Here is a 71834-nt window from a genome sequence, read left to right on the forward strand (position 1 = left end):
GATCTCTCTGGTGTGAGTTCTCCAGCATCTTACAGTGGCTGAGCTCATTCAACAACCTGTCCTCCTCTTCAGTGGCAGATCTCCTGTTGTCACAGCTTCCTATGGTCACAGACCTTGCAGGAACCAAATTACCCAAGCAACCTCTAGCACGCTTTCACATTTTGTGGGCTTTGGCCAGGGGGTTCAAAAAATACTATGGGGAAAATCACACACACATGACATGTTCACGTAGGCCTTTAAAAATCCTGCTCCTGCTATGCTGATTGTCATGGATATTCCCCTTAGCTGAAAAGTGAGTCATAATTGTAGAAATCAGTGCAGAATTTGAACCTGAGACACTAATGTTAATGTAATATATGGTGAGAAAATACAATTAACATTTGTATGGATGAGTTACACTACTCCGATTACCAGACATTTGCATTCCTTAGCTTCTGTATGATTACAACTTCAGCTTTGAAGTTGTGTTACTGCAAAAACCTCTTTTGTTGTTTTGATTTGTTTTCTCGGTGTGTGCATATTTAGAGCCAGAGTCAGTTTGCCAGCATTAATAATATTGATTGCACAATGATTCCTGCGGTGCCCAGCCAGGACCTCAGAGCGCGAGGATGGACTATTGCAAGAGGGTGAGTTCCCATCCATTTCTCAGACTGAGCTTCTGGAGATTTACGGAGGAGTCACCTCTGTGAACCGTGCCTGCTTAAAGACCAGAGTCCAGGCTGGTTGCCCAGCATTCTCAAGGGAGAGAAAGAAAAGCACCTCTAGAGGGCAATTCCTTCCACGCACTGCGGATGCCTCCGATGCAGGGAGCGGAGGCTGAGGTTGGGCGCCTGCCTCCCGCCAGGTGCCTGGAGCTGGCTGCGCCGACGTCTCCCCAAGGTGACTGAAAGTGGATGCTGCGTCAGCAGCCGGGCAGTCAGCTAAACGTTTTCTGCTGACTCACTTACTGGCAGTTTCCTTCTGTGAAGAATTTTCTTGTGCCTTTTCTGGATACCAGCATGAGGATCCTCTTGGCCTCAGTCGGTCCTGTGGTGCTGCATGCTTTCTCCCAGACCCGTGCTGAGAAAGCCTTGTTCCCTGGCTGTCTGTGTCTGTGCAGCATCCGAATCAGAAGGCAGCAAGACAGACGTACCTTGTAAAATAAATGGGATGCTTTTGGTGCTCCCTGTGGGACCAAAATGCACGAAGAGTCCAGACAGGCAGAGGTTATGCCAAATGTGAAAGACCCAACAACTTCTGTCCTATTGCTAGGACCATGTTCTAGGATGTATCACAAATGAGTAAGCTAATTTATCAACCCTCTGAATAGCTTGAGGACTCTCTAGCACATGACTCAAATGGAAAGTACCAATTTCCTAAATCCAGCAAGTCTGACAAGTTTTCCCTGTGTTCTTGCAACAACAGTCAGCTCGGAGGGATGTGCTCAGCTCCCCGCTAAACTGAGAGCAATTTCTCCACATGGCAGCTGAGGTTGCCCTGGTGTAAGCAGGAAGAGTGTCTGAGCAACGACCCCTCAGGCCGTATAGGGGTATGCATAGGGCCTGGAGGACAGGGATTAATGTCAATAGGGCAGTGGAAGATGAGCTGACAGACTTGAAACAAAGTGAGTGTTACCCCTGTAGTGGATTCTGAGAAGGGAGCTTTCTGCCAGTGCAGAGCAAAGTGCATGGGCACCAAATCTCACCCAGGGGGAAGGCTAGAGGCAGTGTCATGATGCTGGTCCAGCCTTGGACCTGTCCAGGAGAAAATGTTGACTGCTGTTTAGTATATGCAGCGTGTGTGTGAGGGGAGGGGGATGTGCTGATGTTGTAACCAGCATCTATATTGCAGTTTTAAATTAATGGCAAGTTGTCTTAATCTTGGGACAGGTGTTCTTTTTTATTCTTGTCCCTGTAGCAGAATAAATGAATGAAATAAAAAATGAATAAGAACTTGAGCCTTCACATAATGAATATTGTGGATACAACCTCCTATAAATTACATTCCAGGCTCCCAACGGGTAATGTCTCTTATATATTACTGGTATACTTGCATGGTTGTTTTTTTTCAAAGGCTCTTTTACAGCAAACCCCTGAAAAGTTATCACAGCTCCTGCAGGTTAGAGAGAGTCTGATGGAGGAGGAAGAGCAGTAGGGTCATTAGGGAACATCGTTAGAGGCTTAAGAGCTAATGATCCAAAGCACATTGACATTAATGTGACTCTTTTATTTGGACTTCAGGCACCTGGGCACATCAGTCCTTGCTTGTGATATTTAACATGCCCGATTTTCATGCATGATTATCTATTTTGGAGCAGGAAAGGTGTTTTTTCCTCTGTAAAAGGCAAAAAGCAAACAAAAGCAGACATTGGTGTTGGACAAATGAGCCTTAGTGCTGGAGAGAAGTTTTCCTAGAATTGATCTCATCATTAAACATGCAGCTTTAATTTTTTTTCTATGTTCATAAAGGTAATAACTAGTTCTGTTTAAAAGGCTTAGGATTTTAACAAAATAAAAAAATTGAAGTTAATACTCACTAAACCACGCTGTGTTTGGCTCTTGTAGCTATCACTAAATACCATTGCTATTGCCTACAGTTACTGTAGGAATGGGAAAAAATCCCTGGGCTTTGGTGGCAGGGGGTGATTTTGTGAGTACAGCACTGGGGAAATGGCACAAACACCTGTCTGGCCGGCAAGGAGCATGTCTGCTCTGCTTAAACATCACGGTGCCTGTGCAAGTCACCCACTGTGCAGGTGGGAGGGCAGGGAGCTGCAAATATCCATCAGGAGAGGAACAGAGACATATTCTTCCCCCTCCAAGTCCTTGATGAGTCCTCAGTGGGGAGAGGGCTTGGACAAAAGCTGGACTTCAGATGAAGGGGAGATTCAGAGCAGCGAGCTGCTCTGTCACTTGTATAGCTGCACGTGAAGATTTACCCCCTACTTGAAGCAGCAATTCCAGCGCATGCATTTTGACCTAATAATGCCTGTGTGACAACCAGGGATCCCACTTATTTACATTACTCCCTGACGGTTTAAAAATTCATTAATGCTCAGCAATAAATTCTCAGTGGACTTCCCCGAAGAGAAGAAAAACCGGGGGCATCAGCTAATGAATTATCCCAGAAACACCCTGAGAGCGGACCTGCCCTCCTGTTCCACCCCGCTCCTGCAGCTGAACGGAAAGGGGCCTGTTTTTTACGTCCCATTTTTGATTTCTGTTTTTCTGCAGAAAGCAGGGGTAGCGGAGACGACTTCCCCATCTGCCGTGCGCGGCCCATATGGCAGCCATACGGCCTCCTCCCCGCTGTTGCGGCGACCTCTGAGCCGGGAGGGCAGCCCTGTCTGAAAGCCAGCGGGGCACCGAGCCTCTTCCAATTCCCCTCCCGGCCTCCCTCTCTCCCGAGCAACTTACTTAACTGCGGCAATTTACATACGGTGGTTTTATGGTGTGGGCTAGGATGCCCCAGGGACTGATTTGAGACTCGCAAATCCATTTCAGAGTCTTTTCACTGAGCAGACAGCGGGGTGGATTCAAATATTCAGCTGTGCTCATCTAAATCCAGAGGCGCTTCAGCGAAATGAAACCCTCCAGAAAAAAAACCTTGGTGCAGCAGGGCCAAGGAAAGGCACCTGCCTGGACACTTAGCCACTGTGTGCTGGTGAAAAATACCCCCATACCCAGTTCACAGTGCTTTCTATCTAGAGACATATGGCAAACTTGCCACTATATATGCAAATACTGCAGAATGCAGGGGGAGAGCAAACAAGAGAGAGATCTTCTGCTGCAAAGTTTCCATTCCCTTCCTTCTAAAAAATGTAAGAGATTTAGAAAGAGCTGAAAGCTGAGCTAAATTCTGTCCTTGTTATTTCTGTAATGAAGTTATGCCAAAAGTCTTTTTCCAGATAATTCTTCGCTATAGATTGCATGGATGAATGACTGACGTGTAAGCTATATTAATTTTTAAATTTACTAGGAGTAAAGGGGAAACCCAGCTCAGAAACACCGTCGAGACAAAACAGAGAATCTGACTGAAGGAAAAGTTTTACTGAACTTATGGCACCCTTTCTAGTTTTAGCTGCATGGAGAAAGTGGAAATGTGTACTGACCTCTTGCCAAGCAAGGCTTTAAACACCATGCTGTATGAGGCTGAAGCAGCTCAGAGGAACGAGGGGCAGAATTCCTTGGCCCCTGCCACTTTATAACAGCCAATTAACTTCATTTAAACACTGATTTCTTCTTACCATATAAGAACAGGAAAGTGTCCTGAAGTTAATAATACATTTTTAAAAAATGTTGAAATAATCATGATGAATATATTATTTTTCGTGCGTACAGTTGGTTCAATTCCAGTCTCCAAATGAAAATGAAAATGGGAAGAAATCCATATGTAGATTGCTCTGGGTAAAAACCAGCTGTTTCCCCTAGGACAGCCATCCAGCTGCATGCCATTGCTAAAAGAGCAAGAGAAGCCATCCACTTTCACGTCAAGAGATTGTTTTCCATCAAGACGACTGGAGTCCACAGAGAAAGTCAAGAGACACCATCCCTGGTCCACATACACATTCCCTTTCCTCCTTGTGTAAGCAAATGCTGGGCACATTTCCTGCCTGTGTGGGATACCACTTACCCCTTGCCAAGCAAGCCTGCGGGCTGCTGGTGCCACAGCTATCACCTTCCACCGCTGTCGGGTCCCTCTGGTGCACCAATGTGACCAGCTGTGCCTCAGAGGGGACACTGTGACGGCCTGCCTGCCTCCCCTATGTTGACGCAGGTCTGTGCCCTGTGCAAATTCACCTGGGGGATCCTTCTCCAGCCGTACTCCCCTTTCCCATATATCCTGGTGCTGGCTGTGAATGCTGTGGCTCTTTACATACAAGGGGGTTGTCTATATTTTAAGGGGGGTGGGAAATTTCCTAAGGTACTAGTCATGAAGATAAAAAACAAACAAACAAACAAACAAACAAAAAAAAAACTACCAGCATGGGAAATGAGAGATTTCCAAAATCCTTTGAGGCGATACACAGCCCACTGCAGACCTGGGAGCTGCCACTGCTGATGGCAGGAGCTGCCCCCCTCTGCTGCTGTTGGCAAAAAGGGGCAAAAAGCATAGAACCACAGAACCACAGAATCATCTAGGTTGGAGGAGACCTCCAAGATCACCCAGTCCAACCCATGACCTAACACTAACAAATTCTCCACTAAACCATGTCACTAAGCTCTACATCTAAACATCTTTTAAAGACCTCCAGGGATGGTGACTCAACCACTTCCCTGGGCAGCCCATTCCTCCACTAGGCTAAGCACCGTAGCTGTGCAGTCATCCCACATACAGGCAAAGGAAACCTGTGCTTCTGACTCCTCCCCCTTGCTCATTTGAATCTGGGCAAGGAGGAGACCACAGCTGTGGGCATTGGGTGGGCTGCAGGGAAAGTGCAACCTGCAAGCGTGAGACTGATGGACACTTCCCCTGATACCGAGCAGTCACTCACAACCAGTTGGAGGATAGCCTGTTATCAGCCTGCAATTACCAGCCTCCCAGCAAACCCTTCTGTACCCGTCAGCACAACATCCAGACCTCAATGGGACCACCTGCATTCTTCGAGCAATTGGGGTTTATTGCCAAAATCTCATCCAGCTCACTGTTCCTCCTGTCGGGATGATGGGAAAGATAAACCTACACTCGCACGTCAAGAGACCACAACCACCAAAACCACAGACAACAGAAATGATTAAATCGGAAAATATTTTACGAATATCTCCAGGTCAGATACGAAAAATGCATGAACGGCAAATGGTTTCAGCAGATGTTTTCTAACAAAATTGCGTCTGGTAAGTTCTGCCCCGTTCGATTTGCAGGCCCCATTGGGCGCTGCACACATGTCCAGCTATTCACATGATTCCAGCCCTGCACCGGAGATTAACTGCTCACAAAAGCCCGATGCTAATCCCCCAGAGCTGGGCAGCCTGGTGTGCACGGTGTGACCAGGCTGCAGGGAGAGGGTCGGGCGGCCAGCTGCTCCAGCGGCCCAGACTCCATTAGTTTACATCAGTCCTTCCACTGCTGCTCTGTGATGGTCTGATTTAACAAACACAAAATCTCTGAGTCAGTGGAAAGCTGAAATGAAAAGCCATTTTCCACGGCTTTGCCACGTACTTAACAAGGTTATATAACCAGCCATTAGTTTGCTCTTAAACTAGCCATCAATTATTACTATTATTTTGCCTAAAAATGGCTAGAGAGGAGGAAAGAGAGATGAATTGTCCATGTATATCAAATAGTCTTGCTCCAGACCTTTGTGCCAGTCAAAACTACATGATAGCCAAACTGCTATCAGAGAAATATCTCTGCGATGACTGGCCACAGCCCATTGTGGTAGTCTTCCCATCTTCCAGAAGTTTTCAAATTACTTCAGGATTGCTCCTGGTGAACAATGGGTGTATTACTTTGGAAACAAATCTTTTTTTTTTTCCTTCTGGATGTGTTTTTACTCTGCCTCCTTAAAGAAGAGTACATTTAAAAGTAAAAATAATAATAAAAAACAAAAAACAGGGACCCTCTAGCCTTATATGAAGCTCACTTATGTTGTAAGCTTTTCAGGGCAACACTTGAGGGTGTTTGTACTGTGCCTAGCAAAAGACACCCTGCCTGTCTTCTTTCAGCTCATTGAGAAGGAAAATGTATTTAACAACAGTCTTGCCAAAGCTATCCAAAAAAAGGAACCCAGACGTAAAAGGGGACAGAAAAATGCCAACACTGTCCATCGCCTTATCGCAGCACCGCATTGCTGCCCAGCTGGCACAGCTGGAGTCCTGTGCTTCTGCACAGATGCCAGGATGCATGGCTTGTGGCAGTCACAACCTGTGCAGGTCATTCAGAGTAGCTAGTGGGAAGGCCAATTCTATGTGGGAAATTTGGGGCTGACTGACACCCTGCTCTTGGCAAGGCCTATGTAAAGGTCTTGTAGAAATGGTACACAGAGATAAGTACGTGCTGGCTGTGTCTGGAAAATAAATACAGAAATAACAAGTAATAATAATAGAATACAAAGAAGCTGGTTGTGTTTTACCCTGTATTCTTTAAGGACATCTGGATGAATTTATACCTCTCTCCTACTCCCCTGTGTTTTGAGAAAGCAGGATCTGGATCCAAAGACTGCCGTGCAAGAGCAAACCCTGGCGTACTGGTACCTGGAAAAGTGCAGTTACTTCTGATTTCTGCTTGCTCAGGCTGGCTGTGGCTAGGAGGCTCAGCTCAAAGCCTCAGCACCGCTGCTGTGGCTGGCAGTCAGCAGTACCACCAGCAGCAGAAGACAAACAGAAGGTTACTTGGTCCACCTCGTCGTTCCTCACATGCAGCGCGTGAGGTCTGCAGAGGTTACTCCCCTAGGCTGTATCACAGGCAGGGAGCTGAGGCTGAAGATACTCCTGCTAAATTGCAGAGTATTCCTGGTGGTGTCTGAATAATTTTCTGGTCAGAGGGGTCATGGGGAAGGGAAGGAGAGATATATTTCTTTGCAGAACGAAAAGCTGACCTGTCTAGCATTACCAATGTCACCAGTTGGGCTAGGAAGCCCACCATTGAAGCTGCTGGGGACTTAGTGCTTGGAGCCAGTCTCCTGGGCTTTTCCCTCAATACCCTTTCCCATGGAATGGGAGTTTTACTTCTCCAGGCCAGCCAGAATTTGACAAGGCCATCTAGTGAGTTTGTCTCACTGTGAATCAAGAGTTTTGTGTCCAGAGGTATCTCCTTCCATTTTCCCTGGCAATGGGGCTGCCCTGTGCAGTCCTCTGGGGTTTGACAGAGCCCTTCATGAACACCTGCCCATCCTTTGCTTTGCAGTTTGTACGTGGGAGGGTTTTGAGGTGACGAGGAAGGTGAAGGCTAAGACCTGGTAAGCTCCATTCCCTTTCCTCCAAGAGACTTTGAACTGTCTTTGGGGGCTTTCTGCTAGCTACATCCCTTCTGTGGCAAAACTGGGAGGGGATGATCTGGCTTCATGCACTTGTAAAAAGCTTGAGAACTAAGAGCATTAGCTTCTCCACGCTGGCTAAAAAAAGGCTTGCTAAACCCATTGAAACCAATTGAGGAGCAGAGCTAAGTTAATCCCGGAAAATGCTCATGGTAGCTCAGTGACGCACAGCCATGCACATGCGGAATGGTGCTGCTAATGATCTGCTTGAGAAGAACTAGGAGAAGATGCAATTAAATTTTGGGGTGGGGGACAGCTTTTGAGGTTGCCTGGGTGGTAGTGAGGGCTGCTGCTGTGAAACTTCTCATCCTGCGTCCTTAACATTTTGCCCTTTCTCATGTACGATTTTCTCTGTTGGGAATTTTTGACATTTTCCCATCTGCCTTCTGAATTCAGGCTCACGGAGAACAGGAACCAGACATATGCCTTCTCCTTTGTAAGGGCTGTGGGTTCTGGTCTCACCTCTGAAAAACATTTTACACTGTGTTACCACTATTTGTTATCACACAGAGGTACAAACAGCACCCAAGTACCTGATGTGGGACTAAGGCCCCTCTGTTGCAGACACTGTACTTTCAAGGAATAACAGATAGTCTCCATTTTTAACTCACAGTTTAAGTATCAGAAAGCATATTCAAACTTGTAACGGCATTCATACTGGATTAAACATATTTGGGTGAAACATCCACTCTTCATTTAAGGTAATTGTGAGAAGCCATAAACTTTTCCATGAAATTAGCTTGCTGAAGCAATAGCACCCTCCAGCCAAAACATGGGTTCATATCAAGGCTGGGATGAAGACGTGTGAAGCTCCTAAGGAAAGTGTATTGTGTGGAAGGATGAGGCTTGCTAGATCTATCTTTAATAGAGGGCTCTGTGTCTGTAGATACAAAAACACAAAGGAGGAGAAAAAAAAAAAAAGCAGGATAAAAAATAAACAAAAAGAAGCAGAAATAAAACCTCAGAGGCGGATACAGAATTGCTGAGTGCAGGACCCTGGGAAATATTTGAGAGAATAGGCGTTTAGGGTCTGAAAAGGGCCTGGAGGTTTGGGAAAGAGGGCTACTGGCTGTGTGTGACTCCCCTTGGGAACAAGCAGACTGCTTTTTGGGCAGTCCTTTTCAACTAAAAGAACTGCATCCAGGAAGAAACTGTTGTCAGTTCTTTCGATAGAATCAGCTCAACAGACCTCAAGGCTTTGCTAGTGGCTTGAGTTTAAAAAAAGTTTAGAAAGAAATCTTAGAATAAGAATTTGCTACTTTTGCTCATTTTTAACATACTTCATTTCCAACAGTGAGTTCTCAATAAGCAAATAAAAGTGTCTGCAATGGAAATTATCTTCTAAAAACTATACTGCTCCAATAACAAACAGAAATCTCCCATGTGATGTGATGTATCCTATCACGACTGCACCACACTACCTGAATTTCAAATTCCAAATGACTTATCACACCTCTGTTTGGTTTCAGTTTCTTTGAATTAGTTTTTGTTGCCTTTCTGTACAAGGAAGACAGCCAGTTAAAGCCCACAAGAACCAAGCAAACATTATCCTCCTTATACAAACACCACAGAAACCCTCCAACGCTGTGTGTTCACTGACATGGTTTCCATAGGGGCCACTCCCTCAAGTCCCTGTTTAATTTTCAAATTTGCCCTGGAACCAGATTATTCAATTACATTCTCACCACGTGAAGTTCTGCGAAGGCAGCTTAAGCACAGAGTTTCCAAACTGCGACGTGGTAAGACACAAGGTGTCTTCTCTAGTGCGTCACCTACCCACCCCAGCTTTCCACGGGTAATCGGAATGAGGATGATGACTCTGCAGCTTAGCTGATGGAGCTTTTAAGGATCTCAGCTATCTCACTGACAAACTAGGAGGTGTCAAGCATTGCTTCATATGTCACTTTGCCATAAATACGATAGCTTAAGTAATCACAAGCTGGCATTAACTCTCCACCAGACTGATGGCTATGAAAGGTTGGAGCTCTGGCCACTGTCTTGGAAGAGATCCCTACTTCTGTTGCTGTTTTCCCTCCATAGTTTGGACATGAGCTGAGAAGGAAGGATAGCCCAAAATCTCTCAACCTGCAGCATCACGAATAGCAAGACTGTGTAATGTGGGCCTAGGGAAAGTCATCTGGGTATGCATGTCATCTTCTCAGCTGGCCAGGCAGGCTCTTTTGGTGCATATACAGGGCAAATGACAACTAGAAAATAAAAAGACAAAATCTAGCACTGAAATGTGTTTCTGATCAGTGGTCATATTTGCTAGACTTGCAAGGAGAGTAAGAGATGTTATTAACAGCTCTAAATAAAGTTACCAATACTTGCTTGAAGGCATCACCCAACCTGTCCCATGGCATGTTAGACACCTGATATCTACATACGTATATCTCCCTCTTCTTCTCCTGGTCAGTCCAAATCTGTCTGAGCAGCTACAGTGAGCAGCAGCAGAACCACTTGGTTTCTCAGGCTTACACACCCTTTTGCAGCTCTCTGTATAGCAAAGGCATTTCCACCATGCTGTTTCTTAGACATGTATTTAAGAATGTTATGGGCAAAGAAAAAGCTAAACAGCACAAACTGCTTTATTGGATCTCAGAGAAGTAGCTATTAGTGAGACATCATAGTGGAAACCAAAGACCAGAATCCAAAATCCTGCAAAATTTTTATCAAAGGTTGTGTTCGGATGAGTTTTAAACACAATGGCCTGCACTCTTCTCGTCCTTTCTCTCTGTAAATCATAAACAACTTTCCTGATATTAATAGAGGGTACGCTGCAAAAAACTTTCTACTGGAGTGGGAAATCACATCTACTGTTTTCCCAAATTAGTGTGCCTCCCTTTCCCCTCCATGGCAATGACTTGATATGATAGACATCTTCTAACTTGTGTTACCCTCCCTTTGCATTCTTCACATAGTGACATTTCTTCTACTTCTCCATGCTGTGCTACCCTCTAATATGATGACAAGGCAAAGTGTGGAACAGGGTGAGAAAAAATCCTGAGGCTGTTTTCATTAACATGGAGAAAAGATTCAGAATAGTCCTTGGAAGTGTTTTTTTTTTATTTCTTAAAAACAAACAAACAAACAAACAAACAAAAAACAGCAGAGACACATCAATAGCACTTATTCTGTTGTTTTAAATCAGTTCTGATCCATCCATCAAGACCAACTAGGTTGAGAACTTCAGGTGGCCATAAGGCCCTAGTGCATAGACATGTTTTGCTGCTATCCTTGTCACCGAGTTCAAGGGCTCATTTTCCTGAGGAAGACATGGAGGAAGTCCCCTTAGGAACAGAAGTTTTCCTGTTCTTCCCAAAGGAGGAAATATTCATGAGTAACATCTGGAGGTCTTATATCACCAGGACATGACAGGTTTGGTTTTCCCCACTCGTGCAGCATGATGTCTCTCGTGGCTTGAGGGCTTGGATACAGCCCTGCCCATTCCGCAGGAGCTCACATGCCATGGCTGGATCGTACTTCAAGTGTGGGCAGAGTTAGGCTGCAAACGTCCCTTCCCATCCAGGACAGCATACCCCAGACCCCATGCCTAGCCAGGCTCTGACCTCTTTGCTGAGGCTGCTAGCCTCCAGGATGAGTGATTTTTCATCAACAAAGAGAGACATGGAAAGGCACAGATCCTACTAATATAGGCAGATGGAGGCTTTTGTTAATTACGCTGACAAATTCCCTTGGAAAAGCTGCAGCATGCAGGCAAGGTACCTATCCAATTCCCTGGATAGCCAGAGGCTAGCCAGAAAGCACAAGCCCAGGAACCTGCCCAGCATGCTTAACATGTTCAGACTGTGAATACCAATTAGAAGCTACTTGTGGTATTACTTTGCTGGAAATACGACTGGTAGCAACCCTTTCACTGGGTGAGTCAGAGCTGTCACCCAGACACCAAAGTGAGAAAGCAGAGCTTCATGAGCACTCTTTGCAAACTGCCAATGAGTCCTTTTGTAAATATGACCCTGATTTAATTGCCTAAGCATGAGGGAACTTCTTTAGGAAGGGAGGCTGTTTGGCTGGGTAAAACCAGTAATCACTGGTCACCACCAGACTGGTCTGGTTTGAGCCATTTACCAAAAATTAATATAAGTGTATACCTGATCCAATCCACGTCTGTCTGTCTCTCCTTATTACAGTCATTTCACAAACAGCACAGAATATGCAACAGGACAAGATCTTAACGCACTTGTTAGAACATAACACTCCATCATTGTCAGGCAGATAACCGAAAGCCCAATGCTGAGGATACAGTGCACTTTTAAAAGGGCACAAACAATTTAGCACAAATGAAAAATAAATCTGGCCTGTCTTAATAAAGACCTCGTAAATTTACTGATGAATTACAATGAGATATATGAAGGTTGGAAAGATATCAGTCTAAAACAGGCTTTTTCATCAGACAGTGCTGTTTTCCCACTTCAAACAAATAAGGGCAGGAGTGGGGGTGAATAAGCCAGGTTACAAATGAGAGCAAGAATCAAAATTCTTAGCAGTAAGTCCTCTCTTTCAGAAGCAAGGAAGCTCCTCTTTGATGCTGGTAGAAAGAACATTATTAAGCATATTTGGAGACACACATAAAAACATATCAAGCAGGAAAGGCTACTCACTATCCTTCCAATTTTGTGCATTTTAAATACAAACATAAATACAAACACGTATGTAGCCCTGTGTGTGTGTGTGCTTGTGGCCCCTGGTGTCTGCGACTAAGAGCTTGTCGCGGTGTACTCCCCCTGCCCCCCACCCAACCTGAGCTGTATCCCTGCTTGGGCGATAACCATCAGTGGCAATCGTGATGAAAGCATCCAGTCATGACAGTCGTGACAGCTGAATCGGGCTCAGGGTGGATTTGGGGGAGATAGATCCAAGGGCTAACAGAGCACATATGGCTGGCATGCAAATATGACTAGTAGTCAATCATCCCACCCCATAAATAAGGGACAGCCCGGAGCCCGTTGAGCTCTTTGCAGTGGGCTGCATGCCAGGATCTTCCCCTTGAGCAGGGGTGCCTCTCAAGGTTACTTCTCGAGGTCGAGAGACTCCTTACCTGTGACAGACACTCAGTAAGTGACTAATAGCTGTCTTGTTGAAACTGCAAATAATTTGCTAACCATGCGGAAACTTTGTAATCTTAACTAAGTGATACAAAGGATTGATTGTGTATATAATCCTTTAGGGGGAAAACATTAAGTTTGGGACTGGGATAGGATCTGGTTGTATTTACACTCCTCAGAGTTTGGACACCAAAAGGGACTCCCGTCTGAACCTCGTGACTGAACGTGAGGGTCTCCCTGATGCTTTTAGTCTGACCCTGTCCTCTAAGCAGTAAATAATCAAGGTACCTTGCCATCACAAAACTAGTCAATGTTGCATTTACGATTAGAACTTTGTTAAATCTCTGTCTCATTCATGATTAAGCACTACTAAATCACTATTTTCATCAATAAATATATTGCTGCCCCTCTCTTATGAGTGAAGTGCATAATTCCTTTCCCAACAGAGCATCACAGAGGGTAGAGTAGTACCATCTACCAGCCCATCAATAGTTTCTTGCCCCTGTATGCGCTGTTGCAGGGTAGGAAATCAATGCTCCACACAAGCAAGATGACAAGACACTAAGTGCTGGAGGCGTTGCTTTTCTCCTCTTTGCAAAGACGATGGGGAAACGGAAATACGTTCCACTTTGGTAATAGGCATTGACAGAGTCAAGTAACAAAATCACTGCAGGGGGTTGTGTCGAGACCCTTTGGAGAGCTAAAATGGTGTGTAGCAGGCCAGGCAAGATGTGCACTGCTTAGGGAGATCCTGTCTCAGGTGGAGCTCAGCCCAGTAACACATCACCAGCGCCTCATCTCTGTGCAGCGTTTTGTCACTCCATCCAAGGACGTACGAGGAACAACTTTGCTAGGCTCTGCCCTCCAAATCCCAGTTCTTCATTCATGCAAAACAGACAGCAATGATTTTGCATTTTGATCTACATTTGCTCATGCCAGTCAACCTTTTCTCCTAGAATCTTTGCAGTCAACCCTCCATTGCAGCAGAGACAGAAACGCCCTTAATCCTCAGGAAAACCTTGGGTTTTAATGATCGTATCATCCTCTCCTGTCTGAAATAGCTCTAGGTGTTTTTTTCAGATGGGAAAAATGTTTTTTTGTATGGCAAAGCTTTGCAGAGGGCTATTGTTTGCAGAGTTAGGAAACTCCCAGTGCCAGAGCAAAAAATTAGGCAGTTTGCATGCAAGGTGTCCCTGGGGCAATGAAAATGCAGATAAAAATTCAGAAAGGATAACATTAAAGCTTAACTTCATTACATAACACTAGGTGTGCATTTCCATAGTTTGACTGTGTTTGGTGTTAGGAGGAGCAGGTCTTTCTCACAAAATTTACCAAGTATTCACTTTTCTTTCAATTTAAATTGCCAATGGATCCAAAGCTTGATTCAAAGCTAATACTGCTATGCTTGCTAAAGAAGCTTATGTTAAGGATTTTCTGTTTCTGCACTCGTCATGTCCTATGCCTCATCTTCCTATATAAATCTATTGTTGCCTTTTGAGCTATGTGCATCTGCAAACATTATGCACCAAAGATATCACGTGTCCTTTTACAGTGGCACTGAGTAAGGAAAAGCTCAAATCATGACGTGAAGTTGCTCTCTCATTGCATATCTCTCCAGTCTGACACAATGAACTTTTGCCTCTTAGCTTGCACCTGTTCCTCTCACCTGGTCATAGAAAACAAAAAATACAGTATCAACAATTTTGGTGAGAACATGCAAAAGGAGATTTTACAGAATTAGCATGTTGGGCATAGTGAATTGCTTCTTAATGGAGCAGACACAGTGGTTTAGTAGTTCTGGGAATATACTCAATTTTTGTAATTATTGATGAGAAAAAGAGTGAAAGAAAAGAGAAGAGACACGAAGAGAGATGTTCTTTTCCATCTGGGAAATATGAAACTAATTGTTTTTTCTCTTAAGACCGTGCACAGAGAATAACAACGTTTCATAAGTATTTTCAAATAAATTTATATTGTGAATCAAAAAACCCTACCCCAAACCAATTCTAAAGACTGAATCTCACAAATAAATTTTGCCTTAGAGATTTCAAGTTCAGAAATAAATCCAGGATTTTAAATGGTCAGAAAACAATGCTAATTCTGTCACTTCTGAACAAAATTTCCTCTGCTTGAAAAAAAAATAAAATCTTGGATTTACTTGTTTAGAATGCCTCCTAGATAGAAAATGATGTAGCTTTAGAAGCTTCAGTTTATGCCAGATCTACAAGTTAGGCCAGGTTAAGCCATGGAATTAGCTACAGTCAGCAGAAGCCATATCAAAGGATATCAAAGGAAGAAATACGGTCCTTAGTAACTGAGAAAAAGAAAGCAGAATTTTTGTAGTGGAAGGGAGAGACCAGCATCTCTCTCATCCCTCATTAAGGAGCAAAGTGAACAAGCTTCTTTTAGAAGGATAAATTTTAATCAAATGAGTGAACTGAAAAAAAAATATCTAATGAAGACTAGGAAGGTACGTGGGCTATATTTCAAGCTGAGAAATATAACGATGAACTACCACCACCACCCCCTAACTTGGTTTTCCCTCATTTTTGAGAATATGGTGTAATGCACATTTTTTTTTCAGAATTGAAACAAATCAACAAATTTATCTCTGATGGCATTGTTGACAGGCATCTGAAGCATTACAGAGAGAAGCACCAGGCAGGACTTAAGATCCCTTATAATGAAGAATATTAGAACCTAATTTTAGCTTTACAACCTTACAGGTGAAGTAGAGAGGATAAACTTCTTTAAAGAAACCCAGCAAGCAGATAGCCTGGACTTACTCACAGACTGCACCTCCCAGGGTGGCTAGTTCAAATTAAATCATTAGCTGAGAAGGAATAATCCTGGTAGGTTCAGAAAACCAGCTTTAAATTTGGCCTGCTAGCAAAATTCTGAATGTATTTACTCTGGATTCCATTTCTCAACCCATATTAAAGCTCCATAGCATAATCAATTATGGGCTTATTGCAAAGTACAATAGGATTCAATCTCCAGGAATGCCTCTGGGTATGTCTTAGAAAGACGATAAAACTAACAGTAATGGGTCTACAACTTCTAAGGCTAATTTCCACAGTTACAAATTTTATAAATAAATAGAAGGAATGTCAACTCTCAGTCACTCAGCTTGCGGTCTCTCATACTGATAACTCTTCTCTTCTCAGATACTTTCTGTTTCTCTGATATATTCCGCTTTCTGTTCTGAAGCCCCTGGGACTTGTTCAAGGCATTCCCATTCCTACCTTTGACGTCGCTAAATGGAGCAAAGAACTAACACAGGCAGAAATATAGCCCCAACGCAGACAGAGCTCCCAAGGAGGAGGCAGCTCTGCAGACCTGGGGCTGAAGGGGTGCCTGGGGCCCATAGCTGGGGCTGGGGCTGAAGGGGTGATGCTCCGTGGGAGAGGGACAATCACTTGCAATCAAGTGAGCAGGTGGAGGAACAGGCTGGCAAGCAAGGGTTGCAGGGTGATGTGGACAAGGGGAATCTCATGGTCAAAAAACAGGGCTAAAATGTGCCCATCCCACGTGTATGCACACAAATAAGGAAGCTCTTACAAGACAGCATGGTGGAGGAAATTCTCATACTTTGGAAATCAGCACATCTGAGTGCCTCTCTGAAGTGCATCCTGGGCTGCATTAGGCAAAATGTCTCCAGCAGGCTGAGGGAGATGATCCTTACCCTCTGCTCAGCCCTGGTGGGACACATCTGGACTGTTGGGTCCAGTGCTGAGCTCCCCAGCACCAGAGAGATAGCAACATACTGGAGCAAGTCCAGCAAAGGGCCATGCACATGATTAAGGGTTGGAGCATCTCTCCTATGAGGAGACACTAAGAGAGCTGAGACTGCTCAGTATGGAGAAGAGAAGGCTCAGAGGGGATCAATAGGTTTAAGTATCTGATGTCAAGTGTAAAGAAGATAGAGCCAGGCTGTTCTTTGTGGTTCCCAGTGACAAAGTGAGGCAACAGGCTAAAATACTGGATATTCCATTAAAACATAAGAAAAAGGTTCTTTTGCTGTAGGGGTGCTTGAACACTGCAGCAGGTTGTCCAGAGAGTTTGTGGAGTCTCCATCCCTGGAGAAATTCAAAACCTGGCTGGATGTGCTCTGAACAACCTGCTCTATGTGGCTTTGATTCGATCAAGGGGGCTGGGACTAGGCAATCTCTGGAGATGGCTACCTGTTTCAGCTGTTCTCTGACTCTGCCCTTCCTCTCTTCTCTCCTCCCTCCTGTGCTCTCAGAGAAATTGTCCCACAGGTTCCCACACCAGTGCAGCTCTTCTCAGAGATGCCAACACAGGCAAAGTCGTAGGCTACTATTTCTTGATGGTGTGGTTAAAATCCCAACAGTATTTTGTCTGTGTTAACATTCCCAGTGTTCTTATCCTGAGAGGGTTTGCACCAGAAGCAATAAGGCCAGAGACAGGAGGAGCAAATACACTTCAGGTTGCTTTGGAACCCCCAATAAAATGTAATCCATTGTACATTGTTAGAATTTTTGACAACAAATGTTGGTCTTAAAGGATATGATTAAAAAACATAGGGAGATAACACGCAGTTGAAACGGCCAAAAACCAATATCGAATCCTCATGCGGTCTTCAAGATCTAATATGATCTAATGGCCTGGAACACAAGTCCTATAAGGAGCGGCTGAGGGAACTGGGGTTGTTTTGTCTGGAGAAGAGGAGGCTCAGGGCAGACCTTATTGCTCCCTACGGCTGCCTGAAAGGAAGGTGTGGGGAGCTGGGGGTCGGCCTCTTCTCGCAGATAACTAGAGATAGGACCAGAGGGAATGGCCTTGAGTCATGTCAGGGGAGGTTCAGGTTGGAAATGAGGAGACATTTCTTCTCAGAAAGAGCAGTCAGGCATTGGGATGGGTTGCCCAGGGAGGTGGTGGAGTCACCGTACCTGGGGGTGTTCAAGGAAAGGTTGGACGTGGTGCTTAGGGACATGGTTTAGTGAGTGACATTGGTAATAGGGGGGGTGGTTGGACCAGAAGAGATCTCTTAGAGGTCTTTTCCAACCTTATTGATTCTATGATTCTAATAAACACAAGATCAAACTGGAATCTGAGAATGTCCAAATCCTCACCTCTGCTGTTCGCTTGGTTGTCTAGCATCACACCAGTCATTTGACTTTTCTTTCTATAATATCACTGACGTACACAGTCCTACTTGCTCCTACACGTGCTGTGAAACGGGGTTTAAAATAATTAACTACCCACACTTCTTATTTGATAGCAGAATTAATTAGTTCCTTTGTCTGTGAAGATTTCTAATGCTGCTGTTGCCATCAGAGTATTCCTTCTAGACAGTAACTGCGTTTTATGAGAATACTAATACTGTTTCTTTGCAGTTACACAAAGGAAGTCTCATCACCTACAAACAGCATCTTGCTTTGCATTAGGTGTTTACATGCGAGAAGGGGAAACCTTGTGGGGGAAATTCCCAAAATCTTTCACCAGGAAACCCTCAGTGAAAGCAAAATTTATAGGAGTCCCATGTGGGTTTATAATCATGCACGTATTTCTCTCCCTGCCCAAGTTCAGCAAGAACTGTGCTTCTGCACTTTGAGACACCTGTACCTTAAAACACTACGTACACTTTTCACCTGTTGGTACACAATGGTTATGCATAGTGAAATAGCAAGATACCTATTCATCATTCAAAGCCTTTCTAGGTCAGCTTTTCAAAAAGAAAGAAAGATCATTTTGGGTGTCTCTTTTTGTAGAGGTGGAAATCGTCAGAGAGCATTCTAGCTGCTTCACAACTCACAAACCTGTGGTATCATGTTATAAAGAATTGTGGGGTTGCAAGTCACAGGCAACACCAAGACTAACACATGAATACTTTATGTGGGTTTTCAGTTTATTACCCCACTGACCATGCTTTTCTGATTCATTTTTAGCAGAATCCCACAGACTGGGAACTTCTCATGTAGATAAAGCATCTTACCTTCTCCATTTTCCAGCAAATCCAGCACCTTGCTAGTACTGGTAGGCCAATGACTGCAGGAAAAGGACCCATTTGCTTTTTTGTCTGTCAATGTAATCCCCCCTTGAAATGCCACTGACAAAATTTTGCATGGAAAGACCTGTGAAAAAGTTTTTGTGTGTGTCATTAATGGTGTGTTCCCAGTTCTGGACTCGGTAGTTCCACCTATGCCACAAAAAGACGGCATCATTTTTCCAGGACCTCAGTGTTACCCAGGGGAACTCTCTCTCTGAGGGTGCAGCTGCCCTGCCAGGCTGGCAGGACTGTGAGGTGCAAAGCCCGAATCACCAAACTGCCCAGGAGTGCAGGCAGGATCACTACGAGAGTGAGAAGCAACACAGGACAACATGGTAGTCTCCTGGGTCTTCAATATGTCTGTCATGTAGAGCTGAACAATATAGACCTTTTAATTAGAGGTGGAGACGGATACCTCATGCATCCATGCCAGAAATATCCAACCCGCTTGCTTTAAATAGCTTTTCATCCATGGCCGAGCTCTTTAAACTTTCTCCTTTTATTAAAACAGCTCAACTGAGACCATTTTAATGTGCCCCCATCTAGTTATTTTATTGGAAAATATTAAAAGTGTGGACCAGGTGAAATTAAATGCTTTGAAAGTGGAAATCAAGCAGTACTTTCAGTTTTTAAAAGCAGCTTCCCCTCCTTGTGCTGATGCACTTAATATTATCCTCTTATTTAAGAGGTATTGTTTGAGCTAAAATTGTGAATAACACTGTAATGGGCACGAACAAAGGAAATGATAAGTAAGAAAAATACAGCTCGTTAGAGAGAGTGTGATTAAAAGGATAAATGGACTTCCAAAGGCTTGGGCCATTTTTCTCTGGTTATTAACCACTCCTCTTAGCATTCCCTCCACAACACGCCAAGGCTGGATGGGAACAAAGGCTGGAGAAGCCAAGGATAGCAGGTCCTCTGCTGGCTGCTGGGAGCAGCGTGTCACCTCCGGGGAAGGGCTGAAAGGGGTGCACAGGACAGACCCCTTCCTGCTCAGCACAGCAGCCCTGTCTGTTTCGTGGGAAGGACTGGGTTGCTGCAGATACCCCTCCCCAGGCTGGCACGTCCTGGCTGAAGGCCTAGCCAGGCTGGTGGAGTCTTTGTCCTAGGTTAAAAGGTCCCTCCCGAGTTACTCTTCCATCAGTAGGGCGGTTTCCTGCACTGAGTGAGACTGGCAAGGTGGTATGTATGTACCAGGAAGCTTTGTATGCCAGGCAATTGGGCTACTCGATGACCCTTCCCTAGGTGAAAACCCATGCCAGCACCTCAGGGCATACAGGGGAAGCTGTGGGAAGACAGTGGATGGTCGAGCCTTGTGTGTGAGTCAGGAGAGAGCTGATGTCCCCGGGTTAACGTCAGGTTAAAGTCCACAGCCAAGGGACAGCAATGCCCCCACACCTCTATCAAACCATCTGGGCAGCCAGCTTTCAAGGTACTTCTAATTCCAGGTGAGAAAGGCTAAGACAAGGGTGTGTGTGTGTGTATGTTAGGACAGTAACTGGCAAGAAACTAACTCCAAAAAGGCCTACATTAAAAAGTTTTCTCAGCCATGTTTAAAATCTCTCCCCTGTTTACCTCTGGAACACTGCTTGTGCTTTAGGACCCATCCGTGATAAATCCTGAGCTCTCAACACTGAGCTCATCTATAGAGGACAAGAACAAGGCCTTGGGTGCCATCGTCACGGACACAGAATCACTGCGATGGTGCTAACAGCGCCGGTCCCAGCCCTGTGCCAGATGGTGTACATGTTCAGGGAGGGATGGGAACCCAACCACACCGCTTCTCCCCGGTGAGTGCTGCTCCAGCCGTGCTGCTTTCAGTTCAGTCATCAGCAAACCCTGGAAGAGCTGTCCAGACACATTGTATAGTGTTACTATAGTAGTACAGTATAGCTGGTATAGCGCCAGTGACACAAAAGGGCACGTTTTGGTGCCAGCAGGTGGTGCAGGCTGGTTGGTAAAACATGGCTATCCCACCTGTCCTGGCGGAGCACTGGTGTAAGCTGCACCAGGCCAGCTGGGAGCGAGGTGAGGGCTTCCTCAAAGGCAGCATGACAAAGACATGACACCAAAGCTGGCCTTTGGTGAACATGACGGAAGATGCAGCAAATCCTTTTTATGCAGGTCCCACTGAAAGGACAGCTGTGTGTGTTCATATTATGATATTGTGGTGCTCTCACAATAAAGGAAAGGAGAGCTACAGGAATAGTACTTCTCCCAGATTTGGGGCTGTGCCTTTTTTTTTTTTTTTTTAATGAGCAAAGCAATAAAGACATAGCAATACAAATCAAAAATGTAAAATATGACTTCGATTTGACCTAAAGAGGATATGGGATACGGACAATAAATAAAACATTTCTGAAACTGAGGAATAAATCTAGCTCTGGGAATTCTCAGGGAGGGGAAAAAAACATTCATAAAAATTCACTCCTCTCTGAGCTGCAGCCCTGAACCTCCCATGCACTAGATGGGAGACACTGATAAATCTGGGAGGCCATACGTGCCAACCAGCTCATATGTTTTCAGTGAGCAATGACAGGGAGCCAAATTGCTTTATTCCGATTAGTGAAGGTCCTCTGACTGCGAAATACACTGTGCGAAAAAAAATATTGAGTTTTAGTTCGCTGACACATCAATTTAAGAGAATTATTGCTCTCACACAGAGGCCAAAGCATGTATCTCCCTTCATGTATGTGCAGTAAAAACTAATTGTCAACTTTTATGTAGGGGCGAAAGGGGAGCGAGGGATGGGAAGAGTACCCCTCCAACCTGCGGCTGTGCGCTCTGACTTGCGCGGTATCTCACAGTGCAAACAGCTGTGAACGACTGGCATTTTGTTTTACTCCTAAGCACAAAATAAACTCTCCATAAACAGCCTAAGCATGACTTGCATTTTTGAGTTGTATTTTCTAGAAAGCTCTTTCATCCAGCTCCTTAGCCATAAAGTCTCACAGATGGTGAAAGGGACCACTAATGAAACCCACGACCAGATTGTCTCCCGCTGCAGCTTAAATCTCGCATCCTTTACTTGCAGAAGTAATTTAGGGGTTGGGGGGGGGGGGGTGACCATGTGCTCGTGATACGTGGTCATTTCAGTGCCTCGTCCGGTCCGGTCTGCAACCTCGTCATGTGATGGAGCTGATTCAATTATGCCATTTCCTGACTTGCCATGATGCTCCCCTCGCTCGGAGAGACGGGGGCGGGGAGTCCTACACACACTAATACCACTCAGACAATAGGCATGCGAAATTGATGTTCATGCAATATCTCGAAGTCTCCAGAGATTTGTATTTTAGCTATTGTACGGAGCGCTTTGCTTTCATTGCCTCTCTCCTTCACCTTTGTTTCCCAGCTCACCGTCTCATCTTCCGTCTTGGCTGGGGCTCCTGGCTGCTGTGGGATTGTTCATTGCATATTCAGTAGATCTACCGGTGCAAAGCAACTCATTTTCACCACCTGAAATTCACACCGTGAAGGCAGAAATAATCAAATATTTTTAAAAAAAACTGGCGAAGCAAAACACTGCACATTAATTATTGTGATAGTTATAGGATAATAACTAATTATTAATTATGCTTTCCAGCAATTCCTGCCTGGTATTTTGTTGAAATCATCACCTAGGCATTGAAATTTGTATTAATTCTTCTAATGCTGCATTTTACAATCGCGATATATAGCATGCTCCCATTTTTACTGGAGTGTTTTTCCCTGTGATAAAATAGGAACTGGTCTTCCCTACGATGAGAAAAGAATCTACACAGCATATTTCTCTGGCACAACCAGAAAAAGGAAAAGAGAGAGAGAAAAATAAATGCCTTTTTCTAATCTCAGTTTCCTCTTATTGCCAGTAATTTCGCCACTTCTCCATTTTCTCACAGCAGACTGCCTTTGATTTGCTTTCAAAATGAAGGCCTTGCTGACAGACAACTGTAGGAACAAAGGGGTCCAAACAGAAGAGAAGGTACATGGGGTGCTGGCCATGGGGGAAGAGAGGGGATGTGCCTGGATGCGGCAGGGAGAAAAGAGGAGCTGTCAGGGAGTTAAGGAGGCTGGGAGAAGGGCATGCAAGAGGCAAAAGAGAGAGAAGGGGAGAGAAAAGGGATGGAAAGAAAGGGGACAAATGAAAAGCGAGGTGTGGCAGCACATGGAGACATCGCCTTGCTGAGACAAAGGGAGGATGCAGGATGCTGCACGGGGCCTGTTGAGATGTCCCTGCTAAAGGGGAATAAGATCCAGAAGGAAGGTAGGAAAATGGCTTTAGGAAGAGGATACAGACCCTCACAGCACACTCCTCATGGCTGGGAGCACAGAGGAAGCACGAGGGCTTCCCCAGCCCACACGGCCGTTCTGTGGCCAGGGCCACAGGCCCAGCGCTTCCTTCTCTGGGGTGCTTCCAAAGATGCAGTCGCCAGACTCAGGCAGGTCACCCAGGGGAGCAGGCATGGAGATGAGGATGGGGAGAGTAGGGGAGAATCACTACCGAGCCCTCACCTTTGCTCTTCTCCCTGCTCTCCCAACTCCAGCAGCCGCTGGCTTTGCGGTTCTGGGAGCAAGGGGAGAGCGGGACCAAAGGCTGCTACCTGGTGGAGGTGTCCCTCCTGGTGAGGGCTGGCTCGTCCTCCTCTCCTGGTGACCCGAGCTGAACAGGGAGGGATGGGAACACCACCATCACAGGCATTTCTGTGCCTTGTGTCCCTGGGGAAAACCCAGTCCTGATGGCTTGGCCAGGGGCAAGGTGGAAGCAGGCCCCCATACCACCTGGGCACCATGGAAGCACGGCAGTGTGACAGGGAGCTGGGGACACCAACAGGAGTGGGCCGTAAGGTAGTGACGGGATGCAAAAACATGCCATAGGGGAGAACTGGGGGGCAGCTGCAGACAGGGTCAGGGCTGACTTTGCTGGATTTAGGGAAGCTGAAGTACTTTCTCTAGGCTCAAAGCAATTTGGGTTGTTCCGTCTAGGGGAGATGAAGAGCTGGAAGCAGAGACAAGTGTTTGGGTTAGAGCAAAGCACATCAGAAATGCATGCATGGCAGGAGGCAGAAGTACTGCAGGATTAAAAAAAAAAAAGTCTTAATAGTTTTACAGTCACTACGTGAAAGACCTAAACAGTAGTTAAGCATTCAGACCTTAACAGCCAGAACAGAAAGGGAAATTTCCTAATGACAGCATTTCCTACCCAGTCCTTTATCCATACCAGAGATGCATAACAGGAGCTGGGCAATCTAATGGAGATTAACTGCTCAAAAGTAATAAAAAACCCAACACTTCCACACGGCACTGGCTGCTGCCTCAGCTCCCCATCCCCTGGCAGCTTCCCAAACACACAAGTTCATACCGTGAATGCTGAATTGGAAAAGCTGGAGGGCAGAGCTCCTGTGGAAACCACAGGGGGAGAGCATGCACGAAGAAAAAGCTTTCTGCATGACAGGATTTAAACTGGAAGGCACTTCTACTGGGGAAATAGCCCCACATGCCAACACTGAGCCAGGAAAAAATGGCCTCGCTGGAGTGTTGTTGATTAATCCTACCGTGACCCAAAGAAACAGCAATTTGCTACTTAATTGTAGCTAGCCACAAAAAGGAAAAGAAAAAGAAAAAAAGAAGAAAGAGAACAGTAAGAGAGCATTTCTTCACTACATCTAGGTCAGTTTTTTTATTATTATTATTTATTTTTGGTCTTGGTGATTTATTGCACATGCAGAGTGTAGGTATTTATTTAAATAATAGATATATACCTACCTCCAGGTACAGAATCTGGCATGCTACAAAGCATGTAAACAGATTAAAGCTGGGCTTGGTGCCCAGTTAAGAAACCTCACCAAACCCAAAGAAACAACAACCTTTAGAGGCTCGGGTCTCAGCAGAAGAGAAGAGTCCCAAGATGAGGTAGGAGGGTCAGGAAGCTGTAATGCACCTGTACGGGACTGTCTGATTGGTCCTATTACATCTGCCTACGAGTTTCCAGCTAAATATTGAGGCTTCCTTATGATAAGCCTCATATACCTACATTGTGGGAGACATTCCTTGCTACCTACAAAGACGAGACAGCTGAGTCATGAAAGAGGAATAAGAGACCTAAAGAAGATATGGGATTTGCCCCAAGTTGAATGCAAGATTGGAATTAACTACAGACAACTTTTTTGAATTAACTACAGACTCCTGAAATCCAGCATGGCACATTGAACCTTCCTTCAGGAAGGAAGGTCAACCTTCCTTCTCTAACCTTACACTGTGCCTTCAAAGACAGGGAAAGGAAATTCAGGTTTAAAATCTGAAGCTGTTCAGGACAGCATTGAGATGAGATGGGAAAAAATGCTAGAAAAGATGTCTAAGTTGAGAAAAAGTCATCCGGGACAGAAAGCAAGGACAATCCTGTATTTGTCTCACCTGCTGTAGAAGGACATGGCAAAGCAGTAGTCACTCAACAGCTTCTGGCCTGGATAATTAAAACCTTTATGTAATATCAGGTAAAAGAGTAAACAGTCTTTCCATGGCGTACTGAATTCAACCCCCCTCTTTGTACTTGCAGCTCCGGGCTGTAGATTTTTTTTTTTTCTTTTTCCAGAGCATCTTGAACAGATAATCAGAGCATGCTGACATTCAGCAGTAATCAATTAGCACCTACTTTAGATTAAATTGAGAATATGTAAATTGGGCTCCTCATCAGGCACCACAGTCAACATTTCAGAGACACTCACTGTGCTCTGAACATATCAAACAGATGAAATGTAGAAGTTGTTCAAAATCCTATTCCAAAATGGGCGGCAGGGTGGGCTATACCAACCATTTAAGATTACTTTTATCTGTTTTATTTTTTTTTCTAATCTTAGCTTATGTTAAATTAGCCTCTACAATTCTTCTGCCAACCTAAGACAAACCTGACCTTTTATACAGAGTTACGCACATATATAACATGACAAAATGCACCACTTATAAATAAACACTAGGAACCTGACCCCTAAAGAGTGCATTACTGTGTTCCCCTGGTTGTCCTTTGGTCCTGCTTGCAGTGAACACACAGCCACGACCACGTGTCAAGAGATCAAGCTGCTCCTTGTAATGTTTGGGACAATTTCACACTTCTTCATAAAAAGGCAAGGAGGAGTATCATTGGTGTCATCCCACTCCCAGTGCCACAGCACCCACACCTACTGGTTAGATAAGTTTCTGCTGGACCCAGCACAGAAGTTCCGCTTTGGTAGGTGTTCAATAGAAAAGGCTCACAGGAACCACTTCTTTCTTCAAACACTGAGCGAGGAGCTTGGCAAGAGACATATAATTATTCTTATCGTTGGGATTTTTCCTGTCTTCACAGCAAACTTTGTTAGATCCCTCCTTGGGTCAGCCTGCCTGACCTCTCACTATAAATTAAAAATGTTGGTTCTTCACCACACCACCTCCATAGCATCCAGCCCCAGCTGATCACATTTAGAGACAGAGACAAAGACTGGGCCCCACCTAAAGTAGATATTGTAGTCTGTGCTCGTTAAAAGGAGCATTAAACCTGTGCGAGGATGAAGGAAAGCACGATTCTGTTAAAAATACATATATCTGAGTGTTTTTTAGAATCCTTTTTGTCTCTAGAGAACACCGTCTTACACAGAAAGGCTTTTCTTTTGGACTGATTGCCATGACCACAGGGGTTTTGCATTTTATTCTGACTCAACAAAAGCTGTATGTTTCAGCTCCCCCTTCTCCCCCCATATTGCAGGTGAGATTGTTTCTCCAGTGACCAGTTCATCATTCTTGCTCAGATGTATCCTATTTACATAACTCATAAGGCGTTAACCAAAACGTACCCCTCAAACCAAGTCACATGCACGCATACACATATATTTGTATAAGGCTGTCATACCATGCCTGCAATAGCATAACAACACACAGCAGATAGATTATACTTGTCCCACAGTTTGTTTTTGTGATTAGCAGACACGATGCAGATCCAATAGATATTAGCATGTCCAGGAAGTACTCACGATAAATTGCCGAGCTACTAATAATTTAGATATTTTTATGACTGTTCAGTGGTGGCTAATTTTGTCTAATAAAATCCCATTAAGTTGCTGCTTGGTCCTTTTCCTTCCTCCAAGTCCCTGAATGGGACTTATATGCTAATTGCAACCAGTATATGCTAATTAGACCTCATTTCCATTTCTTAAAGAGATAAGCGCCGTTCTGTGCCAACCAATCATCAACTCATCCCACCTCTGCAGCAACCTTTCGGCCTGGCTCACCCACAAGTGCCCCGAAACCCTGAGCTCTGCTCCCTGCAGCGGTGGCAGGGTCCCCAAGAGAACGAGGCAAGGGAAGGGAAAAGGAAGGCGAGGCGAGGGTCCCCGCTGGCACTGCTCTTGCAGCCCACCCAGCCAAGGTGCGGGAGGGGAACGCTGCGCTCTCCTGCTCTTTGGGTTACGCTCAAGGCATTTACAAGCATCTTTTCAGACAGCAAGCCGAAGGAGGAGGTGGTGCAGCCCCTTCTGCAGCGCACGCAGCCGGGCTGCCAGCCGCCCCGGCAGCTCTCCATCACGCCCAGCCCACGCGGGCTCATTAGAGCTTCGGGGAAGCAATCACAAGTTTATCATGCTTGAAGGGGCTGCGAGTCTCCTTGCGCTGCCTAATGTGATTTCGCCGCACTGCAATGTAGTCAGAATTAGATCCATATTAAAGATCGGTTAGCGGAGAGAGAGGGAGCAAGAGCAGGAGCGGCAAGCACTAGTCAGGTTTTGAAAAGCACAAGGTGCCTTTTGAGCTGCTGGCTGCAGCATCGTACGCTTTGCTCTGGGGAGGGTGACCTTCAAAACCCCAGGATGAGATTTGTCAAGATTTTTGCACTGAATACATAAGAGTTCAGATAAATTCCATGTTGCGTGTTAAGCTGGCAGCCTTGCTTTGTGGTGTCAGGACCAGAGCCTGAGCTCGCTGGTGGTTGGGTAAAAGCCCACTGGAGAAGGAATCGCTCCACAAAAGTCAGAAGGGCGGCTCCCAAGCTGCTCAGGTGTAAATACAGAGCAGTGCCACCAGCACAGTGTGACTCGACAGGGAGTTCAGGCAGATTGTTTACCAGCACGTACTGCTTCCTATAAAAGACATTTCTTGAAATTACTTAAAAATGACATTTCCCCTCTGCCCTTCCCAGAAAGCTAATTGTAATATTTTACTGTTTGAAGAAGACAATTGCAAAGTCAAAAGAGCTGGGAACATTAGCGATGTCATTGTTTGAAAAAGAAGCAGCCTTGAAACATCATTTGCAAATCTATTCATTATTCTGAAATGCTAAATGCAGTAAGAGCGGGTTTAGCATCTGTCTGCTAACTAACTCCCTTATTATTACCCAGTGGAAGAAGAAAAACATAGACGAGCAGTGCATTACTTCAGGAAACCTGAATGTTGCAGATATGAAGGGTTCCCAAAACATGCAGAACCCTCCACCCCCAGCCCAGACGGGGCTCCTCAAGTCTCTGCTTTGTGCTGCGTTTGACAAATGAGGCTAGGCTGGCTTCTGATTTTTGTGGGCAAAAATGAATCCCTGATGTTGTCTCAGGGAGCTCGGCGATGTTACGCCGGGGATGAATTTGCCCACGTATGCCTCACACTAATGCAATTCTCCCCGTAACCAAAATCATTATCCGCCCGATTTCCCCTCCACCTCTCTTATCTCTCTCTTCTGTACGTACACACACACTCGCACGCACGCACGCACGCACACGCGCTCCCTTTCGCTGGCATGTCAGTCACAGCTATCTCTGCAGGAGGGCTGAACTTCATCCCTCTGTGTCTCCAGACAGGCCCACAAATCGCCGATGCGAATACACGGCGGGTCGCCGGAATCCTCCACACGGGGAAACAGGACAAAAGGGCAGCACCTCCTCTGGTGGTGGTCGGGGAGCAAACCCTCCACCGGAGATAACGTTTAATGGCGAGGTGGGGGGAGAGGCAGAGTGGGGATCTGGCAGCTCTCCAGCCTCAGATAGCCTGCGGCAGTATCAGCTGCACGCTGGTGCCACCAGGGAGTGTCAGCAGCAGCAGCAGCAGGAGCAGCGCGGGGACGCTTGTGCGAGATGGAAGGAGAGGGAAAGGGCACGCGAGGCGAAAATCCATCAATACGTAAAAAAAAAATATCGCTAAGGCTACTCTCTTTCAGTAAAATTAAATGGGCTGGAGGGGGGTTCCTGAAGAGCAGGTCTTTCTATTGCTCGCACATCTCTCTTTATGCCTCTCCCTTCTGCTATTACTGATTATTTAACTCTGTAGCTGCACTTTAACTTCAGACAGCACTCCAGGATACGGTCGGTTTGAAGGAGGCCATACAAAATGAAATTTAATATATTATTGCGTTGTATTGTTCAGCATTTTAAAGAGGTAAATTAATCACTAAACTGCTGTTCTGTGCTTTAAACTACCAGCTGTTCAGTGCTCTGAATTACAAGATTTATCCTTCAGGATTTTTTTTAATCATTTTTTTTCCACCTTTCGTATAAAGACTTTATAGGGAAATAAGAACATGCTGGGGAGCGGAGGAGGGGATTAAGAGACAAAGAATCACACTGTGCTTTGGTCTTCATCCCACATCAGATGACTTGGTGACAGCCCTTCCCCTGTGGGCTTTACAGCTTAATTACCTGGATTGTGGGCTTTCCCATTCCCACTCCTTCCAATCACCCTTAGACTTTATTAGTATTTAGACCGTCTTGCTTAGTCTGCTGAGTTTTCCCTTCACCCCGGCAGCTGTAGCGTTAAACACACACAAAAGGCCGTTGGTAAGCCCTCATCACCGCGATCCGTGCTGAAATCAAACAACACAAAGTCTGACCACAGCGGGGACCTTTTTTCATTACAGGTAGAAGCGAGGCAATAAAAAGAAATGCGAGGGGGAGGGGGGGATGTTTGCAAATGCTCTCCGAGGTGCCCACAAGTCCGCTCCCTTGAAGAAAGTGTGCGGGGCTCAAGAACAGGGAAAAGGGAGGATGGTAGAGCGGCGATTCTGTGCATCCAAATCCTCACTGTTACCTTTGGCTCTTCTGAGTTGTTTCTGTGCACTTTCCATTGAAGCCCTGCAGTGAGCCCTGGGTTAAGGTGTATGAGCCATCTGACATCTCCCCTGTCTGTGTACGTGCCTGCTGGTAGCTCACCTGCAGCGTGTGCATGAAGCATCCACATCGGGATCCGTTCAGGGATGCTGCTGGGAAGTTAAACCAGCGTGCTGAGCTCAGTTTGTTCCCAGCCCAGCCGGGTGGGGTGTCAGGGCCTGACCTCCAGCACGGTGTGTGGCAGGGCCCTCCATTCTCTACCCAGCGGAGAGCACAGACAACCCCAGAAATTTCAACTCCAACATCACTCCCAGAAATTCCTTTCCAACTCCAACGTCACTTCTTCAGCCATTCTGCCTCTACCAGTTTCTCTCTGAGTTGTTTCTGTGCTCTACTAGAGAAGGAGACCTCTGCAGGGAGCGATACGTGAGAGGGAGGAGACCAGGTCTCTGCTTTTGTACTGCCGCCAACCCTTAGCAAATGACACATCTGTGCTCCAGTTTGGCCTCTCCTCTGCAAAACTGAGTTAGCAGGGCCAGCAGGGCCAGACTATTCCTGCAGAGTGCTCTGGGATGTCTGGATGGAAAGTCCGCATCTAAGTTCTAAGTTCTCCCCCTCCAGGCAGAGAGAGGTGCTAACTGCTTGAGCCCAAGGCCTGGGTCACCATCACTGCAGTAACTCAGAGCCTCCTGAAGGCAGCACCACCTCCTCCCACCTCCATCCCTCAAAGCGTCTTGTGGCCAGCAGGCAGGGCTGTTCTCTGCCTGTAGTATCTGCCCAAGCATCCTTCCCCACACACATCCCCAGAAAACCTCACGTGCTGGCCTCTTCATGCTCGTGTATGCGTCCTGACTGTCATCTTCTCAACCTCTTCTGTGCTTACACCCAAACCTGCCGTTTTCCCCTTCCCATTGCTCTGAAAGGGCTCACAGGCTGCACTTCTGAAAGGCATTTGCCAGTGCAGCTACATCGGTGCCATTAATGCCCTTAACACATCCTAGCTGAGGACGGGCTACACACAGCCTGTCATGGGCAGCAGCATGCCCAGCAGGCAGGCACCTGACAGCACGCGTGGCTCCAGACAAAGCCAGACGAATGCTGGAGGGAATACACCTTCCTCTGAAGTAACTGTTCTCACTGCTCTCACTGTTACACACCCAGCCATTTTGAGGAAAGAAATGAGCATTTCAATGTAACACAGACCTTTATTTCACCTCTACCTGAAACCAAGAGAGAGAAGAAAGGAAAGACATTATGAGTTCTTCCATGTGCTAGATATCTACATTATACGCCATCTACTATGTTGAGTTAACATAATAAGTATAATCTATTCAGGAGGATCTTTATTTGCTTTACACTAGGTGACCACACAGCCCAGTTTTTCCTGGGAGAACCTGGATGACCCCAAGGAAAATCTTTGGCATGTTCATTTGTCTTGGGCATTCTTCAAGGCAAAAAAATCTTACCCTTTTTCAAAGCCCACTACAGAAATGGAATTAGGACCCTTAACCCCATGCTGCCTCATTCATTAAGAGATAAATGAAAATCAGGGTGGAGAGGAAGCGGAAAATATTAGTGGCCCCGGCTTCTCCAGTCCCCTGTTACGTGGGAATTTGGTGCAGCACTTGAATCTACAACATCCCTTAAAATACCCCCAAACACCTAGCCACTCACAGCCACAGATATTGCCGAGATCACAGGCCCACCTTGCTAGGCTGGAGATGAGCACACAGTAAGAGCCTGTCTTCTTCCCTCAAAATCTTGATTCAAAGAGAAGTGCACAAAACCCTAACAGACAATAAGGGGAAAAGGGGGGAATGGAGGCACTAGGATAGCAAATGATGAACCCAGCATACCTTATTCTTATCCTGCTGTCAGGAGGCTCTTAGGATTCCTACTGCCTCAAAGGGTGTGTGTGTGAGTTTGGACAAGAGAAATCACCTTTCCCCAAATGCTGGAAAGCATTTGTTAGCTGGCGTCTTGTGTGAGTCAGGGTGATAAAAGCAGCTCTTGGAGAGAGGTAAAGAAAGCAGTCTGAAGGAAGGCAGGAGGAGAGCCTTGGGCATGACTGGAAAGAGCAATTTCAGTGATTCATAAGGACAGTATGTCGTGAACTGTGTACTATAATGCAAGTCAGTAGGTTACTTGGTCACCTCAAAACCATTGCAGAAAACCTACCCTTCGTCATGGCATGCTCTGAATTTTAAACTCCCCCCTTGAAAATCATTTGAAGACTCTCCAAAATGTTCAGATGCAGAAAGCTTGGTGAACTGAATTGTGGAGATAATGCAGAAAGTCTTACGATAACTTATTAATCTTGAAAATGTCTATGTGATGAGCTTGTTATCACTATGCTTTCTAAACCTTCCATAAGGTATCAGTTCAAAAAGAGTTTGCCACACTGATAAAAAAAAAATCTTATGACATTTCAGTTTTCAAATCTTTCCTCTTCTCTGTGTTACTAGCAAGTTAGAATCAATTTCACATACAGTTCTTTGGAAATATTGTCTGCAATTATTAACTTCAATCAAAAGAAGGAAGACAGCCAAGCCTTAAAGAAAATTTATATCAACTTCCTGAGCATTTGGAAAAATCACCCAAAGACATGTATCCGAACATTCTGTGTTTCCTACTGTAATGTTACCTTGGAGAAAGCAGCTTTAAAAGAGCAGTAAAGCCTTTCATACGCTCTAACCACATGTGCAGCATAAAGTTGATTGTAGTACTAAGTCTGGACTCAACAAGGCATTACATGAAAGATCAAGGGCCCAATTCTCCATTGTTTGCTTCTGATGTAGTGAGGCACAACACTGCAAGTGTCACTACATCATTATCTATGTCCTTTATAGACGTTCTGCATAAGAATAAATCAGTCTTCCTTAAAATTTTGTGTGTGAGTGTTTTGCGTTGTGCAGCACCGGAGCTTATCATGTCATCCATAGGCTAATGTAGCAGGTTGGTGGGCTAAAAAGGTGCTATAGTGCACTGCAGCCAGGGCAGGTAGCACTTCAGGGTGCCCTTTAAAGCACAAGACCTAGCGTAATCCACAGATCACAGTTTGACTTCCCTAATCATCATGGCCAAAATTTGGAGGCCACCAATAGCCTAATTAACCAAGGGACAAAATTGTGGAGATTCTCCACATGACAGCCCAGCAGTGAAACAGTGAAACCACCAGTAGACACCAAGACACTGGAAAATTCAGTCTGGAGCACCTCCTGCTTGTTGCATATGAAGAAACTGCAGAGCCAAAATCCTGGCACCAGCTTCCCACTGGATATGTATATTTAGAAAAATATATATATGATATGTATATTTAGAAAAATATATATATGAAGAAGCAGAAAAGAAAAACAATGTAAAAAGCCTTCCAAAAGAACATTACCCATGGTGAAATCAATACAGAGGTGTGAGAAGCTGTTCAGAGAAGCAAGAAAATCACTACAATTAGCCAAAGCAAAGCTGGAGAAGAAATCTTCAGGTGAGCTGGGCTAGCAAACAAGAAAAGAATGGAGCTCACCAGTAGTCAGAGACATGCAAAAGTCACTACTTACTCTCTCCTTGGCCCGAAGAATTATCTGAAAATAAAGCACTGGGTGTCTATGGTATGTTCATGTGCTTCTTGCCTGGGTGTAGGCTGGGGTGGAAGGCTTTTGACTTAGTGTGTGGACCTGACTGCCTCAACTTTGTGACGTGTAGAACATATTGCACACACACATATGAGAGATTTACCACATCCATTCACAGACTGTTCTTCCCTACACAGATGGTGTTTATTACCTGAATTTGCTTCAGATTTTTTTTTTTTTCCTGGGGAATTATTGAATAATCAACTTATCTCTCACATAATCCCTTTCTTATTAACCAAAGCAAACCCCGACACATCTAATAGAAGACCTGCACAAAAAAATAGCATACATAACAATTGGGCAGAAGCAATTTTTTCTTTAAATCTCAGATGTATAATGGCATTTTTTTTACCTAATGCCACATCAAAATTTGATCAGATAAAGAGATGTAGAGTTGCCCTCATATTGAATTTTAGAGAATTAAGAAACCACAACTCCCCTGACCAAACAGATTTCAGAAGAAAGAAACACCACTCATCCCAGATCCCAAAATGTAACCCTGAGTACAATGCATATTCATGATAGAGGAATGAAAAGATATGGTCTTTTTGAACACACTCTGGAAAGAGGTATAGAGGAAGAGAATAATAAAACAATATGAAATCTGGATTATATTTAGTTGAAGATTTATGTGCAATTTAAAATCAAATTGGATAGCTCTGTGAATGAGATGTGCTAACACATGATAACATCATAATATGCTGCATGGGATATTTTTCTGAAGAGTTTTCTCAAGCCACGAGCAATGTGGGGGCACAAGAAAGCTCAGCACAGCTTATCCAGATCAACATCTCTCTTCAAGACGGACAATGAGATTTTTAACAAAACCATTAGTCATTTGATTGAAGGCAATTTGACCAAAATTGATTCCCCCTGATCCAAAGGAATTAATTTCAAAGACTGCAGGGTGTTTTCATGTAACATGAAAGGACTCCTTTTGTGTTGCGTGAGATTCAGACCCCACAGATCCGCTCTTCTTCAGCTTCCATCTGTGCATGGAAAATCATCAACAGTCAGTTGTCCAGATATTTAACGTTTCAGAGAAATAATTTATTACGGGTCTCTGGCACTTTTTCTATAACCACGTAGCAATAAACAAATGCCACCCATGCTACTAATTGCTGTGCTTTCAGGAAAATGTAAGAAAAAGACTGCAGAAGTAAAGAATAACATAGAGGGTAATATATATATAAAAACAAATTTATTTCTGATGGTATACTGCTTTCTTGTTTGGTTGGTTGATAACCTGGAGCGTCCCTAAGACATGGTGGACTAGAATTTCCCCCCATTTGTACTGCTCTGACTGCATTAACCTGAACTGATGACGATATGAAGAAAGAATTGAGCTCTATTTTGGGGTTTCCAGACTTCATAAAACACATCACTACAGCTGTCTGTGCCACCCCGGACCACTTTTGGACTCAGCAGAGAGCGGGGAGCAGTGGGTGACCAATGACAATGACAGCACCAATTGCCACAGAAACTACCACAGAGGGAACCAGTGCGCATATGGATCCTCGGACTCTCTTCCAACCAATATAATTTAGGACACGGCACAACTAAGCTTGCTCTCATAAGCAGACAGCCATGTTAAGATGGCACTACGAAAAGAAACTCCAGCACGCTTGGTGCTTCCAAGCCCTGTGCCAGCCTTGATAGATAGCTCTGCACTGAGCCATACATACAGACATACCAAACCAAATCTGTTTACAGGGCTACTGTGTTCTTCCCACAGGTCCTCGTTCCTCTTAGATCATTTAGTCTTTGCCACCAAATTACTATCAGCTTTGTTCATAGTGTCAAATCAAAATCAAGCCCTTTTTCTTTAAGCTGCTTGGGCTAGGCCCAGTGTCCTTGGGTATCACGTTCTGTAGGCACATTTGAGCGATCCCAAAACAGCCACTGTGTTGAGTAGAAGAGATGCCAAATCCTATACAGCAAGGAAAAGTGACCACAGGGTTATTTTTAAATCTGACCCCTTTCTGAAATTTAGGCACTGCATGCTTTCTGGGACCTGTAATTTCACCTCCTCCCCTGAAGGTAAATATCTCTGCCTTGCAGAATTTGAAGAGTGGTCACTGTTTCACTCAGGGCAAACAACCTTTTCACCTAGGACTTAGCAGAACTGGTTCTAAATGAGTATCCTCTGTATGAGGGGACACAAACTCGTATTTCCACTGTCCTATATGAGGTGTGCTACCCACCAGGCTCTGAGCTAGCCCAGATGAAAATACAAGATGCGTTAGGTCATCAGGAGAAATCAGGCCTGGTAGCTATGGCTTTTACTTAGGGGAGAGGTGCACTCTGTTTCCGATTATACATTGAACATGTCTTGGGTTAAATACATTAGCAGCTCTCACATCTGAGACCTGAACCCAGAATTCCTGTCTCTTGGGTGAGTGCCCTGGTTTCTAGTCTAACACGTCAGGCATAGGTTCGTTCCTTCATTCTGGACCAACTGACTTCACACTGCAGCAGCTTTAACAACAGGAATGCCATATGCACTTTTCTGCCCAAATTAGTTTTTAATTTGGTAGATTGGCTACTATTGGGGAAAGTGTGGATTTGAGACACTTTGGCAGGGCCTTGTGAATAAATGCTGCAAATCAGCAGGCTATTGTATACAAGGCGCCTGCCCCTGTCACCTTCTCCTGACAAGTCTTAAAAGAAAAGTAAGGTTTTTACTTCATTCTGCTTGCATCCTACATGCCAGATGTGCCATGACAGTACTTAGCACCATAGATCTCCCTGGGGAAATAAGCACTGCATGCATAGTTGCTGGGTTAAAGATGGGATTGGTATCACCCTGCACAGTTTCCTCTGGACTGAGGTATTTCTGGGCATGAGCCAGAGTACAGTTTCAGCCAGCTGAAGAATATTAAAGTTTATGACATACAAGATGAGGTGGACTCCTTCAGGTATGCAGTTTTGCACTTAGGCACCTACATTTCAGTTATGTGCCATGTTATGTCTGTAGGTCCTTTTTGGGATCATACCTTTTCGGCTTCTTTCACGTTCTGTTTTCAGAGAGGATAAAAGGTTTCAGGATCATTTCTGCAACCTGCATAGAAAATAATTGCCTTTGGAGAGTACATTCATTCTTTCCTTCTCTCCTCATTACAGAATTTAAAATTATAAAGGCAAATCTCTCTGTTATTCTTGGGGTTAAAGAAATTGGAGGAATGAAAAAAAAAAAAGCTTGATTTTTATTTGTAAAAAACAGTAACTAGCATACTAAATGTGTTCTTAAACTTTTCATTTAAGGATATAAGCAAACATTTAACTGCCTATCATTGGGGAGAAATCTCTACTAACAGTTTATTTCCCAGCTATGAAATTCCTTTTTCGGTAGCATCACTTCTAGTCACTGATGAATGCATGACCCTAGACAAGGAGATTATGCACCAGGGCACTGATGCCATTTGGGGATTTCCAGCTGAGTAGCAGGAGCTGCCATATTTTCGCAGAGACCAGGAACAAAGAACAGATCTGCTGTTATCTGTTAGAAGACGATAGCTGGTCACCAAATAATAATCTCTCAGAGCTGAACGCTCATTTCTGCTCAACTCTGAACCACTGCTACCTTATCCTTCTGGCAGTCCTTTCAGTCACCAGCACTTCAGAAAGAATCTCTGGTTCTGCACAGAAAAAATAATAGGTATCTATGCTGAGCATGAAGACACAACGAAAGACAGGGATCAACACAGGAACGGATACAACATTTTGCTGGAGTTTAACTTGAGTTTAACCTGAGCAGAAGGGATGAGTACACACACAGAACTGTGCTATGAACAGAGTGCTGTATGTCTCCTGCAAGCAGTAAGACCTGAAAGTGTCCTGATGGAGCATGAATGTGCAACGTAGTGGAATAGCACAGACATCACCTCTGTCCTATCTCAGGAGCAGGGACAGTTTTAGAGAAGACACCTTTTGCCCTTTCTCTCTAGGAATAAGTATACTAGATATATTGCTAAACTGGATAAGCAGAAAGGAAAGGGGAGAAAAAGCACGACTCTACCACTGTCACAGTAGTAGTGGTTTGTAAATGAAGATGCACATTTGGGAATTTCAGCAGTTTTCCAGTCAGATGGTGAAGTTCTGGGGTGCTGTATTAAAGACAGCAGTGTTCAAGTCTTCGTAAGCGAATGCTCAATATTTTCCAAGAAGACTTTAACCTCAGCTAGAGCAGAGCAAAAGTAGGCTGCAATTTCAGCTGCAAACATCTCTCCAGATTCTGCATCCTCTCTGTTTCCTTATAAATAATTTGCAAAGCAAAAGTGAGAACCTTTGGTCCCTGATGTGGTTGCTGTGTCTCTAAGACCTCACTCTCACTATCAAGGGAAATTCTCTTTGTAAGGAATTGGAAAAAGGGACAAGGCACTCTGGGATTTCTGGAGGAGAAGTAATTCAGGTTGTGCAAACCCAACCAAAGGGAGCCCTTCGCAAGCTTTGAGGCCCATCTAGCCCTCATTCGCGATTCAGAAACAGATGAAAGTGATGTGGACAGACAGATGAGGCAGGTAGCATGAGCTTGTATGGCCCTGGAAAATACAAAACTTCGGTACAGAGAAATGTGAAGTATTTTAGAGAATCTGAAATCCCTTCTGAAGTTTGCTAGAACCACTGGGCCCTCATTGAATGCAAACAAGAAATATGATGTGCAGTATTGACTCATATCTGAAAAGATTAATTTAGTATTGCAGCTGTTTCAGAAAAGTGATACAGAAGATGGGAAGAAGCTCAGATATTAAACTGAGAAAAGACACCTATTTTATTTTAAACTAGGATTGGGAAGGATCTGAGATCTAAACAGTTCAGTTTGCCTTGCAGTAACCTATCAGTTTAGGACCCAACCTCATATTCTGGAGGGTGTTGTGCCCACCTTAGGATGATTCATCTTTTTCCACACAGAAAGTGGTACACTGCAGCTCTGCAATTTCAGTTATGTAAAACTAGTACCAGCTCAGATGGATTTTTCTGCTACTTATGACAATATTGCAGTGGAGTGTATATTCAAATTCAAAGGAGAAGGAAATGGAAGAAGAAGGATGTGGTGAGTAAAGTCTACAGTAGTGCTTTGATCCCTTATGGAAAAGCCCTATGGACTATTACAGAAAAGAAATGCCAACAAACAGAATTCTAACAACATTCCTCTGAGATTTAGAAAAACACATTCCTGCCCTTTAGAATCTTACTGAACAGGACAAACTGGAGAAAATCACATTAGCCTTGACATAGCAACAGCTTTTCATCTGAGGTACTTTATTCGCGTAGTAGTTCAGCATCTCACACTTGTAATTACTTAAACTTCATGTCTGTTAGGCATAGAGATCCTCTTGCCCCCTTTTACAGATGAAAGAAGCGAAAGTTAGTGTAGGATCTTGGCTTAGGAATAGGATAGGTCTGCCTGAATCAGCAGTGGCAGAGTATCTGTACTTTCTGTTTCCACTCTCAGGGTTGTAAATTACATACAATAGAAAAATTACATTATGATATCTGTCCAGGTATTCTAGAAGTGAAAATAGTGGCCTTTCTAATTTTGAGTTTTCAGTTCATTTGATGGAAGTTTCCTGAACTTCTTCTATAGGGTGTTAGACTGAGACCCCATTTGATACTCCTCAGATAGAGTTGCTATTGACAGCTAACCCACCCAAGAAGGACATACTCCAGCAGTAACAGATTCAGTATGCATTTAATCTCACAGCTCCAGAGATGGGCTACAGGGAAAACAAGCAAAAAAAAAAAACAAAAACCAACAAACAACAACACAGAAAACCTTTATAGTCTTCTGCTCTCATATGTCTTCAACTCTTATTAGCTATGAGCTCTACCATAGCAAAGAAGAGATGCTACACGAAATCCTGTTGCACAGTACAATGTAGAAAAAGTCAAATTAGCTATAGTTAGAGGAATATCCTTCCCCTCTGAGGAAGAAATTGAGCATCTCCCCAGGGCCATTCTCCCTCCTAGAATACATGGCAGCTATTATCTCCTCCACTTCACTCTTGAATGTCTTGGGGCCACTTCTCCCTTCAGAAAATGTACTCTCCTCAGCACTGGTGAGGCCACACCTGGAGTACTGCTTCCAGTTCTGCCCCTCACCCGGTGCATGGACATACTGAGGGAGTCCAGTGTAGGGTCATGAAGCTGATGAAGGGACTGGAGCATTTCTCCTGTGAGGAGAGGCTGAGAGCTGGGGCTGTTCAGCCCACAGAAGAGTAGGCTCAGGGGGATCTCATCAATGTCCACAAATAACTGAAGGGAGGGTGCAGTGAAGATGGACCAAGGCCCTGCCCAGCACCAGGACCAGAGGCAGTGGGCACAAAGTGGAGCCCAGGAGGCTCCCTCTGAGCACCAGGCAGCCCTTCTGTGCTGTGTGGATGAGAAGCCCTGGCACAGGCTGCCCAGAGAGCTGTGGGGGCTCCTCCTTGGGGATCTCCAAAAGCCGCCTGGGCACGGCCCTGGGCAGCCTGCTCTGGGTGGCCCTGCTCGGGCAGGGCTTGGAACGGGTGGCCTCTTGAGCTCCCTGCCAGCCTCAGCCATCCTGTGATGCTGTAATTCCATGAAAGTTGTAGCTGTGCTCACCTTCTTGGTATTTGTTATTTGGGAGGCTTCAGAAGAGTAAAACATGTATCCAAAGCAACAGGTTTTGCTGATGATATTCTTCTTGTTCTGTAAGAAATTTCCAGTGGCAGTGAATTAGGCGGATATGTATCTAGCATAATGTCTAAAGGTACATAAGACTGCTGAAAATTTGGTACTATAGAAAGCTACAAAACAATGCAGCCCTACTGGTTAGGCTTATGACCTAAGAGGACCATCACACCCTCTTTCCCCATTACTACCCCAATCACTACTAAGAAAAGGCTATCTCCTTTGGTTCCATTGCAGCCCCAGCTATAATTCTGATGCACAGGTGCATGCGCCACCACATGTCTCTCATCTAGCCAAAATCTCCCTGCTAGCTAGCAAAAAACAAATCCTATTGCACATACCTATGATGTAACTAAAATATTCTTAGTCAGGATGCCAAAGGCATATAAACATTGGCAGCACTGCCGCTTTTGAAATCCACAGTGGCAAAAGGATTGCTGGTAGTTTACAAAACACAGCAGCTGACACACTCCTCTTGGTTGTCTGCCAGCTTGCTGTCCTGAGATCCCCTCTCACAGTCTTTTTTGACTTTGACACAATCAGACTGTGGTACCGACCTGTCCCCTGGCTGTCCTCAGGTCCCCTGCTTCTCCAGATAATCAGAGTGTGTCAGCGAGGGCAGGTGTGAGGCTGCGGGTGGGATGTGAGGTAAGTCACACGAACCCTGAATCTTAAAGGAGGATGACAAAGACATAGGAGACAAGTCTGATTATATGGCCCAGAAATGGTCAAGTAGGAAAGAGGTTTGGTGGGTACCATAGAAAAAGGTTTGTAGCCTTTCAGGCTTACCCAGTTATCTAAACATGATCTTAATTAAAACATGGAGGCCAAATCCTTCCCTGGGACAAGTATCCGTGAGGAACTCCTAGCAGCTCAGTAAGGGCAGAGTTATCTTGACTCCAAGATAATTAAAAAAACAACTTTTATAGCATCTGACTAATAGGATTGCAGCCTTCCAGCAAGCCTGAAGGAACTGTGGGCTTATCAGGAATGCCAGCTCTTATGTCATCATTAACTAATGACCAACTGTTCATGCCCACCCAGAGATTAAAGCAAAAATTTGCACATGTACTCTCTGCTTATTCTTATGTTTCCCTAATAGACTTACAACACAGAAATGTGCAGTAGGGCCTGATCCCACACTCATGGTAAATTCATATGAATGTCAGTGTGATTTGAGGACATATAAAGAACATAAGCTTGGGAAACTGGTGTGTGAGAATTTCATGTTTTAATTTCGAAAAAGGTGCATGTGTTATAAGTGCAGGTGGTCCTGAAGGCTCTTAGAAATACCAAAACACTCAATCATCGATCCCATGGCAATCACGTTGCTAGTTGATTGTATTTGTGCATGTGTTTAACCTTTTAATACAGAGCTTTCTACATAATTTTTTAGCTTGTTCATTTACCATATATGCTTAATGATGGATTGTGACGCATTAAAATCTCTGAACAGATAACCAAATGTAGTTCATTTTTGTGAAAACATATATTGCAAATATTTTGTTAATAGCCATGCAGTCATGCTTGCAAAAACATGTGGCTAAAAGTATATATCATCTCCAAGACTGTGTGAAGGGCAGGTTTAAATCCCTACTGCTCAGCTTCTGAGCAGGAAGCAGGCAAAGTTTTCGCAACCATTTATAAATCTGGACCCAAGCTTGAAAACTTTTACAGAGCAATAACCAAAAGCTGAGAGTATCACAACCTAGAACTACACATGCGTATGTGTGAATTCTGTTACGGTACAGTGCTCTGGGTACCTTGTTTGCCTGTGCAGAGGTATAGAGCTGTGCAATCAAAAGATTAGAGTGCTGCTGCCTCCCTTAGTTATCCTTGCAGCTGAGAGGTCTTTTCAGGTAAGGCATGGCCAGAAATACAGGCTTCACGTAGCCAGAAGAACAAGGTAAGGTTTGGTCAATTGTCTCTGACCTCAGAAGAAGTGTACTTAAGTTGTTGAATTGCCCTTTGCTCTCAGATACTCTGGTTAAATTAGAAAATGTGGTTCAACTATGTGAGTTTAGTTACAGGGGTAACAAATTAGACAGTTTGCAGTACATGTGTTTTAAATGGGATCGCTTGGAAAAAAAACTGCTGATCTATTTAAGAGGGAATTTCTAAGGTAATTTCCTCCTGTGGGGAGATTTGAACAGTTTGTCTTCCTCTCACTTGCCAAGTACTGCTCTCTAGCTACTTCCCCCTTTGGACTCTCCTAAATTCACTGGATGGCATAATTTTTCCACAAACAAATCAGAAAAGAAACTCTCTTGGACTTAGTCATTTCTGAATCTGTCCTGCACTTTGTCACTGGTAAAAGTACTGAACATGAAACCATTCTCACCTATTTATTGCCAGACAAAACCAGTCTGCAGTATGTCTATCTCGCAAGTTGTCAGACCTTCAGGGTAGGAATGGTTTTTATTTGCATTATCCAGTACTGCACTCCTTGACAGGACACTGAGCAAAAAAATTAAACAGCATTAGCATCTCCAAAGGGGCAGTCATTTGTTACATCTAGAGAGAGGACATTTATTTTCTATGCTGCTTTTGAGTATTGCTTCCATTTAAAGAGTGGGAGGCCAGGCTCTTGGCTGGAATTAAGTCCGATGACATCCTGTAGACCTGCACCAGCTGAAGGTGCATCTGCTGGTAAGGCATTGGGGGGTCTCTAGTCTCCATTTTCCCCCTTAAATTTCAAGAAAGAAGATAAAGAATGGTTTCACCAAGTGATACCTAACTGGAGCATGGCATGCAGGCCAGGTGCATGGTATCTGTCCCACCTCTGCTGGCTTCTTCTGCAGGTCCGCCCCAGTGCCTTACAGCACTCTCCAGGAATTGGGAGCACCAGCAAATGCAGACCAGAGACACCCGAGGCAGGGCTGGAGAAAGTCTGCCTTGCCTGGGGAAAGAGGTGACAGCCCCAGGGCAGGGAGGAGTGGGACGGAGAACTGGTCCAACCCGCTGCAGTTAGGGCTTCCAGCTTCACCGCTGGTTCCCAGCTGGTGAGAGTGACAGGGGCAGAGGCTTTCTCCACAGGATTTTAGGAAACCTTTGGTGGAGAAGTACCTCCCCGCTCTTTAATCTCTTAATGAGAGATAAGACTTGGGATGGGCCACAACATTCAGAGAATTAGGGGAGAGTTTTTCTCGTCGCACAAATTGTCCGGTGGGATTTCAGAAGACATGCTGAGAAAGAAAAACATTCTTGTTCATCACATTCCCTTAAGCGGTTCCACATCTTCAGAGAGAGGTGCAGGCTGTTTTCCTGCCGTGAAACCCGATCACACCTTATTGAAGTTGTGGACAAGGTTCGAGGGTGGCTGAGTACACTTGTGTTCTGGTGGAGTCGGTGTGAGGGCCAGGGCTTGCTTATTGCCTTGATGTAGCAACAGGAGGAAACAGGCTGAGAGAAAAGAAAAAAAGAAAGAAAAAAAAAAAAAGGAAAAAAAAAAAAGGTTTGTTTTAAGTGGTACAGTTGAGAGCAAAAAATTGAGCCTTGTGTTTATCAGTCTGTTCCCCTAACTGCTGGCTCCCTGCAACTCCTGCAGGCCCTGGAAGAAGTGTGTGTGAGGGGTGGGAGGGGAGAGGAGGAAGCCGAGGTCTGGCCGGGGTGCAGTCCTGCTGGAGGAGGTGCTCTGCAGCGATGACTGTGACATAAAACTTGTGGTGCAAGGGGTGAGAGCAGTCATATCAGGTGAATGCACGTAGGACCAGGCTGGTTCGAACTTCGGCCTGAATCTTCTGTTTGCTCAGTTTACGCTAGGGTAATAACAATAACGCCAGAGAAGTCCTTGATAAACACTGGTGTCACCCTAAGGAGAGGGGGTCAGTCTCCTTGTCCCTCAGCCTCTCTTCCTGCTTGCCATCACGCCTGCCCTTTCAGCCTGCAGATGACACTCACTGCAAGCACTTGGGTGCAAGCACTCAGACAATTTCACTTCCCTTATGACTAAGTCAGCAGGTAACACACAGGGCTCCCCATGTCACAGGCTCGTTTGCTTCAGAAAACCCCAGGAACTAAACCTCCAGAGCTCAGTTCTGCTCTTACCAAAGTAAATTCAAGGCATTGCAGCGAATTCAGAGGAGATAATTCAAAGAGAAATGGGGCAGCTGACAGTGGCTTGGCCAGGTGAACGTAAACAAAAGAATATCTGGCTTCTTTTAGGCTTAACTGAAATAAATTTGCTTTTCTAAGCTTGGCTCCTGTTCCCTGTCACCTCATGAAAAGGCATCTTTCTGTATGGGGAACACTGACAGATTAGCACATTTATTTGGTGGCAGTGCTAGTTTAGCAGGCTGAATCTCTCCCCTGTTCCCTCCCTGTTGTGTTGGGACAAATGCTTGCTCGGCTGTGTAGGCGGTGGCTTGGGGAGCTGATGGACTGGACTGAAGTGGGGCTGGTCTGGCTGAAAAATAACTCAGCTTCCCCCCAGCCTCCCAAGGTCACTCTTTGAGGGGTTCATTTCTCCGGGCTGGATTATTGAGCAACTGCTGCAGGGAGAGTGCAAAGGAGGGGACAGGAAACCCCGAGGGTCTTCAGCTGTACCAAACCACAGCTTAACAAAGCCTGGCAAGTGAGGTGCCTACATGAAACCCCATGTAGGCACCCCCATTCCTGGCTCTGCCACATCAAAATAAATGTGCCAACTTCCATTGGCCAGTGGTGGTGGCTGCAGGGCCCCTTCTGGGAGTTCTTTTTAAACCTGAGCTAATTCAGAGTTAAAGGAACTTGTAGGCAGGGGTAATATCCCTGTCTTGCATGTTCACCTCGAGCACTTTATCAAAATTAGCATTTCCAGGAGGAATGACCTCTGCTGCCTGGCTTCAAAGGTACAGCAGCGGTGCACCGAGTTTATCTCCAGAAAGAGTCAATCAGACAGCAGAGATTAACAAGAATTAAACAGTTCCTTTAAGGTGGAGGTTTCCTCACACAAGGTCCTTTCTTTTTCCTGTAAGTTATACATGCGGATCAGCACGTGGGCTCCTGACAGCATCTCTCCGTGCTGAAAATGCAACCTCAGGAAAGCTGAGGAAGGCCAGTAGGCAACCACAAAGAAAGCAAATATTTTTACCCAGACCACAGACTAGACCGTCACTTGTGCACCGGGCACGCCACGCTCACTGCTTGTGTAAGCCCCTACTGGGCCATTCGGCTGCAGCTGGAGGACTGGCAAGGCTCACTTTGCCTTCACTACAGGCTGTGAACGTGGTGTGATCAGCAGTGGCTCTGTGCAGCTGCCCCACATCGTGTGGGAGCACGGGCCTTCCCAAACATGCCTGCCTCACCGCTGCTGCCTGCTCACACCGGCCCTGCCGTGATATCTGTCCACAGGCCAACAAAACTCAATTTAAAATGCCACCCCCCCAGCCTCGAGCACGTCTGTAAGGAGGTGTGTGTGTAAATGGGGAGTAAATAGGGAGGGAAGCAGCGAGGTGCTGAGGGTGGAGCAGTGAGGCTACACGCGGTGCTGCGCAGGCTTCCCGCAGCAGAGAACGGCACTGCGTTCCTGCGGGGATTTCGTTTGGCCCGTGTGACATCCCTGCCTAGGCAGCTTTTTCTTACAAGTCAGGATTATCACTGATCCCCACTGTCGGCTGGGATAAGAGAGCCCCGAGGCTACGGGAGAGAAGGCAGCTCTCCATCTCCTGTGTATCACCCTCATCCCTGGTAAAGGGCACGGACAAATTAGTCAACCTTAAGGGTTATTCTAATTTATAGCAGCAAAGAATGGGCCTCTGGGAGCCATTATACTAGGCAAGGGTAATTGGAGAGCTAACACCCTTTAGCTAGATGTCCTTCTCTGAATGCTTTTTTATGTGGGAAGTGCCAGGAAGAAGCCAAATGGCACCACTTTGGATAAATTCCCTGTCAGGCACATCCTCTGCCCCTCATCCACGGCAGCATTACCATCTCTTGTGTTAAAAGGCACCGGCATTGCTCCATGCCTGCATAGTACGGGTCTGTTCTAAGATAACTTATGCCTCTCCCCTGTTACACAAAGCGCTTTCTTGTGGAGAATGAGGGCTTCAGTTCAATCGGCGCGCAACCTGCCCTGCTCCAGCATTTCCCACGGCTGCTCCTGTACCCAGAGCTTACATCTGCTGCCTCTCACCTTTGATCTCAAGCACCTCTCCTCCTGTTTTGCAATGGGCTCAGCCACACCGAAGATCAACTGACCGGGGCATATCACCCATCTACCCTCTCTATTCCCAGGATGAATTTGCAGGAAAAGTGTGCAGAGGGGATTATATAACACATAAGGAGGCTTTTCCAAGACATCAAGGTGGACGCTGATCGCTGTTTGAGTGGTAGATACTCGCTAGCTTAGCCACACCTGTGCATCAGGTGCAATTGCAACAGTTAGCAGTTTTGCCTCTCCCGTAAGCCTGATAGTTGAGTCAGTATGTGCCAGTAACAATTTCTATTTTTTTAAGTAGAGGTAGCTCAAAAGCCAGCCAATTGAGTGTCTAATGCTCAGAGTTGTGCAACACAATGCAGTACAGCATAGAGTATGACACGAAATCAGCTAACCTGGATCATCTTACAACTACAGACATTTCCATGTGTCTGTTTTAAGAACCACAAAGACCACATTATGCTACAATTATAGTTGCTTAAATCTAAAGTAAATTTCACCAGAACTGATTTCCACTGATACCAGTCCAAAGGAGATAAGAATTAGGCTCTTATTCCAGCTTTACACCAGAAGAACTCAGAGCAGAATGTACAGTTTTCTCCTAGTAATATCTAATGATCAAATCAAGCAAAAATGAAATTTGACAAGCAGCTGGTTTGATAAAATTTCTAGGTACAGAATCTAATTATCTGCCTCTTGCAATTTACATAGTAGTTCAGACCCACGCTAAGTGACTTTAAGTCTCTACTCTTCTAAGCCAAGTATGTCTCATGCCCAAAATAGAAAAAGTAGAAATGGTTGTACAATACATGAGGCAGTACAGAATCAGCTTCAGTGCAACTACATTGTCTCCTTCCTTGTGAAAATTTACATCCATGAAAGTTCTCATGTTGCAATCATGGTGATGTATTTTTCTGTGTAAAAAAAAAAAAAAAAAAAAAAGGTCTTCATAATTATTCTGAGAAAAATGGTGAGCTATTAAAAAAGAGTACTTTGGAAAGCCGTTTAAACATTGTTTGTATTTGTGTATAAGGCCATATCTTCAGCTATCATAAACTGATCATAACTCAAAGAATATTTGGGAATTCTACAGAAAGCATGGCAGGAAACAGAACTGATGACCCACATCTTTGTCTACTTTAACATATTTATCATGCTACTAAACTAAATAAAAATCTGACTTCTAATATTTATGATAAGAAATGTGAAGGGAGATCTAAGAAAACATGAGCTTATGCCACTCCAAAATTCTGGCAGAGCTGAAGGAAATGGGTGTGATTTCTGGGATCAGTGGAGCTCTGTGGTCTCATTTCTATAAAGCGTGTGCAAGAAGAAGCAAAAGTAAGAGTGCAGTGGCCACTTCAGGCCAATGGATGGGTGCTTAAAAGCACAAAGGACCAAGCAGCTGGCTCAGACACAGTAGCCAAGTGTACACCTGGCAGGGAGAATTCAGTAGACGTGCTTACTAGAGAAGTTTGTAATCAATGTTTCCTGTGTAGACTGGACAGCTAACTCGTGAGGAAGAGAAAAGGCGAAGCACTGAAAAGATTTGCACCAGGCAGCAGGTACACTTCACATCAAGCTGCTTTCTCCACAGCACCACGTTTAGTAACACTGCAACTATCCTAATTTATCCAACAGTCTCATTACAAGCAAAATTATTAACTGAAGGTACACAGAGCTGTTGCAAGACAAGATGGAGCAAGACGTACAGGACATTAGCTAGTTTGAGGCTGACCCTGCACACCTTCAGTAACTCCAAGGGAGCTCGTTCCACTTCAGCCTTGGAGAGATACCTTGCACTTACCAGAGAGCTGAAGTTCAAATGCTAGGACTAAACACGATCTAGATGACATGCTGCAGATTTACGTATAACATTCTCGTGGAGATAAGCCTTTGAGAGCCTGAAATACAAACCCAGCTTTTTTCCTTATTACTTCTGGGAAGTTTTTTTTTTTTTTTTTCGCTTTTAATCAATGAGGTCAACACTGATTTTCATAATCTGATAAAAGTATTATGGTAAATATTACAAATCACTTACATCACATGTACCTAAAATAGAGCTAAATTAGCAGATTAAAAAATAAACAAGGAAAGTAATTAATTGAAGCTGGGAAAGTACAATAATCATATGATCTTTAATTTATGGAAGGTATTTCAGACTGAAATCCCCACACCCAGCCATACCTCTCCTACATTTCTCTTAATATTTAAGCTACCTGCTTGTTGATCAACAACATTCGTTCCTTAGGTTACTGCAAGAAGAAAAAGCAAGTGACAGGAACTTGGAGATTCAATGTTAACCACAAAAATGACATAGTGCACACACCAAATAGAATGGTTGAAGCCTGGCCCCTACAGAGCTGTGCAATGAGAGCAAGTTGAATTACTTTGCCATGAAAATTCAATTTTCATTGACTTCTACCAAGTACCACCCAGAGTCATGGAGCACAATGTCTACTTGATAGCCACTCCCTCATACTAAGGAAAAGAAAGGGAATGCAGGGAGACTAGTGCTGACTGTGGTGTTCAAAGAGACAGTAGAGAGAGCACATCCTTCTCTATGTTTTTCTGGAATCAAAATGCAATGGTTATTCTTTCCCCAGCATCACCTTTGTGATGATGGGAAGTGTGAAGAGGTGCCAAAGTGTTATTCATCCACTCACGGAATATTCACACAATGATGAGCTCTTCAGTGGAGAGTAAAGGCAGCATCAGGGTCCCCTTTCCACTTGGGATACAGCAGCTCCTCTTCCTACTACAGACACCACTTTAAGTTTGTTAAGAAAAAAAAAAAATCAGTTTAGAAACCCAGTTTCCCCAGGAAACAGCTTGAGATTATTTTATCACACATCTTCTGGAACGTTGTTACTCCAGACTATGAGGAATTGCAATCAGAGCAAAAAAAACCCACTTGAATGGTGGGTTCACTGTCCATGACACAACCATTTTACATAACTTTGAATTTAAAAGCACAGTTTGAATTTTTTTTTATTTATTTTTTAATACACACAAACAGGCTTCACCTTAGAGTTAAGTAGGGGTGACTTCCAAAACAGTGCTTGATTGCATCTAATTTCTATTACTAATAAGGGAAACTATGAGTTGACAGGAACACGCATTTCCCCAGCCACGTGGCAAGAACAGCATTCACTTGCTGGCCTGTGTTCGGAAGTACTGTAAAGAAAAATTCTGTAACAAATAAATATATATATATATATACTCTCCTGACAGTTAGATGAAATACCAAACAGAACAGAAAACAAAACAAAGCTGACACTCTGCCACCTCTTTCTGAAGTTTTCTCTTGCTTCTGCAACAGACAGCTACACCACTGAAGGCAGGCACTAGCACATGCACTTGCCTGCTGCTGAGCCTGGATTTAAACCACAAACTGTAATTTAAATGCTCTGACTGGTTCTGGTGAATCTGATTCTTCCCATAACAGAAGTCTTCCAGGTACCCCATCTGGTTGTGGAGCACAACCTGAGCGGCTCACGGTTGGAAGCAGGACCTAAGAAGGTTGGTGGAGGCAATTACACTGCTTAGGTTAGGGCTATATTGAGGGAAAACGTACAGAGCAGGGTTAGTGCCTCTTATAAAGTAGACCAGATGCGATAGAGGAGTTGCCGAAGTGTGCTCTCCTCTTTCCCAGCTCTGGAAGCTGAGACTGAATATATTACAAAGTCTTCTGGATTGTTTTGAATAATCTGTTAATAAGTTTGTGCTGGGGACAGAGACATGGTCACAAACTGTCACGCTGGCCATCTGGTCCTGCTGTAAGCTGCCCATCAGCTCGTACAGCCCATGCTCACTGTCATGGAGCATGTGAGCCCATGCTTACCTGTTGGGAGCCCTGGGACGTCCAGTCTGCAACAAGGGAGGCTGAAACTTCAAGCTGTGTCCCTTAGTCCTGCCTTGCATGTTCTGACAAGACTCTGGATATCCCAGTCAGGCAACCCCTTGTCTAAATGTTGGCAGAAACAGAACCATGAGTGTGACACGCAGATCAGCAACAGAAAAATAAAACATCAAATAAAGGCTGGGGGAGGTTTTGTTGGAATTTATCTAATAAAAGCAGAAGTTGCTTATCAGAAGGAATAAAATATCTTGTGAATAAAAAGGAACTCATTTCAGCTGTCTCTTTAAACTTTTCTGCGCACCTCTTCTTCTGTAAAAATCTTGAAATACGCCTGCCTCCATTTACAATGCGCCAGTGTTGCAGTTTACACCCAGTCCTCTGAGGCACGTGGATGTTTCTGCGTATTGCCAGGCAACTAGAGCTCTCAGTGACATAAAAGAAATTGGAGATCTTCTGCAGAAGATAATTAGTATCTAGACAGATACTCTGAGAACCCGATTCAAAGAGAGATGTGTGACTCCTCTGCTTACACACCTGTATCCTTGGAAGAGTGATGCATAAGTGCTTGCTAACTTTTCTGGAGAGAGCATTAACATTTTTTTTTTTTTCTGATCAGGCCCTTTCTGACACAAACTGCAAGTCAAACAGAGACTTTCAAGAGTGAAAGCAAAGCATCCATGCAAAGCTCTGTCTTTAGCCTGAAACACGAATGAGTGCATGTCCTGATGAAAGGCTAAGCACTGAGCAGAGCTAGTGAGATCAGAGGATTTCCTCGCAACACAGTCTCAGCCAGCTTTTATATTTCGTTTCATTTTGCACTGCAATAAAAGCATCCACTGAGCAGCAACCAGCAACCTGCTTCAGTGGCAGGCACCAGCCCACCCTTCCACCAGCCAACGGGGGAACTTGTGAGGCAGCCAGGAACCTGCCCAGCTTGCATGTTAGTTCGGTCCCCATATCCTTGGGAGGGTAGAAGGTGAAATCCAGCAGCATGGCCACTCCCCAGACAGACAGCTACAGATGCCAAGCAGTCATTTTACTCACCCACATGGAAGTGATTCGAGTCACCACCTTCCCAGGCAAGCCAGACAGGAGGCCTGCCAAAATCTGAGTTTCTGATGAGGCAGGGATGTCCCAGATAGACAGTTTCATCATCGGAACAGCATTTGCCAGAAGAAAAGGGTTTCCCTAATAGTGAGATGAGGAGAAAGCATAGCAGCAGATGATTAAAGGAGGACAGAAGGGTGCGTTGCCTCAGAAGGCATCCTCTTCCTGGTTGTAGCTAGGTCGAGATCCTACCCATAGGAAGTTTTTGTACACCAAATACGAGCACTTTTCCTCATGCAAGCAAGCCAGGACAGGACTGGCATGAGTGGGATGGAGGTTTTTGGGACCACACCTAGCTCACAGAAACTTGAGTTGGAGCCAGCTGTGGTACGCGCCAATAAAAGCTGCAATCAGTGGCAGCTTTCGTCCTAAAGGTGTCCGGGCTGAATTTCCTTCCAAAGTAATGGAAGATAAGCCAGCAAAAAGGCATGTAAGTGGGTTTATTTTTTACAAGAGACTTTAGAGCACAGGCCTGTCTCTTCCTGTGGTGGCTGGGATGCTAGGCAGCCCAGCACAGGGACGAAGTCCATGGCACACATAGGTGTAACAAACTGCAGTTCAGGTGATAGGGAGGCTGGATGACCAAACATCCCTTCCCTGCCAAAGAGCTCTGTTTGGAAGAAGGGGTGAGGAGGAGGGTGCACACCCTGCATTTAGAGCCACCGTCTCTTTTATTTGCTAATGACTGAAACTAGTGGCAGACTCATACCCCTGATACCATCTCAGGACTCTGGAAGTGGCTGTTGCAACAGGGCTGGGAGAAATGTTATGGCTCTATTGTTTATTCACTACAGGTTGAGTTGCAGGTTTTAGCCTGGCCACCAAAATGAGATCTTTGGAGAAATTAAACATCTACAATCAGAGTGTTGAAAAACAAATCAAACCTGAAAATTCTCCAAAGTCTGGATTTTGAAAATATGCAAATGCAACATCAACATCCCTGCAGAGATATAACTGTAGCCAAAAGAAGGATGTGGCCACTTTCTGTGCTTGCATAGTCCCATCAATATTTATTTGTTGTGACTTGCACTCTCATGACTCTAGCACAGTGGAAATTGCTCATTGAACATGTCCAAAATCAATTGACCTTGATTCTAGTCCTGAGTGAGAATTATGCGAACAAAGTATTTTTAACTTGCAGATTTCATCAGTATTAAATCATATGCAAATGAATCCAAGTGTAACTTGATAATATAAAAGTTTGTTTTCTAAGTTTGTTTTCTACTTTTTTTTTTTCAGAAACTTGATAAATATATTTTTCTCCAAAATGACAAATTTTTGCCTCAGGCAAAGGCCAGCATAGAAAATTTAATCCAGAGGAATATTTTTTTCTGGAAATTTTAAGCACAAGAAAACCATTGCAAGGTAAGTGCAAGGAGAGCCTGAACTTTCACTATCAACAAAGGTTTTAGTACACGCTACATGAGACTATTCTGCCTAAAAACAATCCCAAGAAAACCCAATTAATGGTAAGCAATCTTGAGCTTCCTTAAAGATTACATGCAGAACAAAATGCCTTGTGTGGGATTTTTCTTCATATTTCCCCTTTGCTGTTTTTTCACCCTCTTCTAACTTGCAGCAGTTTCTGCTTATGAAGCATCCACAAAGCAAGATCCCTTGCACACAGTAAAGACTCAATTGCTGTTAATCTGATTTGATGTTTATCGTGCAAGCATCCTTTACTATGCTGAGGAACCAGCACTGAGAGCTTCAGAGGGGTCTATGGACAGAAGCACAGGAAGCATTCTGAGAAAACATTTCCTGAACTACGTCTTGACAGGCCACATCAGTTTATGAAAACCCCCACAGGCTTCCCTTGGCCAAAACACTGCCACTCCTCTGTTTCTACACCATAGCATTTTGCTGGGCAATAGCATTTTTTTTCTAATCGAGAGGCAAAGGTTTGGCATTCAAGGGGGAGCTAAGAGTCCTCTTGCCCCCTGGGTCCTGGGAGAAGCAGAAGATCAGCCTGTCTGGATGCCGAACCTCTGCACCGCAGAGGGATCCTCTTTTGTTCCAACAGGACGAGTGGGCACTGGGCTGTGTCCCCAGCTGGCATAAATCACAGCAGCCCTCCTGAAATCAATGCAATTACGGCAATTTTCATAGATTCATAGATCTGCAAGTCAGAAGGGAGCATTGTGATTTACACATTGGTTATAGCTATGATCTATGCTGTAAATGAGGATTTATACCAGTCATGAGGATCTAGCCCTTCCATGCATTTCAAGGAGTCTAATCTTCTACTCAGACAAATTCTACAGAGCAACTGCTTCACTGCAGAAAATTTTTAGCCCTGCAGGGAAGTAGCAGAGCCCTGAAGATCCACATGGAAGGGGAAGGGTTATTTACACCTCGATGAGAGGCTGAGAGGGGCAAAAAAAAACAAAAAAAAAACCACCAAAGTACTGCCTGGAGCAGAGGACTGGGTCAGGGAACAACAGAAGTGGTTGAGCAAGGAAGGAATGACAGCTAGATGGAAAGTACCAGCTCAGCGTGCCCTCTTCAACGTGCTCAGGCAGCCCAGAGGCCTCCCGCTTCTCTCTCATCCAACACCAGCACTCTCCTCAACATTGTCTGCCTTCATTGCTTGGTGCTGCCATTCTGTAGCCATGTTACCAAAGTGTGCCTCACATCCTTGATGACAACTCACCTCTGACCACCCAAGATACTGGCTGACAGCACCCTCTGTCTTCTCACTGCTCTGCAGCTCACATCACTGTGACCATGTGCTGTCCCATGCTTACTGCAGGCACTGGCCTTCCCAGCATGAGTCCCTCCCCAAGCTCATGGCACTGGGGAAAAGCTCCCTCCCCTGATCTCTGACAGTGAGATCCTGAAGGACAGGATTAGTACAGGGAGAAAATGAGGGAACCTTTTAGAAACTCCCTTCTTCCTCAAAGGAAGGAAAGCAACAAAAGCGATGGGTCCCGTCCAGTGCTCCAGGTAACCGGCACAGGACAGCTACTGAGAAAGGATGTCCAAGCAATGAGTCTAGAGGTAGTCAAATAAGCTGTGGTCATTTAGCTTCATCTCGCAGAACAAAACAGGGCTGGCTTGAACAGAGCAGTCCTTCTTCACTGCCAGGAAGCTGTTTATGCTGTTTATGAACAGGGAGAAAGGGGGTTAGCTCGGCCTACTTGCGGCCTACGGAACGGCATCAGAGGGTTGGCCGCCTCCCCTACTGTGCCAATGCCTCTGCTTAATCTTAACTCACCCGACTCAAACCAGTGTCAATGAGACAGAAAGCTGCTGTAGGCTTAGGTAGGGCCGGGGAATTTTTGAGGCCTTAGCGAAAGAAAGAACATGTATTTATTGCATGGACCAGACTCCAGGCTGATGTAAATAAGCCTGGCTTCGGGGGCGCTGATTGATGCTTGATGAGAACTAGCAATTTGTGCGGCCTTCTCAGAAGCACTAAGGCTGCATTTTTGGGGTGTTGCAACTGGATCCGGGCTGTCATGTGCTTACTTTCAATAGCTGTGGTTACCCAAATAGGCGCAGGCATTTAACATAAGCATTCCTAGAGACTGAAATAAAGCAGCTCTTTCCCTTTCTACACAGTAAACACGAAATGCAGTCTAGAATTTCTCAAGTCAGGCAAATTATATTTTTTTTGCCTTTAAACCTTGCCCGCAAATACAGCAGTTTGAGAGCAAGGTCCAGTCTCTCCCATATTTCCTAACACAGTCCTTATTCCAAGCCAGAACATACAAAACAGCTCTTGAACTGCATCGAGAATATGAACACAGAGCACTTCTCTTTCCATGATTAATTCAATTCACAATGCTTAAGGTAGAGTCTACAAACACATACACATACACGCGCAGCAGCAGTCTACCAAATTATGCAAAGCATTTACCTCATTTCTAGTTTTGCAATCAACCCTCAATTTGATTAGCAGCATGCTGACGCTCACCTGGGAGATTTTTCAAAACTGACTTTTGCTGTTATGAATGCACATTTCAGTCATCCTCGACCAATGCAGCAGCAACCTCCCAAGGTCCCAGTGGGGGAGGGAAAATATGAGGAGGTAGCTGGGAAACACACTGCTCCTCTGGCCTTTCTGGTTTACATCTGCACTAAATCCCTCTTAATTTCTTTGCCAGGTCATCTCGGACACGAAGAGCAGAGGGGGGACAATAAACACTCATCCCCTCCCCACATACACATCCTCTTGTGGAAAACGTCTCCATCTCTGGAATCTCTTTTGCCGTTTCCCTAATTGCAGGCTCATGCCAAAGGATTTGAAGCGAGGCACAAGAACTCCTATTTACAACCAATTATTTCCTAAAATGCTTGATTTCTGATCACTGTTTAATTCCCCCCAATGTTGCTGTTAATAATTACAAAACTTTAAATGGCAACCCAAAATACAAGTCAGTGGTGCACAGAATACAAAGAAAAATATTGCAGCCTTAGAAAGTAGGGATGCACACAGCACACCGGCCTGCCTCAGAACATGGAAACAGTTCTGAAATGTTAAGGAAGAGGTAATCCATTTTTTCCTGGACAGGTGCTCTTTCTGTGGCATACATTTGCACAGTGACTGTGACTTGACTGCATGGTAGAACTGACAGTAGCACCACTGGGCATGAAATGAAGGACTCCTAAAAAAAGTGTGGAAAGCAGCTGAAAGTAATCTGAATCCCTCTAGAAAGCATTAGGAAGACACGAGTTACTCCAGGATAGCTTACAATTACTCAGTCACATTGAAATCAAAGAAACCAAGGAATCAAACCTGATTCCTCAGAATCAAACATGAGTCCAGAACAGTGACCAATCCAATGCAAAAGTACCCTCTTGGCATCAGAAGGTTTTGCTCTGCACCCAAAATTGAGGGCAAAATGAATTATCCTTTAGAAGCAGAGGTGCTACAAAAGTCTGCATGTCTGCCTGGGGGTAAGGGGAAGACTGCCATTTTAAAAATAAATAAAACTATCTTTTCAAGTGAAAATAAAAAATAAGATAGCAACATTTCTGCAGAACCAGAAAATCTGCACTTCTGCAATACCGAGGCACTAGAATATGGAATATGCATACAGAAATATGTATATACAGTAGTAAATGTTGCAATAGAAGAGTCCATATCTAAACAAGGAAATCATAATACAACATTTTCACGTGCACAAATGAAACAATTTGACATTATCACAGTGAAATGAGAAAGTCAAAAGATAATTGTTTCTTACTTCCTTATTTTAAATTTTGACACTTTCTATAGAATAATTACATTTTAACAAAAACACTTTTATCAAGGGAAGACCATTCCACTGATCTTTATTTTTTTTTCCAATCTGTTCTACTGAAAAGCTTATCACAACAAAGCTACACGAGGCAAATCTTTGTGTTCTCCTCTTGTACCAGTATGCTTACCAGGAACTTTTCCTCCCCTTGGTTTTCTAGTCTGCTTCTGCAGCACAGATAGTACCATCTCTTCCCTGTTCATCTGTTTCAGGTCAGGGAAGAATCTCACACAATCAAATTCATCAGCCTGCCCATGGATTATGATAGACCTCTTATTTTCTAATATGAGAATTCAACCATGGCAGCTAAAACTTAAACAGCTGATTATTTTTTTATTCCTGGATTCCTGTCAGGTCTTTCAGTGAAACACTGGTCCCACACTCATTTCCCCTGAAACTCTCCATGTTCCGTCTCTTCTGGTGTTAAAAAAGATGCAGTATTCTCTGCTTCTGTCCTCCAATAAGCAGCTATACGGACTTCTACAACATGACTTCCACTCATGGACTATCCACATCAATAAAGATGCAAAGTCAAAGGATATCAGCTGCGAACGAACAATGGAAGAAGCACAATGCTTCAGGACACAAGTCGACCTGGTACAGCTCAGCGGAAGCCCACACTCCCCCAAGGATCACCTGAGAAGTGTGGGCTTTGTAAAGGCTGTATGGGAGGCCAATACTAAATAGCCAGGGACTGCTGGAAGTATTCAGCAGGCAGTGTTCTCCCTTCAGGGTATCAAAAAAGAGTGCTATTCTCCTTATTGTCTGAAGGAGATGCATTACTAGGGCTCTAGCTGTTTCTGCTGAAGGAAGTTACTAAAGCATTTTTCACAAGGGGTGCACATGCCCCAGCCACGTCCCCGCTGAGTCAATGCTTTCAGTCTACCTAATTCCTTCTTACAGCTTCCACAGAAGACGGCATTTTTCACTGCCTCTCCCCAACTGTTGTGCAGCATCATTCTGTGCTTCCAAACATCTGACACGTCATCTCTGTGATGGATTAAAGTGTTCACAGAGATTATGCAGGTGCCTTGGAGGCTCCAGAGCTAAAGCTTGTCTAGCTCTGAAACTTTAAAACATGCTCTAATTTCCTGGAAATTCATGTAAAAATTAATGTGTTCTGAAGCTGAACCACGTTAAAAGTGGAGCTTGACTTCTCTGGGTGACTCACACCAACCACATTTTTTGCTTCCTCCACTGAACGTTATAAAGTTCCCCCAGTTTGAAACAGTCAGGCTCTGCTGGCCTAGAGAAGCCTTTTACTACCCTGGCACCTGTCAGTCTGCAATACAAAAGTGAAATGGGGCAGTTTTACATAACCTGGATTTAAAATTCCAGCTTCAGTGGCAAGAGACAGATGGAACCCAAAATCAGTCATGGAAGGAAGCCCAGGGGAAAGTGTTCTGGGGCAACTCAGCACCGTAAGAATTGCCTGTGGAGAGAAAATGTTTGCATGTTTTCTCCATCCTGGTTACAGGCATAGCCAGCTGTGGCTGTGTCACGAAGCATAGGGCAGTAGGAGCACTATGCAGGCACTACACTTGCACAGCTTCACTGATTGCTGGTGCTGACCTGGCTTCTGTCCTGGAAAGCCATCTACTCCCTTGTGCAATTCTCCTTTCAGGACCAAGTTGGCCCTAACAAAACCTCAAAGTTCCTCAGGATGTGGAAGGGCTAGAAGAAAAAGAAACACATGGAGAATAGTACTGAGTATGGGGGACAACAATGAAACAAAGGGAAGAGATGTGAGGGTCACAGGATGAGAAATATTTTGAAAGAGAACTCGGTGGAGCAGACATAATACAGAGCATCCCCAGTAGCACCTAGTTAGAAGCTGGTGTATGAAGCCCACTGATGCTCTGCCCCGTGATGTGAGAGGATGATAGCACAGGCATGGGTCGCATGGGTTCTCAGATTTACCATCAAACTTCCCATACTTGGGAGGTAACAAGGAGGTCCACTGATTTTCTGACCCCTCTAGGAACTCTGAAGCTACATATTCAAGCTTTTCCCTGCAAGTCTTTTAAATCAAAGCTGAAGGAAGAACATGAATCCAGAAGCTGGAACTTTAAGAAGCACAGCATACTGCCAAACTTGTCATAAAAAAAAGCACCTGGCAAAACTAGCAACTTTTGTGGTGCTAGTTAATCTCTGGGCTGATTAGTATACAGGGCAAGAGGGCCCTACTGGGCAGAGAGGGCTTGCAAGCTGAAACAGGTATAAAGGTTAGGGTTGCTTTAATTGTAGCTTCCCTGCTTTCTCCTGATTGTTTTAAAATAATTGCATGTACCATATGATCTAAAATTTAAATTGTCAGAGCTCTGTGCCCCTCTTCTGATTTTTGTCTTTCTTTCCAGGCTTACATTACATGCAGCACCTGGTTTTGCATTAATGTGTATCATGTGAAACTCTTTACTTGAATATACAGTGTAAACAAGTGCAAGATTTGACTGGCAGATAGATTTGTAAAATCTGATTTTTTTATGGAAAACGTTGTAAAATCATCTTATGCATTTTCACATAGTGTCCTTTGTCTAGCTCAGAAAACACTAACAATAAACAATGCAGTGCACAGCATATATTTTTTCAAACTATTTTGGGCATGCTCTTTCATTTTGCATGGCATATAGCCTTAGGCTATATTACATGTTATATTGTAACAGTCAGTTACATTACTTTTTTTTTTTCAAATGAATCCATTTTTTATTGCACAAACCCATTTACATAGCTGTTTTGTATGTGTGTGTCCCCATGGATTTCCCTCAAAACAACAACAACAACAAAACTAAATCAATCAAATAAAGCCTGACAACAGTAAGTTTCTGCATTGAGCTTCAAAATTTTGTCAAGTTCAAGGATAATTTTTTTCCCCTCTAAAAACTGTAGGACCGACTTTTCTCTAGCTCATACCACATTTATATTATTGCAGGTTTATTATTTTATTGAAAAACTGTAAATGGATACCAGAAAACATGAGATCGAAATCAAGCCAAAAGCTTTGCCATTAAGATACTGATATAACCCACATGGCAAGAATGAAAACATACATATCAAGGTGGCCAAAATAGGGATATGTAATGGGATTTGTAGAGTCTTACCAGCTACCCTTTAAGCTTCCACCACGTAACAATGAAGCCAACTGCTATAAATTAACATTTCAGCAGTGTTAACTCTGAATGAATGGCAAGTAGAAAGATACCATGAATGATGTAACTGTTAGATCAGCCCAGTGATATGCAAACAGCAGACTATGATCCAGATGAGTAAATTAAATGAGTAAATGAGTGAGTCAGTAAATTTTGTCCAGATTTTGGTAAGACCCCAAATATATGACGTTCCCCATTTTGCTGAAGGAGATCCTTCTTTTCTTGGGGTCTGTTGGAGAGCAGCTGCCACCATTGCCAAACTCACAGACAATAATACAGCACCTGGCTGGTTTAGCAGATCTGGAACTCCAGTGGAGCAAGTGCACAGGTTCCTCCTGAGGTGACCTACATAAAATTACCTATAAGCCTCGAGAAAGCTAGTGGACCTTCTCGACACATTTCACTAGATGTTAGCAAAAGGTTTAGAGATCTTGAGCTCTATGCTATCCTCTGATTTTATGAGGACTGTACAGTGTTCTTTTCTGCTTGTGCAGGGCTCTATTATAAAAATATATATTTTTTCTCTTCCAAAAAATATCATGTCCTTCTTTAAACACTACCACAGAAATAAAAGAAAATACAGGGAAACATGCAAAGTTCTGTACAATGTGTGCAAGAAATGAGTATTTATCATTGTGTGAATACCTAATGAGGCCAAATGTAGCTCAACATCAAAACAGCAAAGCTGTGGGTTAAAGCATGCAGCATTCCACACAGCACTGCAAAGATGCAGGCAAGAATGTGCAATGAAACCCCTGTGAAGTAAGAACCATCAAGCAGTCGAGTAAAAATGTCCTGCAACGGTGAAGACCTTAGCTGTGCAGCCACTCTAACCTCTTCATTGCAGTCCTTCTGGTGCTCCACCCATTCCCAGTCATGCATTTATTGCCTGTCCTCCCAGCAAGTGTAGGTCTCCAACCTGTACAGACATCTGCTTGTCTTCACTGAACTGAATGTGTGGGCATAAGGTGTACTCCAGGCAGACCTCTCGGGAAAAACACTGACCTGGTTTGTCAGCTCAGACCCAGCATCAAACTAATCTGGTTATGCCAGTTCCAGCCCAGGCTGGCTTGTGTTGGTTAGCGTGGTGCTCACAAAAAGAAAACCCATGATTGCCAGCACCCATCCATACACCTGGGAGGCCAGATTGCTCTGTGCAGAGTGTGCCTGTCTGCACTTGGTTTGGGGCAGAATTTAGAGCAGTACATGGCAAAATGTTGAGAAAATCTGTTGCTCCTGCATGGGGTAGTATCTTTTGTATCTTGAGATTTATGCTTGCAAGCAATCTGAACAAGAAACTTGGTTCAAGTCCAGATACCAGATTAGCCCTAAAAGCATTACCTGAGAGAGCATGAGGGCAACAAAGGACTTGGTGTAATGTAGAGTGATGCTGTGTAAGATGTGCACAACCTTAATATAGAATGCACTTTGTACAGCACGCTTATAAGAAAGCTTCAGCTGGCAAAAGCATCCAAATTTTTCTGTCTCTGGGAGGTCCTATTCTTAATAGTCCCTATTCTAGCTCTATCTCTTTTTTAGCACTCCATCTAACAGATAAAAAACAGTGTCACATGAACAAGATTTCAAAAGTGGTTCCACCACCCCTCACCCTGTCCTCAGAAAACTTTCTTTCTTTCTTACCTAGTGTGGTTGCAAGAATCACAGATGTCCATTTCTCCTCTCCTGCAAAGGAAAAATGGCAAATCATTCCCTCACTACCTTCTTGCAATATGGTTCCCTTCTTTCTTACGAAGACTTTCTCTTTCTTCCACAGCCTACTTCCTACTGTTCACTGCCAAAAACAGCGGATCCCTTCCTGAGCTTCCAGGGTATCCTTCCTACCAGATTCTACCGCAGTTTATTCTTCTTTGATACTGCCTGGGGATCTGACTTATCATTTTTGTGATTGCTCCTTTGCATCAAAGCCTCATCTAATATTTGCTCTCTCTATGGGAAAAAGTGTGGATAGAAGAGCTACAACTATCCAGTGAGCCCTGGAAATATGAAAAACAGAGATAGGTTAAAGGTATCCATCCACTGCATCCACATTTTTCTTGGAGTGACCCAGAATGGCCTATCTGGGCAACAGCAGCAGCTCAGAATGGAACCTGGCTCACATTAAAAGGCTGGTGAGGGGCATACAATGCATTTTCTAATGTGTCCTTGTCAGTGATGTGGTCTCACACCTTTTCTCTACTTCATGCCATTTTGCAGTTGGCCCCACTCAGGTCTGAAACCACTCCTAAGTAGCAGTTACCTGAGCTGCCCCATCAACAAGACTGCTCAAATAACAGAACAAGAAGCAGAGGGAGAAAGGCTGGAAGGAGGCAAGCACGCTGGCCCAGACCCTCAGCTCTTAAACTGATTCACTTGTAATTTTGCTGCATGCATGTTAGTAAGAGATTAGCTGCCTTATTCCACTATCCATTTTTGTGCTTCTCAGAGAAGCGTATTCTTTGGCTCTTTTAAACAGCAAGCTGGGCGCATGCTAGATGTGCCCCCCCATGTTTAATTCTGCTTTCTGAACTGTGCATTTTGAATGCTTTTACAGTGCACCATATGCAATTAGAGACAGTCCCACAGGGCAGAGGTGCAGGCTGCATTCTGAGATATTCCTCTGCCGTAGAAAATAAACAGCAGCCTCTGAGACAATTTCTCTGCCAAAATAATTTTAGCATTTCACTGTCACACAGCAGGCGATCTGGGTGGGGAGAGAATACATTGAGAGGTGCTGCTGCGGCAACCTCAGGAGGCTGGTTATTTTAAAATGCACCAGACAATTAATTAATTTTCCTTTAAAAAATGTTGTAAAAATGTAGTTCGAGGTATTACACTTTCATAACAAAGTCTCTATTATAAATGAGCCTCTCCTTTCCAGACAGGGCTGTAATTAGATTGCCTGCGGTGATGATGAATGGCCAAGGTGAATTCATTTCTGGGGAAATGTGCAACAACAACCCATGTGCAAAATGCAGGGCTACCTGTGGTCGCCACCTGAGAAATCTCCCTGCCACGACCCCACACTGCTGGCACAGGGGGGGACAGAGGCTGCCCCAGACGGGGCAGCAGGGAAACCGTGGGCACAGGCTCTGGCGCTGTGTCCAAAATGGCCCCCGCCAGGAGGAGGCACCTCGCTCACACCAGCCTTTGCCCCCTTCGGCCCCTGCAGCCACGGGGGGCATGGCAGCTCTGTCAGGAGCTGTGGTGACCATTAGTTAACCTGCACAGGAGGAGCAGGCAGGCCCCGCGGCCCTGTGGCCCAGCCTTCCCTCAGGCAATGCCGCCCATGTCTGTGCGGCCGGGGCCTGCTGGCTGAGGGCCGCAGCGCGGCACAGCGGGCACGCAGCCCGGCTTTCCTTCATAACGAGCCGCAGCCCGGGGCGTCTCCGCGCGGCTTTATTACTGTGATTAATATTAGTGCGATGAATCCCCCCTCCTCCTCGTCTCTCTTTGCCTGCTGCACACTAAATGCCGTTTCAGAGGGAGGGCAGTGGGAGAGCGCTGCGTGCCCTCCTAACCAGTCAGTGCTCTCTTTAGTGGGTGGCTTTACATGCATTTCTGTCAAGGAGAAGCTCTCTGGTTTGTGGCAGTGGTTGTGGCTGCGTTTTAAAAGCAACATTTTACAGGGGGCAACGGTGAACTGGAAGGATGTAGGTCAAACGGGGATCAATCCTGTACAGAAATCACTCAGTGTTCAGTGATGTTGTTGATAAAGGGCATCAACATTTGGCCTGCCAAAATGCTTAAGCTTTGCACTTTTTCAGAAGTTTCTGCTTTCCCTAAATAATGACTCCCCCCCCACCCCCGCCTTCTCAACCTTACTGTTGTTCATTACACAACAGACAATGCCTGGAAATGAAGAGCTTCATCCGAAATCTGCTATAAAAAGAAGAAATTGTCCCCAGGAAAGATCCATTTCAGTAAATGGTGAGTGTGATGCAAAATGAAAGTTGTGCTGAAATCATTAGCTCTGAGAACATTGAAAGGACTGAAGAGGTATAAGCTGAAATATAAGAATTATAAGCAGCATTGTCATTTACGGTTACAAAAACTCTTAACGTGGACAACATCATTGGCACAATGAGGCAGGTGATGGCTGCAGCAGCAGCAGCAGCACGTTTCTGCTCTGTGGATTTTCCCAGCATTAATAAAAATAGTCTACTTGGAAGATGAAACAGCTGCTTGCAAAAGGGCCTCTGGCTCCCCACACAACACTGTTCGGTGTGGCATGAATGTTAAACCTTAGGAAAGAACACTGGATATGAAAATTGCAGGCCACACTAATACGTAGTCTGATCCATTTTAACCACATGTTTTTATGAGCTTCCCATTCCTTCTTTTGCCCTGAACAACTTTCTGAACAACCCTAAAACTCCTCGCATCAATTAATGTAAATGTGACAAGATTCTCTGATATGTAGGGTAAGGTGTCTTTCAGCCTCATTAGAGAAGGGAAGGGCTTTCCATTCCCATCTCCCGATTTTGATGGAAATAGTATACAACATGTTTTATCTTTGTGAAACAATAAGAGCGAAGGGGCTGTGAGCCAGGGCTGCCAGCTAAGAGTTGGTGATGGAATTTAATTGGTTAGTAACAAAATTTTAGTGCTGAGACAGCTTGTTTACATCTATTTAATGTCATTGCCTCCTGAATTTGTCTATCAGGGAGTGCTGCCTGACTGCTTCAGCCAGATAACAGACTGGTTTGTGCCACTTCCAGATTTATCTTCTCTTCTGGCCACAAACAGCCTCTTTGCAGCCTCTTTTCAGTTGCTGTCTATTAGCTTCCTTTTTGTTTGAGCTGCACGGAGGTGCACTCTGTCCCTGCTCATGTGGCCCCTGTGGCCTTTCACCTGCTGGTACTGCTGCTTTAATCGCATCCTTTGTCTCTCTTCTGGATTCGTGTCTTTTGTTTGCCATCCCATGGACCTGTGGCAGTTTGCACTTCTGTGTTTCCAAAGCTTGGTCCTTTCCTCACTTGCAAATGCAGAGAAGGGCATCTTATTTAAGTGAGGCATTTCAGCTCTGAAGCTAAAATTGTGCAAGGACCTTGGGAACTGGATCTCGGGAACATGGAATTACTGAGTGTGCTCATTACTTTATGGGAGTGGGCCCATAATGCGCTACTATTTTCCAGCATTTGCTTTTCTTTGAGCTGTAGCTGCCTGCTCCCTAGAATGCCTTTAAAAGGCAAACGGGATAGGAAAATGCATTTGTTCAGGTTTCTGTGCCTGTTGCACAGTGCTGTATGCCAGTAGGGCTGGGGCTCACATGCAGCAGTCTCTGACTAAGCGCTCTTTAACTGGTGAGTGACAGTATTTGCAAACCTGAGAGTTCAAGCATGAGAGGGAAAAGGAATGCAAGTTTAGAGGCAGACCACAGCACAGCTCAGAGCATAATGCATGTGTCTGTGTGCAGATGCGCCAGAAAGTACCAATGAATTGTAAAGTACCGTAATTGGCCCCATTGACATTCAGGTGGTGTGCCAAACAAAGAGCAACTTACATATCCAAGTGGGCACACAAAGATTGGTTCCACAGTTCAAGGGGAAAAAGTATGAGTCAGTATCACTAAAGTGCTCCTGCAGGAAAGCTGAAGTCAATGGTCTGCTACCTGTTCCACACGGGAGGAGATTCTGAAACCTTTGTAAGACTGTGAGAGTGGTCTCCACAAATGGCTCTGCTACTGTTGTATTATAACAGCAAGGAGGTAGCAGTAAGTTTTCTTAAAGTGGGAGGCAATTGTTTATGAAAGGCTGCTAGAGGAACCATCAGGTGTACCTGAAAAAACAGAGGCACGGCATGATTTTCAGGTTTAAAAGTTCAACGAAAAGCAGTTGAATGGTTCTTTAACCTCTTTGAATCTTGGTGAATCCCAAATTTCACTATTTGGGTCTTGATGGGAGGATTACTTGGCCAATGCTTGCAATTGTGAGCATTTCCAAATCCTTCAGCTAAACGCTGAGGAAATTGAATCAGGATTAATAAAAGGTCTTGTTACAGAAATAGGTGCTGGCATGGAAAAGGGATTCCAGCCTTCTGACTACTGACACATGCACGTTCATCAGGCTCACAGTGTCTGTTTTGTTTAGACTGAGTAAGAGTTATTACATAAGGTTTAACTATTGCTTACATGAACTTCTAATGATAATCTACTGCCTCGTTACAAAATAATCAGCCTTGCAGAGACCCTGAGGCTTAGCTGCTTCTCTGTGATGTCCTCAGAACCAAGTTACAAGAGGAGCAGTTTTGGACTGCAACGTATAATGCAGATAGATGTTGTCAGGAGCTATTAATAGGCTAAAGGAAATGGAGGAAATTGTTCCTGGAAACAGTAAAGAAAGAGGATCTAGTTAAAGTAGATCCCATTAAAAAAGAAGCTGTTTGAAAAATAATGTACCTTTTCAGAAGTCAGAAGAATACTTAGGAGAGCCATGCACCTTCCATATCTGTCATTAGCTGGTATTTGGAGATTTAAAACATTACAGATGTACCCAACAGAGTCTTTCACAGTGACAGAGCCTTGGAAGATAGCACTGGAGGGGTACTCTTTGGGTAAGGGTGGCTAAGAGCAACCGTGACATTGGATAATCACTTTTGTTGGTGACGGCTAACTTACGCACAGCTCTACCACTGAAAATATTTAATAACATTCCTCTGTCATCACGTTTTGTTAGGCAGGAGCATAGACCAAAACTGGCATGTGTCAGGTCCCATGCTGCTGTGGGACTGGGGAGAGAGCCTGCAGTCACCTAGCTGTGACAGAACTTTTAAAGCTGGCCGACTGTTTTTGGTTAAGTGAATTACAGGATGTTCTTCCCCGTCCCCTGGGGCTCTTACACCTATGTGCTACCTTTACAAAATGAGGCCCTTTTTCCTTGGGGGAGAAAAGAGAATACCCTTCATACAATTTTACTTTGCCCATAAGGGCACCAACCAGCCATGACGTATTCATGGCAACTAACAAGGTTTGTAAATATACCATGTCTAGGAAGTCACTGGTGGCAGATGTTTTTTCTCCATCACTGCACACAAGCTTTGTAAGGAGGAACACCCTTTCGGCACAGTAGCAAAGGAAAAATGCAGTGATGTCTTGCCATAGAGAGAGAAAAGACATTGCAGAGCTGAGCGCTTGGGGAGGTGGGCTCATTTAGAAAATTAAACATGACCTTTTAAGCGGAAAATGGATGGATGTAGAGCAGACACCCCATCAGCTGTGTGAGACAAAAATGTTACAATCTGGCTAAAAGCACCTCATGCTTTTTTAAACTCTAGATATTATAAAAAGCTGTGGGCAAGTAATTTTGTCCGGTTCCTACGAGTATTAATGTATGCAGCCATTCGCAACAAGAAAAGAAGCAGTGTCTAACAATAATCATGATGCATTTTCAGCACTTAAAGGAGGATATTTAGCCCTGATGCAATCAATACAGTTGTGCGGGAGTCTGACTTCCCTGCTACCTCCATCCTGCAGGTCTCTGCATGCCCTTACCTTTCGGTGGCTACAGCTCAGCCAGCACTGAACTACCTTCACAGGGCTCTGGCAGGCTCATCCCCCAGCCGAGGAAGCGAGCACCCACAGCAGTGCATGCTGCTTCTCCAGCTCCCTGCAAGCCTTGTTTCCTTCTCAGGCTCAACCCAATATGTTTCAAGAGCACGGCCAGGATGTACCAGGTCCCCCATGCAGGATCTGAGAAGCGCTCTCCAGCTCAAGGAAGGTGAGCAAACACTCAGTGCTTCTTAAGAAGAGATTCTTCAAGGAGATGCAGAGCAAGATGTAGGGCTAAAGATGAGCTCGATGTCTACGGAGTGCAAGAGCTGTACAGTCATTGACGAATCCACTGCAGTACTTGAGGTGAAGAATGAACCCCTGCCCTACCCAAGGCCCCCATCCCACTCCACAACCTCTGTTTACCCTCCTTGGGTGTGATACAATCTTCTCCCCTGAGGTTAGGGGCAGCTGGAGAACCAAAGCTGACACTCGCTGGTGTGTGGGGTTGTCTACTGCCCTTTGGCTGCTGCCTGCATTTAGTCCACTCCATTCAGCTGTTGGGTCTTGTCACAGTCCTAGCCACCTGGCTAACTGAGTCAGGGGTTGCTGGAAAATGTTTAAAAAGCCCCACAACAAATCCACCTGCCCTCCTGCCTCTGCTTCACCTCTTAGAGAGCCTGTGAAAGAATACAACCCTGCAGCTATGCTTCCAGCACTGTGAGGCTAGGGGTTATTGTGTGCTGCTGTGGCAGAGGCCTCAGCAAGCCTTTGATTTCAGGCTGCCCTCCTTTTTTAGTAGTGGTTTTCCTTCATCCAAAGTGGCCTGACCAGAAAAGCCCATACCCCCACTGATGCTGCTCTGGAGACTTCATTTGTATGTAGGAGCTCGTCCTGTGGCCGCTCATGACCCATTTGAAAATGGAGCCAAACCATTCAAGGAATGCACAAGCTTGGTGCCCTCCTCTGTACAGCCCGTGTAACACTGGTTCCCAGCAAGGAGGTACAGCAGGGAAGGAGGGCAGGAAAGCTTCAAAGAGTCATCCTTTTTATTTCTATGTTTACATATTCAGAAGAAAAAAGAAAAAAAAAAGTGAAAAACTCTATTAGAAATAGCAGCCATGCTCTATATGCTGACCTTGCATAAAAATGGTAATCAAAGAACCTTTGTAGTTTACAGCTCCAATTGAATCGTACAGAGAAAATACTTTTGGACCAGTGAGTGACAGGGAGAGCAGTGCTACTAACGGGCTTACAGTGATGTCATTCTGGGGGAAAAAAAAAAAAAAAGGAAAAAGAACCAGCTGAAAATGAGTTGCAATGAAAGAAATGTCTTTTCATATTAAAATATTATTAAAGATGGACATTTAGAGCCCTATCGCTGCTGGATGCAAGTCAGCACAACTGTCCTGACGTCAGGAGTGCTGTGCCAATGCACTCTGTCCTAAGAGCTTTTCCTTTGACTGTGCTCTGCTTTGGGCTGATGGGTTTCCATGTGTCACTTCCACCCTCTGCCTGGACCAAGCATGCAAGTCCTAGCAGCGGTATACCAAAGGGCTGGGACACGGCCAGGAGCCACTGGCTTAGGATGTTTCCTTCTGTTTGAGAGCCACACCTGTCTACAGCACATTTTCTCAGGAAAATAGTATTTGCCACTAAAAGCAGTAGTACGTGAGCTGTGAGGTGGGTGCAAAACTGATATCCTTACCTGGCCAGAGAGAAAATTGCATTCCCTCAGCAACAGGCAGCAAGTTCGTGGCAGCTGCAATTAGGCCTCTGGTCATCTCTCTCCAGGCCCCCAGCCTGCAACTCCAGCTCACAGTGCCGTCAGGAAGTGGCTCTGAAGAACGAGCACTTTACCTTGAAACAGAGCAGATTGCACCAGACACAAGATATTAAAAAAGAAGAAAAAAAATCGAGCGGCAGAGTGCACTCGGTGCCCCCGCAAGGTCTCCACTTACACACAAACCATTTCAAATCAGCCAAGTTAAACACTGGCCTGCACTATCCCCACACTCGGTACATTTCCCAAGGACACAGTATAAATGCTTCCATCAAGGCACAGCTTAATTTATTTGTTTGCTTCTCTCCTTGCTCACGAGAAAGCATTTTTGTTTAAATGGGGAGAATAAATAGTCTCCTGACCCTTCTCTCTGCAGCACATGCTCCAGCGCTACCCTGTGTTTATGAGGCTAATGGGGGAGAATGCTGTGGGAGGCCCTTGTTAAAACACTGCCAGCGCCTTCCCTTTCATAATGCAGTGATTCGGGGCTGCATTGTGTTTGTAGAAGCAGGAGGAAGAGGAGGCTAATAAAAAAAAATCCATTATCAGAGCTTTCTGTGTGTAAGGACAGCCGGTCAAAATGCAGGGAAGACAACAAATACCTTGAAATAAAGAGCCCATGATGGAGATAAATAATCATGGGGCTCATTCAACAAGAGCCTGCTGTTCAGAAATCCACTGGAACAGCTGCAGCTTACACGTCATTATACTTCTGATCAGTGAGCATTAGGAGCCTTTTTGTGAGTCCCTTGTTTGTTATATTAATCACTGCGAAAACAGACTCTGCAGACATAAAGCCAGGCAGGAAATGTGGGGACTGTCCTCACCCCAGCTTTGCCAGTCAGTCTCGATTTTAGTCTTTTTTACTCTACTTATTATTTTTTTTTCAGTGATAAAGGGAGACATACATCTTACCCATTGACCTACAAGGATTTTTGGTTTTTAAATCATCTGTTGGTAGAATTTTATATGGTGTCAAGTCTTCTGACTTGGAGACACTCATGGACATCTCTAGCTATGAAGGTAAGGTCTCAGGTCTTACCTATCAAGCTTATTTCTGCACTATAAATAAATCTTCTGGCCTTAGCCATGTTGTGGCATTGTGGCAACATGCGGCAACATGTGGGGGAAAAAAATGCCTTCCCCCCTCCAATTCTTCTGGGAACATGCTGGTAGAAAACAGAGGATCCCTGAAAACCAAAGGGGAAAGAAGGTGCCTGGCTTTGACTGCAATGAGAAAGGTGCATCTTTCTTTCACAAACAGAGGAAAGCAATGATTTATCATTGCTCAAGGAAGCAATAAAAACAGGCTGGGATCCCCATTGCGCTCTTCTTGTTAAAAGTGTCTTCTTTAGGCTTTGGATGTGGGGCTGGGTGAAAATCATTTGGGTCCCAAAGTGGAATATTACTTAGGCAGAGCCATGAGGTGTCCTTCCTTTTGCTTACTTCGTGGTGGTAGCCCGTAAACCACATAGAGTGACGAGGTAGAAGCAACGCAGCCTACCCCAGCAGATATTCTGTTGGACAGGAGAGGGCAATAAAACTATGTCCACTGCCTTTTTCCTGTCCAGCCACCAAAGTTCATTTGCGAGTTCATGTCACTGTGGTTCCTGTAAAGCCGCAGATTTTGTATCGAAAACACGCCTGAGATGCGTGGGGGGTCTGCTGTAGACACAGACAGTTGTCATGTAATGAGTGGTATTCGATCCGTTCTGTAAGGCTTCCTGTGGATCTGCACGGGCTCAGTCTTTAAATACAGGAACAATAGTGATGTACTTGCAGGAAGCCCCAGTTTCTGTGTCTCTCTGTATTACAAATTGATCGACAGTACCCAGTTTCTGGCTCTGGATTTGCTCCTGGCCACATTCTGACTCCACACCACCCTGCCACCTCCTCCCCAAAGCTCTGATTTCTCAACACAAGGGAAACGTGGGTATGCTGGCTGACAGCAAGCAGTGATATGCTGCGGGCAGGTACCCAGTACGGACCACTGCAAAGGCAGGGACTTGGCACATTCAGTGGCATACCCTGCCATGCTCATGTAGATACAGTCTTCATGGAGTAATCTAATCACTTCACAGCAGAATCTTAATTACATAATTCAGCTCTCAATATCTTCTCTAAGATCTGTCTCTCTGTCGGTTTCCCACAGCTTTCAACTGCACATTGCACATAACCTGCAGAGTGAAGTCTTCATCCTCCCGATGCTGCTACTACCTGAACGCATTCTTCCTGTGCCCGAGAGAGAAGATTCCCTGATGATAATGAAACTTTTGCCCGGGTGCACATACTAATGTGAAGAGATGCCTAAGCAGCGGCAAGGCTTCCTGCTGAGGAGGGGTTTTTCTGCCAGCTCTAAGCGCGGGATCCTTTGGATGCTGAACATATTCCTGCAGGTCTTCTCCAGTCTCCTATCTCTTCTAGGCTGTAATCTTTTTTCAACAGCGCGAGCATGACGATGCAGCCTATCGAAGCAGGAACCTGAACAGGAAGTCAGCGGTTAACCATAGCTGAGCAGGCAATCGACATGTAAAAATACAGTGCGATGTATTTCCAAGATGTTTATTTAAGATCCTGTGAGAGATAAAATAATATTCTTTTGAAAAACGATGTGATATAATTAAAAAGGCCTCTTCCACCCCCTTTGCCTGACATTCATTGGCTATTCCCTTCTCTCCTCAGAGCTCCCTGGCAACATCTGAGCAAATAAGCAGCATCAATC

The 71834-nt window shown here is 44.7% G+C and overlaps 3 long non-coding RNA genes across 12 annotated transcripts in view; 1 reads left to right on the forward strand and 2 right to left on the reverse strand.

Moving 5' to 3' along the window:
• Positions 1–2582, forward strand: part of LOC310885637 — a 17295-nt gene extending 14713 nt beyond the window's left edge. Inside the window, exon 3 of the long non-coding RNA XR_014574862.1 lies at positions 526–2582. This is a non-coding gene — a long non-coding RNA (uncharacterized lncRNA). The remainder of the gene's footprint in view (positions 1–525) is intronic.
• An 18338-nt stretch (positions 2583–20920) lies between these two features.
• On the reverse strand, positions 20921–27032 carry LOC310904294. 3 transcript variants are annotated; one of them, XR_014588194.1, is made up of 4 exons: positions 26892–27032; positions 26189–26296; positions 25424–25472; positions 20921–22489 (listed from the first exon to the last, which is right to left on the reverse strand). It is a non-coding gene; the product is annotated as an uncharacterized lncRNA (long non-coding RNA). The 3 variants fall into 3 exon arrangements; XR_014588196.1 differs by lacking the exon at positions 26892–27032 and having other exon boundaries at positions 26189–26482; XR_014588195.1 differs by lacking the exons at positions 25424–25472; positions 26892–27032 and having other exon boundaries at positions 26189–26482.
• Positions 27033–34304: 7272 nt separating this feature from the next.
• Positions 34305–51635, reverse strand: LOC310891830. 8 transcript variants are annotated; one of them, XR_014577741.1, is made up of 8 exons: positions 51389–51635; positions 50327–50449; positions 48290–49252; positions 42688–43748; positions 40904–41016; positions 40278–40364; positions 36689–36753; positions 34305–34681 (listed from the first exon to the last, which is right to left on the reverse strand). It is a non-coding gene; the product is annotated as an uncharacterized lncRNA (long non-coding RNA). The 8 variants fall into 8 exon arrangements; XR_014577742.1 differs by lacking the exons at positions 34305–34681; positions 36689–36753 and having other exon boundaries at positions 38585–40364; positions 42688–42803; positions 43633–43748; XR_014577743.1 differs by lacking the exons at positions 34305–34681; positions 36689–36753 and having other exon boundaries at positions 38589–40364; positions 42688–42803; positions 43085–43748.
• Between the last annotated feature and the right edge of the window lie 20199 nt (positions 51636–71834).

Source organism: Anser anser, assembly GCF_964211835.1.
Source record: "Anser anser genome assembly, chromosome: 1".
Lineage (NCBI taxonomy): Eukaryota > Metazoa > Chordata > Aves > Anseriformes > Anatidae > Anser > Anser anser.